General features: G+C 34.7%; 4 protein-coding genes across 9 annotated transcripts; 3 read left to right on the forward strand and 1 right to left on the reverse strand.

Annotated features, from left to right (window-relative positions):
- The first annotated feature begins 5,543 nt into the window (after positions 1-5,543).
- Positions 5,544-7,300, forward strand: LOC120091537 (immune-associated nucleotide-binding protein 1-like). The gene is made up of 2 exons (XM_039049611.1): positions 5,544-5,793; positions 6,511-7,300. Exons 1-2 carry the CDS (start codon positions 5,601-5,603, stop codon positions 7,203-7,205), a joined length of 888 nt encoding a protein of 295 aa, XP_038905539.1. The 5' UTR covers positions 5,544-5,600; the 3' UTR covers positions 7,206-7,300.
- Positions 7,301-13,557: 6,257 nt separating this feature from the next.
- Positions 13,558-47,896, reverse strand: LOC120090333 (selT-like protein). Of its 6 annotated transcripts, none has more exons than XR_005485518.1 (6): positions 47,579-47,896; positions 47,408-47,481; positions 45,645-45,960; positions 45,443-45,559; positions 19,465-19,971; positions 13,558-13,935 (listed from the first exon to the last, which is right to left on the reverse strand). XR_005485518.1 is itself a non-coding variant. In XM_039047918.1 (5 exons), exons 1-4 carry the CDS (start codon positions 47,753-47,755, stop codon positions 45,443-45,445), a joined length of 684 nt encoding a protein of 227 aa, XP_038903846.1. In that variant the 5' UTR covers positions 47,756-47,896; the 3' UTR covers positions 38,370-38,744. The 6 variants fall into 6 exon arrangements, 3 of the variants coding, with proteins under 3 accessions (XP_038903846.1, XP_038903845.1, XP_038903844.1); XR_005485519.1 differs by having other exon boundaries at positions 13,558-13,942; XR_005485517.1 differs by having other exon boundaries at positions 13,558-14,356.
- LOC120090335 lies at positions 21,472-35,805 on the forward strand. Its single transcript, XM_039047919.1, is given in 25 exon segments — positions 21,472-21,498; positions 21,500-21,535; positions 21,743-21,873; positions 22,238-22,322; positions 22,414-22,467; positions 22,900-22,991; positions 23,109-23,212; positions 23,496-23,577; positions 24,248-24,707; positions 29,331-29,669; positions 29,767-29,970; positions 30,054-30,152; positions 30,237-30,309; positions 30,783-30,910; positions 30,993-31,290; positions 31,717-31,955; positions 32,037-32,158; positions 32,299-32,416; positions 32,494-32,549; positions 32,631-32,724; positions 32,807-32,999; positions 33,082-33,144; positions 33,233-33,336; positions 33,411-33,473; positions 35,215-35,805. Coding segments are annotated over 25 exon segments (3,372 nt in total). The 3' UTR covers positions 35,323-35,805.
- A 2,879-nt stretch (positions 47,897-50,775) lies between the features above and the next one.
- LOC120091377 lies at positions 50,776-52,537 on the forward strand. Its single transcript, XM_039049379.1, has 2 exons — positions 50,776-51,834; positions 52,249-52,537. The coding sequence occupies exons 1-2, from the start codon at positions 50,970-50,972 to the stop codon at positions 52,470-52,472; spliced, it is 1,089 nt and encodes a 362-aa protein (XP_038905307.1). The 5' UTR covers positions 50,776-50,969; the 3' UTR covers positions 52,473-52,537.
- The last annotated feature ends 19,552 nt before the right edge of the window (positions 52,538-72,089 follow it).

A 72,089-nucleotide genomic window follows, 5' to 3' on the forward strand; every position in this document is an offset into this window, starting at 1 on the left:
TGATTTTCAGACTGATAAGGATTCTAGGAAATCCACATCAGGATCAGTGTTCACTCTTAATGAAGGAGCACCAAGCAAGGGTGCATTGCTGACTCTACTATGGAGGTCAAGTATGTGGCGACTTGTGAAGTTGCTAAGGAAGTTGTTTGGCTCAGGAAATTCTTGATAGATCTAAAAGTCATTCCAGATATATCGAAGCCCATCACACTTTATTGTGATAATAGTGGTGCTATGGCTAATTCCCTAGAGCCTAGGAGTTACAAGCACGTTAAACACTTCGAGCAGAAGTATCATCTCATCCGAGATATTATGCATCAAGAAGACATGATCATCACACAGACAGCTTCGGAGCACAATGTTGCTAATCCATTTACAAAGGCCCTCTCGGCTAAGGTGTTTGAGGGTCACCTGCAGAGTATGGTCTATGAGACAAGCCACGTTTAGACTAAGGAAAGTGGGAGATTTGTACTGGGCGGTTTGTGTCCTAGTTTATTGATTTGTGTACTTTGTATTATAGGTTGACTTTTACATTGTACACCCCACCAGCTTTAGGTCAAGTGGGAGATTGTTGGGGTTGATGCCATAAATCTCGTAGAGTTCCATAGTTTGTAATTGTAATGTACAAACATTTTATTTATTTAATAAAATATTTGATGTTTTATTTTAAAATTAGTTGCATTAACCACAAACCAATAAACTAACATCTAGGGTTATCTTGTAGCTTAAACATGTATGTAGATTACATATGGGTGGATCATGTTTAACTGATAACCTAAATGGTCTGTAGTAGATGGATAAGGTTGGATACCTTATCATGGTGACACTACAAGTATGATCAGAATGATCATAGGTAACATGACTTGAATCCTAAGTGAGTTATGAATTTCTGTCTATGAGGATGGTCCTTTGATTTGTATAGGTGAGAGTGGCTAGATCGCCAACTCAACAAACCTTCCATTTGGAGATTCGTCTGATTGGGGAGCTAGGAATACAACTACACAAGAAGGAACTCACTCCTTCCCCATGTTTCGGTGTTTAAAGTAGATAAATTCTCTCCCTTAAGGGCCTGATTTTGGGGCTTGAACAATATGACGCCAACCTTCTTCTGGCCTGAGAGGGTTTATCATAGTTGGAACTATGATTTATTATTCATTAGAGGGATTAGTGGTATTAAGGAGTTAAATGTAACTATGAGGCAAAACAGTAATTTTGACCTTTAGCTATACTTAGAGGAATTTTGAAGGTTCATCGTACTATTGATTGTTATTACTCCAATGGACAGAGAAATATATCTGTAGGTACATAAAGTGCAACCATCGGTCTTTTAGTGAAGTACCCACAGTTAATAGGATGGTAATAATTTAATTAAATAGTTTAAATCAATATATTCGCATACCGTTGAAGCTTCAGGTACAGGTCCAATGAGGTCCCTGGTAGCTCAATGGAAGTTAATGAGAATCGGTTTTTGGATTAATTTGAATTGTTTAAATCAATTGAGGGAATTAATTATATATGATAATAATTAAATTTTAGTTATATGTAATATAATTATTATAATGTATTTGATACATTATATTAAGTATTTATGAGAGGAAATAAATATTTGAATTTGATTCAAATGTTAATTATATGAATTGGATTCATATAATTGAATTTAATGTAAATATGATTTATATTAAAAGTCATTTGTGAGAAAGAATTGAAATTATAGACTATATTGTATTTGATGCAATATAAAAACTATAGGTTATAAGTTATATATGATATAACATATAGTTATGTATATATATGTATAATAAATTTGTTATTATATATATATAATATTTTTATTTATTAAAATTAAATTATATTATTTAGTTTAATTTTAATATTAAATTAAATTAAATGGAGGGAAATAACTTGCCTCCCCTTAATTCTCTCTACATCTCGTACGTGGAAGTTTTCTTCTTGGGGTTTCCTGACATTCTTCTTCTTTTTCCTAGAAAGATACAGAGAAGATAGTTTTACACAAAATAGTTCTATGGAAAAAAAAAATCTTTCCTTCTTCCTCTCAATAAAAATTCTCTTCTCTCTCAATAAAAATTCTCTTCTCTCTCAACCCAAAATCACCATAGCCCACACCTCTTAGATTCTCACTAATACTGAGGTTTCCAAGTGGTAGTGTTCATTTGGCCCATTTGGATTTCATTCGTGGTTTACATAGAGGAGAAGGATTCGTGAAGATTTTTTGAATCTTCAAAGGTAAGGGTTTTCTAAACCCCATTTGGTTTTATTTCTTTTGTATGTTGTATTGTCTTGATTCAAATGCATAATTTGTTTGTTTTTCTGTAAAATTAGAATTTTGTAAAAATTGGGATTTGGGCAGATCTGCTTTCACTCGAGGATCCCCTCACTAAGGTTTCTTCAAATGGTGCACCGACCCTCTTGGATGTCCATGAAGTGGGACCTCCACCATAACTTAGCATCCTCTGCTAGATGCATCGTCGTTAAAGTGATCTTTGACTCTTCAGTCGTTGTGTTCGTAGCTTTAAAATACTACTCCATATCAAAGATAAAATTTTCTAGCGCTTTCGCATCACAAGTCCCACATAAAGGCTTAGGCTTGAATTGGTCTACACCTCCAGCTGGGGCTTAATTTCACACTGCTCTCGTAGTGAGGTTAACTCTTGCACTAATGTCCGCAATCTCTGCCTGGACGACATCGAGGGTGGCTCAGAAGTCTTTGATAACTCAGTCACCATCTAAATTATCGCTTTCTGGGAGCTGTCTTTTCTTTGACACGCTTTTCTATAGGGACAACAGGACCCAATGAGCCATCCCCACACTCGAAAGTGCCAGTTCCCATAGCTTTTGCCTCTAGGGTCTCAATCCTTGTCAACAATTCCCTGACGGGCATCCAGTCTAAGTGGCCAGCCACTACGTCGATTTCATCGACCTTGTCAGAGACTTCTTGTAATCAAGTTTCCAGGAACTGAACCTGATCAGGAACTTCTGTTAGATAGAGCATTTGCTCTTCTATCTCAACCAACCGGTCAACATGGGACTTGCCCAACTATTTTGTAGTAGACATGATCACAACTTCTCAACTCCACGATCCGACTTGGCTCTGATACCAACCTGTCTCTTATACACATCTAGATGTGTATAAGAGACAGCGACTAACCGGTCAACATGGGACTTGCCCAACTATTTTGTAGTAGACATGATCACAACTTCTCAACTCCACGATCCGACTTGGCTCTGATACCAACTGTCACAATCGCATCCTCGTAAGGTTCTCGAGGCGAATGTGCGACACTTGTTCTCGCCCTCGAATAAGTCAGTCACTCCAAATCTGAATAGCTGATGGCACAATGGACATTTCTCACAACCTCCGCCCCCGTTCTTGAGAAAAAGTTTTAAAAAACGAATTTAGAGGAAAAGATTTTCGCAAACATTTGAAGACATGATTAAGCAATGAAAATTAGTCGTACAGCTAGAAAGCAATAAGCAACAACGCGACTTTATAACATACAACTCACGGCTATGAGGATATAATGATTAGCCTTCCCCCATATAGTGCATTCTGAACAAAAACACATCCGTCACCCTTGCATATGAAAATGGGCGAGCGGTCATACACTAAACAAAGTACATAGAAATTAAATTACCTAGCAAAAGGAAATGTAAAATGAAAACATCTGGATAAGCATAACCATGATACAAGGCATGTAAAAGCAATTGGAGGGTCAAATTCGAGACCAAAATTAGCTACTAATTTGCACACTTCAAAGGCTAGTTGAGGTCAAATCGTCAAACAATGCCCTATTCTTTGAGTATTCCTAAACATGTTGTTACACTATTACCACGTTGTGTCATGTCACACCTACAAGAATTAATTAAACTAATCATATCATATATATGTTGCACAATAATTTGTATTTTAAAATAATTATAATAAATCCTGGTTGAATAAAAAGGCAGCTACCTAGTGTTGCTCCCCAATCTGCGTGTTGTTAATGGAAAAAATCTATGTAATGAGTTGTATTAATCGTGTTCTCTATGATCTTATTTACTAACATTTTCAAATTATTCAACCTTAAAAAAATTGTTGTTTTTGTTTTCAGGTACGTGCATGAATATGTTTTCAATTCTACCTAATGTGTGAATTTGAAATAAGTTGAATTTATCTAACCTTCCCAATATCCCAACATGATAATTAACGTCCTACATGCAAAATAGAAATTTGTACATCGATATAGTGTTCACTTCAACAGATGTTGGATGCTGAATTTTATAATATAAATTTAGTAACTTTAAGCGTATTTAATGTAAAATTTTAATTATTTCAAATTTTATTATCGTAAATATGTGAAATTTCTACATCAACAGGGTTGTTATGAACTTATAATTGAACACTGACTTTAGTAATAATGTACTGAAAACCCCACTAATTTTATATTAGGTATAAAAATGAACGTTTGGTTCTATAAAATAATGTTAAACAATTAACGGATATACCCGATATATTTGCATTGAAAATTACATAGTAATTCATGCTTCATTATAAGTCCAATTAAATTTGAACACAAAAAGAAGATAATTATCTTAAATAATGTCACATGTATACATTATGAAATTACCATTTCATCGTTCAGAATCATTTCATCGAGTAAGTCTAGTTTGGTCAAATTGAGTCATAGAACAATTGAATCCAATATAAAAAAGCCCCAAAAAAATGAAGATCGAAGACATGAAGATTAAAAAATATCCTTCAAAAATACATATTAAAGATGATACAACCCAACAAAAATCAAATACGCTTCAAAAGAATCAAACGTTTCCCTCGTAATTCGAACTTCTTGTAATGCAATTTGATGAAGTTAAGAGTCGTTTAAGATAGTATTTTCCCTAAATATGTATTAGTAATTCTCAACTTGAATATTTTTTTAAAAAAGAAAAAAAAAGAGATCAAATATATGTATATATTATGGGGAGATATTTTTTTTCTTTTAATATATAATTAAGTAACGATTTTTTCTTTTAATATATAATTAAGTAACGATTAAGAAAGGTTTCGAGCCTCTAACTTGCGTGATCAGGTGGAATAGTCTACAAAATTATTTGAAAATCCTCATTATTTAACGTGTCTATCTTATAAGCATTTCCTCTCATTAGTTGTTATTCAGATTGAAACAATTTAGACTCTAAACACATACCATTATTAACCCAAAGACTATAATCTCAAACCCAATAGCTATATAACTAACCCAGCGCCGTGAAGAAACCCTATGTGATTTAAATTCTATCTATTCTTGGGATTCTTTTCTTTTCCCTTTTTTTTAGAGAAATTCGTTAATTATATATCTCATATACTCTATTTGGCTTTTGGATGTGTTTATGTCAGACAATCTCGGACGCTTAATTTTAGAATTTATACTTAGATAACTTGGAGTTTGGCTTGCATTTCAATTTAGTCATAAAAGTGACAGCGACAAGTAAGTTTTATGGTTGTATAAAAGGGAGTACATTATATTTTATTCACCGCAACATCATCCAATATAGGTTTTGAAATCTATCTTGAGTTGTGTGATTAATTATTATTTTAAATGTTAATTTAAATGGCAGGTCTTTATCCCCTAACTATGATGCTAATGGGTCGTACGGGGAATGGAAAAAGTGCAACTGGAAATACTATTCTTGGAAAGAAGACATTTATGTCAAAGAGAAGTTTTGAAGGCATTACAATTACTTCTGAGTTGAAAACATGCAAACGGATAGATGGGCAAGTAATAAATGTCATCGACACTCCCGGTAAGAAATAAATAATTTACTAATAAGTTTTGATTTAGTGCATTATAGTCTGTATTAATTTTTTTTCTCTCATTTTTAAACATTTTTGTTATATCGTTTGTTGTGTAATTGGCGTGCAGGGGAGAAAACCTTTGATGCGGATGCATTTAATTATGACTCTTTTTTAATATTGTGTTAAAATACTAATATAATTTTTAAATTTTCAATTGTCTAATTTTAAGATAGGTTATCTCGATAAATCTACAATAAAAATTTTAAAATTTAGTCTATATTATAAGAATATGTCTACCTAATATATTTTCTTACATGAAAATTATTATTAATATTTAATATTTTTTATAAACTTTAGTTTTGAATGATTGAATTAAAAGTTTGTTGAAAATACAAGGATTGAATTTAAGAATTATTGAAATAAACCCAAAATACATGAACAAAGATAGTATGTATTAATTCAAATCAATTTATTGATGATTTAAATATATTTTCAAAGTTTGATTTATTTGGTACTTTTAAATTGCTTTTGTTTATCCATAAATTTTAAGTTTTATTATTTTAGTTCATGTACTCTCATAAATTTTTATAATTTATCTAAATCAAGAACAAAAATTGAAAAGAATCATAAAAAAGACCTTAAAAACCCAAAAATAATGAAATAACAAAATCTTATTAACTATAAAGCTCTCAATCTAATGCATGCATTTAAAAAAAATTGTACAGGTCTATTCGATTTATCCCATGGAATAGAACACTCCACGAGGGAAATAATGAAATGTTTGGAATTAGTAAAGGAAGGCATTCATGCTATTCTGATGGTTTTCTCAACGAAAAATCGATTCACTCAAGAAGAAGAAGCCACCTTCAAAACTCTACAAAATTTATTCGGATCTAAGATTGTGGATTACACTATTGTAGTCTTCACGGGAGGCGACGAATTCGCTGACGACGACGACGACGACGACAAAGGCGGCACCTTTGACGATTACTTGCTTGGTTGTCCTGTGGCTTTAAAGGATATTCTAGCCGCTTGCAAAGGACGGTATGTACTTTTTGACAACAAAACGAGGAGTGGAACAAAGAAGACTGAACAAGTGAATAAGCTTTTAGATTTGGTGAAAGAAGTAATAGACCAAAATGGAGGGCAATCCTTTACACATAGCTTGTTTCTTACTAGCAAGTTTGAGGAAAAGGTAGAAGTAATAAAAAGCACACTTGAGAAGCAAATAGAAGAAGAAAGAGAAGCAAGGCGTAAAGCGGAACAAAGATTTGAAGAGACGCGAAAACAATATGGGAATGATATTAAAAAACTCTCTCAGATGCAGCAGCAGTTGCTAGAGTTATATAGAAAACAACAAGAATTGCTAGCAAGGCCACCTCCAAGTCAACCAATTGCGCTGGTCTGTACGATTGTTTGACTTGAAATCATACTGTTATAATAAAATTATGAAACTACGTGAATAAGTATATATTATTGTGTGTGTACTATTGCATAATATATGTGGTAATAATGGCTGAATAAATTAGAAAAAAAAAACTTTGCTAATTAAACACTGATTAGTTCTACTGATTTTTCATATATGTGGTATATTCTCCGTGACTATTGAATAAATAATAGAAATAAAAATTAAAAAATTAAAAAAAAACTATAAGGACGGTATATGGGAATTTTGTTAAACCATAGGATTATATTCTAATTATAAATCATATAAGGACTAAATTCTAACTTTCTCCAAATTATGGGAACCAAAATTTGCAATGTAATTTTCTTTTTTCTTTCGAATTTAAGAGAATGTGTGGAGTTGAAGGGTATTCAAATTTCTAACTTCTTAAACGAAGGTATATGACCTTAACTAGTTGAGTTATATACTTTCTTTAAATAAATACGGTTGTATAAAGTTGATTTAAAGAAAAAGATGAGGCTACAATGTTGATTTAAAACTAATATCAAAGCTCTGCACTAAATTTTTCAATTTCCAACTTGTAAACCCACTCTTCCTCTTTCACACAACTCTCACTCCTTTCACTCACAACCTTCCCCATTTTTCTCTCTCATTCTTCACCATCTTCTCCTTTCTCTCTCAACCTTCACCATTTTCTCATTTCTCTCTCAACCACATCAGTCTTCCACTCCTTTCTCTCTCAACCACGCCTTCGCCACTCGAAGTTCGTCAGATATGATTGTCGACCATCGTCTAGTCCGTCCGATTCTTCCAGATCTGATCATTGGCCACCGCAGCCTGTCCGCTCATCTAGATCCGATAGTTTCAGGCCATCAAGCTTGTCCAGGTCCATCATGCTCGTCACATGCGTCCACGTATCATTCAGATCCGAGAGCTCCCGTCACGTATTGTCCAGATCCAAGAGCTTCATTCATACCCATCACGCTTGTCCACATTGTCGTCCAGATCTAAGTTCATTCCCAGACCTTAGTTCGTTCCATCAACATCTGAGTTCTGGTGTGATGTGTAGGTTCTTTCCGTAGCTAACAACATCATTTTCCCTCTATTTGGTGAGTTTCAACACTTACCCATTTTTCAACCTTTTTGGCCTTAACAAAATTTCAATGCCTGGTATTAGCAACAACCAATGTGCTAGCAAAAATTTTGGCTAATTTTATTATGAAGGATTTGGCCTTCCTACTGAAAAACCAGACGATGATGTCATTGATAAAAAAAAAATGACCAAGACGTGAGTGGAATTGGCACGGAAGAGGGTGCAGTTATGATAAATTAAGAAATGTCCAAAGCTGGATATGTTGAAATGTAATTTAAAATAATATAAATAATTTGAAAATTTTTAAATCAGAATATATAATATTTACGTTTTTTGTAAATATTATTTTTTAAACGTATCAAAAATGTTATAAACATATTATATTAATATACATATGAATTCTATATTATATTAAATCTAATTTAAATTTACACTGTTATAATACTATAAATACATTTTTAACATGTTAAAAATGTTATAATATGTTATAATATTATATAAAAAATTTTTAGTTAAATCAATTTAATTTATGTCATTTCTCTCTCCACAGTCTTTCTCCCTTCCAAACTTTGTTAAGTAATAAACAAAAAATGTCCTAGTAATTCAGTTAGGTATGTCTTCAAACTTTTTCTATAAATGAATTGCTATAGCTATTACGTAGTTATGGTAGTCATAAAATTATTTTGGGTTTGTAATTAATGTGATAGAAGACTTTAATGAATGTATTGAAAATAATATTGATGATAAGTCGTATCTAATTTTAATATTGGAACATGTGACTTATAAATAGTTTTGTTGTTTATAAGTTCATGACTTCATATTTTTAGTTTTCTCTTTGGCTTTGACATCAAGTTTCTATTTTTTTGCTTGGGTTGTTAAATTATTCGTGGCTTCTATTGATAATATTAGTTGTTTGGTACTTGGTAGTCATTGGTTTGTTGAGAAAGAGAGTTGTTGTTATGTTAATGTCTTGTTAGTGAGTTTTGTTATGGTTAGAAGTCATGTTGTTTTTGAATTTATAATTAGTGTATTGGAAGACTTTAATAAACATATGGAAGATAATGTTGGTGATAAGTTGTCTTTAATTTTGATATTGGAACATGTGGCTTATAAATAGTTTTATTGTTGATAAGTTCATGGCTTCACATTTCTAATTTTGTCTCTGATTTTTATATCAAATTTTTATTTCCATTTTTGGGTCGTTAAATTGTTAAATGATTCATAGCTTAAATTGTTAAATCGTTCATGGCTACTATAGCCCAACTTTGTATTAGCGTCTTTTCTCTTAGATTTGACAAGCTTAATTGTTTGGTTTCATAAAAATTGTTTATGGTTTTCATTAAGTCGTTTGTGTTTATAAGTTTATAATTTTTCCTAAAGAAATGAAGAAGAAATTTTAAATATCTCAGTTAGTGAAAACATCATGTTAAATAATCTATTAAACTTTTGCAGTGATGTTTATTTTTTAACCATAGTTCTCAATATGCTAAGAAAATGCATGGTTTTTCAAGAAAAACCTCCAGATTGATAGAATTTTGTTAGTATGATGAGATTCAGTTGCATGATTATTTTAGTTTTATTCCTTTTTTTTTTAGATGTATCTATATGACTCTCCAAAGTAGACAACCAACTCCCTTGATCTTCAGACTTTAGAGCTTTATATATTTATTCGTCAATACAACTTGTTGATAGGTTAGATAAATAATTTGTCACTTTCTTTGTTGTGAATTAGTTAATTTTTGTGTTTGTTTATAGTTAAGTGGTAAATATAATAACAATTAAGATTTTATTTTGTGCATGTACCGATAAAAGAAAATTATTATTGATTTGCATGTGCGTAAGCAAAAAAAACCGTATATTTATTTTTATTTTTTCAATTACAAAACCATGATAGACGTTTAATAATGGATAGTTATTAATAAAAAAAAATAGGTAAAAACCCGACATTGAAAATGATATTCAATGTCAGTTGAAAATCGACAATGAAAATAGTATTCAATGTCGGTTGAGAACTGACATTGAAGATAATTGACATTGAAATCTTGGTCATCTATAATGTTGGTTTTAAACCGACATAAAATACCTTTTATAACACGATCTTTGGTGTCGGTTTTCAACCGACATTGTATCCCTTTAATGTCAGTTTTAAACCGACATTAAAGATGTAATACCCTAACCCCTAATTTGGAAGGCATGAGGAAATATAATTAAATTATGAGGAATTTAGATGCGAAAAATCCAAGATAAATGAATTAAGTATGAAATAACACAATGGTTTAAGTATTGTCTACGTGTTGCGAAGGACATGTGGTGATGGAAACGTTGGACCAAACAACTGTCCTACGCGTGATGCCAAGAGAGATTGGAGAGAGCAGTTTGAGCGAGAAAATGGGAGAGAGCGAGATTGGAGAGAGCAGTTTGAGCAAGAGAATGGGAGAGAGCGAGAGTTTGAGCGAGAAAGTAGGAGAGAGCGAGAACCACGAGAGCAAATCCAGCGAGAAAGTTGGAAAGAGCGAGAGCCACGAGAGCGAAACCAGCAAGATTGGGACAGATGGATGCATTTGAAGAGAATTGGATGCGTTCACTAGTAATTTGGATAAATAAATCAGAAATTAAGCAGATGAAGTGGCAAAAGGAGATTATATGCAGGAAGATTTTTATCAACTTAAGTAGGTCGTGTACGGTTGAGATTACATGCAAATTAAGATAATTTTGGTTGGCAAACCCAGAATTAGACAACTCAAAGCTCAGTTAGCCAGAGTTAGCGTGGGCAGTCTAAGGAAGAGTCATTTGTATGGTGAGTTGTCGTGAGGAAAGAGGCTGGGAACGGCTATAAATAGGAGGCCTCGACATGAAGGTTAAACTCATTTCAAACAATTTCAGTAGTAAAAATCCTAAGTAGAGAGTGAGCATTTAGTGGGAAAGCTGTCGTTGGTGGTGGAGACAAGGAATTCGAAGGAGGTGCTGCGCAGATTCATATTCTGTTTGAGTAGGGAAGATATTTACAAGTAAATTGCATTAGGAGGATTTGCTGACGGTGAGTGTTATATAGCTTTGATAATTAAAGCATATGATGAGTGTTTATATAGCTTTGATAATGGATGCATATTGTAAGTATTTATAGCTTTGATATATGAATATATGCGTATGTAAATACAAAATACATGCTTTTGATGATATAATGATCTACATGATATTATTTATGTAATGACTATGGAAACTGGAATTATACCCGGGATATAGTTAGCATGCTTAACAAAAGGTGCTTGGCGGGAAAATATAGTCGGCCTCGGTCGGCGGGAAATAATAGTCGGCTTCGGTCGGCGGGAAATAATAGTTGGTGACGACCGGTGGGAAATATAGCCAAGTACCTAAGCATGACTAGCGGGATAAAGAAATAGTCGGTGTGCACACTAGCGGGAAATGGGTCATAGGAGGTTTCCATAGGTGATTGTGATGATTGATGATGATGTTATATGCCTGTCACGTGTAGCATGGGAATAAAGGTTACTGATTCCATGACTATATCTATGACCATGCATAAGTTATACTGTGAGTATTATCATGAGATTGATTTTCCAAAAACGATGATTTGCAAAGTGATTTCTGTCTTAAAAGAACCACTCACTGGGCTTAGTAGCTCACATTCTTCAAAATGTTTTTTTATATCCCCACCCCTTCCCCCCCGAGCGTTCGAGGAAGAGTCCATCACCCATCACCACCATCTCAAGATTTGGTAAACTAAATCTACTTATGTGTATAGAGGGATAGGGGGAATACTGTAAACTTATTAAAATTTGTAATAAATATGGGGGGAAATATTGAACATGAGTATTGTCTTAGGATGCTATTAGTTACCCTCACGCTCCCTTCCCGGTCTTGGGGTTTAAGGCTTGGGAGGGGGTGTGACAATAGACCTTTTATAACACGATCTTTGATGTCGGTTTTCAACCGATATTGTATCCCTATAATGTCAATTTTAAATCGACATTAAAGCCCGATTTTGTAGTATTGGTGATGTTAGAGTATTAAATAGTGATGTTCAAGTTTTTTAATATTTGATATTAATGTTATATCATTTTGTATTATGTTAATTAGTTATAGGTAAAAGCCCATTAAGCTCATTTCAATTCTTATATTTAAGTTTCCTTATGTCATTGTAATTGTTTGAGTTATGGTTTGTGATGTTAGAGTATTATATAGCAGTGTTCTAGTATTTTAGTATTTAATATTAATATTATATCATTTTGTATTATGTTAATTAGTTGTAGGTAAAAGTTCATTGAACTCATTTCAATTATTATATTTAAGTTTTCTTATCTCATTGTAATAGTTTGAAAAATCCTAACGACATTTATCCAAAATATCTCTATCTTTTCTCCGATTGCCTTTATCTCTCTCTAAAATTTTAAGAAATAGGTAAATGTGAGATTATTATTAATAGAAAGAAAAAATAACATTACAAGAAAAACCGTATTATTGCTTTTGAAATGTCAAATTCTAATACAGTTAACACATTTGAAAATGTCAAAAAAATCACTGCCAATAATAATATATCTAAAATGTGACAAAAAGAGAAGCGTCCAAATGGTAATTTATTGACATAGTTAAATTGTCATGTGTATAAATTCTTGTCAATTATTATGTATTGTTTTTATTGGAACTACTTGGTTTAAATACGTCAAATGTGTTTTTATAATGACCCTAAAAGAATGTCAATTTAATTAGCTTTTTACGCATTTAGCTAGTCATGTTTTATGTGATTTTTTTTAATTATAATAGATGTTTCCCTAGATTATCTTGAGTTTTCAGCATTGTGTTCCAATAATTTTATATAGTGAGGAGGATAGAGTTTCATCAAGCAAATGAACAATATACATTCTCATGATATATCAACTACATTTTCACTGATAACTTTAACAAAGTTCATATCTTCAAGAATACCACATTATCAACTTTTGATGAACAATTTCAAAATTATAAGAATGATTAATATCCACAAACTGTTCCAAAACTACAAAATTTATTAATCTCATATGAACAATTGCATACTTATTAATCCCACGTAAACGATTAAAAAATGATAAGAATTTAATCCATTTTGAACCATTTCAACATGACAAACTTTTATCTCCAAAATGACAAACTTTTTTGTCAATTTAACCATTCATATTTTTTTAAAAAAAAGTTACACAAAAAAAAATGGATCTTTCATGTTGTCATCATAAAAAATTCACACTAATAATTACAATTTTTTAAAACTAATAATATTACTGATCATCAATGTCATCCTTGTTAGTCTTAATAATGTAGGTAAGCCAACAAGAAAAATCATCAATCCAACATAGCAAAATACAAATCGACAAAATATGTTTGACCAAAGAATGGACCACCTTATTACAACATCTAGAACATAACTCAATTCTATCACATTTAATTTATTTAAGAGATAATACACTTCAACCTAAGTAACTCAAAAGGGGGGAGAGAGAAGGAAAGGGATTTGAGAGATTTAACCATGCTCTCAGCATCAAATTCAAGCCCAATATCTCCATAGCCAATCTCCTCACGCCAGCCGCAGACCCACTAACAGAGCAAAAACTTCTCCCGCTTCAGCTTCAAAATACCCACGACGGAAGACAACCTGAGCAGCTACCACCTCACCGACAAACAGTTGCACATTAGTCATTCATCATATGTAGGATCCAAAAATTCAATTCACTCTATTTATGAAGGTTAAGAAATAGGTATGAAATAAACTTTACATTCTGTTACAATTACTTTGTAAAATCCTATATAAAGAATCCTAGTTAGAATCTTCAATACATAGAAAATAAGAAGAGATTTATAGCTACTCATCTATTATTGTACTTCCAATCTCTGTAAGAAATAAAGTTGTTCCAGCCCGTGGATGTAGGCCTTGCCGAACCACGTTAAACCCTATTGTGATTCTTCTTTCTCTCTTTACACTTCTTTCACTTATCAAACTTCATCTTCTTCATCAGATTTCTCAAGAAATTTGCACAGAGTTTTCTCTCTCTTTTCTTTCTTTCTCTCTCAAGCTCTCTCTAACCTGAAGGGACAAAATAGAAGTGTTAGTCACACTGAAAGCAATTTGATAGAGGTGAGTGGGTCAGATTGATCACAGTCATCAAAGTGTAAGGCTGGATTAAAATTTCACGTGGATTGTGATTTTAGCCATTTGATTCTGAAACCAGTAGTTTCTAGCTCATGATGTGGTTTCATTTCTTCATTTTTTGGGCCTCAGTGGATTGTTGACAAACCCAACAAATTGGTATCAGAGCTTGCAAGAACAAGGGAAAGATCAGTCAAGAATTCAAGAAAGTTAATCTCTGACAGTGTACTTAGACAAGTTATTGATCAAGATATAGCATTCAAGATGTGGACAAAGTTGCAATCTTCTCAAGTTGTGACTACTAAGGAGCCTACTGAAGGAGACCTTTGGCACAAAAGACTCTCACACATTAGTGCCAAAGGCTTCCAAGCTCTAGCCAAACAAGGGATCCTACCAAAAGGGGTTCATCAAAACCTATCTTTTTGTGAACATTGTGTGATAGGAAAGGCAACTAGGCAGAGCTTTGTTAAGGCTCAACACACAACTAAAGCCATCTTTGACTATGTGCATTCAGACCTATGGATATTTTCTAACTTAAAACTAAAGATATTTTCTTAAACGGTGTCAGGTATTTCCTAACTTTTGTTGATCACTTAGGAAATTTTGGATATATTTTCTTAAAACTAAAGATATGGTGTTTGAGAAATTAAAAGAATGGAAGGTTATGGTTGAAAAATAGACTAATTGTCAAATTAGATGCCTTAGAATAGATAATGGACTTGAATTTTATGCAGAAGAATTCAATGTTTTTTTTGTAGACAATAGTGAATAGTTAGACACAGAACTGTGAGATACACACCTCAACAAAATGGAGTGGCAAAGAGGCTGAACTGAACTATCCTTAAAAGGGCTAGGAGTCTCTTATCAGATGTTGTCCTACCAGAGAAATTTTAGGCTGAAGCAGCCTTCTAATGGGGATGATGCCCTAAAGTCTCGTGTCCTGTAGTTTGTAAATAGTTTGTACAAACGCTTGAGATGTATAATATATTATATTTACTTCACTTCTTGACTTTACACATTTAGATGTTTTATTTTCTTTACCACAAACCAATAAACTAAAATCCATGGTTGTCTTTATGTAACTTACGCATGTATGTGGTGACATACAAGTGGATCATGTCTTAAGTGATAACCAAAATGGTCTGTAGTATATGGATATAAGAAGGAAACCCTATCATGGTAACGCTACGGATACGACTCGCTTTGTGGAATAGTTACAAGTATTGTAACTTGTCACATATGGTCTGATCTTGATCATTCGTGTAAGGGATATGCGAGCGGGGGCATCCTATACAAAGAGTTTGTATAAGACCTGACCACGAAGAGTTAACGTCTCGTTATATAACTCCATTCATGACAGATACTTCACTTCACTAGGATGAATATAAGTAACATGACCTCAATCTTGAGTGAGTTGGGAACTCCTGCCATTGAGGGTAATCCTTTAATTTGCATGGGTGCGAGTGGTCAGGCTGCCGACTCAAACCTACCACTTTGAGGATTCGTCTGATTTGGGAGTTGGGAACTCAACTATACAAGATAGAATTCACCCCTTCCCCGAAACAGGGGTAAGTAGATAGATAACTCCCTTAAGCTGATCCCAAGGCTTGAATGATGTGGCGCCATACACCTTCTCTTGGCTCGATAGGTGTTCACACATAGTAGAACTATGTTGTATTGTTCACTAGAGGGATCAGTGATACTTAAGGAGTGAGATGTAACTACAGGGGAAAAACGGTAAATTGGCCCAGCTATACTTACGAGCATCTGTGAAGGGTTATCGTACTCATGATTGGTTATATCCAATGAACACAGAAATATATCTGTGGTAAGAAGAGTTCGGTTGTCGATCTTTAGTGGAATGTCTGGCAGTTAACGGATGGTGGATCTCGTGGCTAAAGAGTTTAGTAAGCTATTCACGTGCCGTTGGAGCTTCGAGCCATAGGTCCATAAGGTCCTCTTGGTAGCTTGGATACAAGTTGAGAATCAGTTTTTGGGTCAGTTTGAAATGTTCAAATTTACAAGAGGGAGTTCGATTATATATGATATAATTGAACTGGTTAATTATATATGATATGATTGACTAAATGTATGAGATACATTAATTTGGAGGAAATTGGATATAAATATGATTTATATCAAATAGAGGAGAAAACACTATGGTTGATATATTATATCAAACTATAGGTTATGAATATAATATGATTATATGTATCATTTTATTCATTGGATAGTTATGAGATAATTGTCAGGCGTTTTCTCCGAATTCATGCATTAGTGGGAAATTCAATTTAGTTTTCGTAACTGAAGAATAAAATGAAAATGGTTTTCGTTTTGCAAAAGAAATATGCATAATTGCTCACGGTGTGACTGCATTTGATCGCATAGTACTTGAGAGCCTATATGATAGTGCATTGTGTTTACTAAACGATCACACACCCACATGCACATTTACTAAACAACCGTTTACCATTTCCTAAACGATCACTTAACGCCCGAGCCTAACTAAACGATCGTATAGACGATCACCCAATTTTTCCTACACGTTTGTGTACCTTGCCTAAACGATCAAGCACCCGACTATATGATGGACTTTCCTTTCTCCCACTTGCTTGATCTTTTGTACACGATTGCCTTTTCTCCCTACCTCTACCAAATTCGAACAAATCCCACCTTTTGGATTCTCATTCCGAGAATACTGAGGGCTCCGAATGGTGGTGTTGTTCTTGTTTCCTAGTGTTCGTGCAAAGCTGTTCGTGGTACATGATTGGAGGTGCTGAACGATTGCCTGACGTTCTAGAGAGAGTGCAAGGAGTCCGTTCGTGTGAGAGCGAGTTTTTGTTCTGAAGAAAGTCATCAATTGTAAGTCCTCGTTATCTTGTATTTTATTCTTTAAGCATGCCAGTAATTTAGTGTTATATAATGCATATCTGTATATGTGAATGTATATGTGGAAATTTCGTCACAATGAATTGGAAAGATCCTCTTTCGCTCATAGGTACTCTTGTATAAGAGTTCATTTATTATACAGTTTACACACTTAACAGATGCCCTCATGCTTTTCTAAACTTGCTCACTCAAGAAGAAAAATGGACCAATCACTCACCTAATCCCAGTAACCTAAGGGTCATTGGGTGTATTGCTTTAGTGCACTAGAGTAAGGGAAAGTTAAATGCCCGAGCAGTAAAATATATGTTTATGGGGTTCACTGAAGGAGCGAAAGGTTTTAGACTATGGCATTCAACTAAGAAGAAGTGTTAAAAAGTAGAGAGGTTATTTTCAGGGAAACAGAAATGTTTATGCAAAAATCAAATACCCCTGAACAAACACCTCAAGAGCAGACTGAAACAATTGAGGTGGAACACTCACGTCTACTATAGATCCCTCAAGCTCAAATTCTAATAATACCAATGGCCAGTTGCCTCGTTATGAAGAAGAAGAAGAAAAAGAGGCAACCTCTAACACTGAGCAAAAGGGACCAGATCTAAGGGGTTATACCCTAGCTAGAGATAGGCAAAGAAGAACTATTGTTCCACCTTTAAGATATGATGACTACATCAACTTAGCTCTAAATGCCTCAGAACAGGATAATGACTCATAATCCTCTACTTTTGAAGAGGCAGTAAGTTGTGCAAAAGCAAGGAAGTGGATAGAAGCAATGAATGATGAGATTGAGTCCCTAATGAGAAATGACACATGAGACCTAGTTCCTTTACCTAAAGGGAGCAAATTTATTGCATACAAGTAGGTGTACAAGTTTAAAGAGGGTATCCCTAATGTTCAATAACTTAGGTATAAAGCTAGACTGGTTGCAAAGGAGTTTTCCCCTGTAGTCAAACAAACTTCAATCAAATTACTTCTATTTATAGTGGCATAACAGAACCTGGAGCTTGATCAACTTGATGTCAAAACAGCTTTCCTTCATGGTTTTCTAGATGAAACCATTTATATGTGGCAATCTAAAGGCTATATAGTCAGTGGGAAAGAAGATTATTATTGTCTGCTAAAGAGGTCTATCTATGGACTTAAGCAGTCTCCTAAGTGTTGGAACAGAAGATTCAATGAATTCATACAAAAGAATAGTATTAAAAGTTCCTATGACAGTTGTGCTTATATAAACACTAAAACCTACACAAATCCTGTCTATCTGCTCCTATATGTAGATGATATGCTGCTATCAGGAACTAGCATGAAAGATTTAAAACAAGTCAAAGATCTATTGAAATCCGAGTTTGAAATGAAATATATGGGAAGTGCAAACAGAATACTTGGCATAGATATCAAAAGAAACAAAACAGCACACAAACTATGCATAGATCAAGCACAATATTGTGAGAAATTAATCAAAAAGTATCATATGAAAGAGGCAAAAATAGTTAGCATACCAATAGCACATCATTTCAAACTGTCATCAGAGAATTCACCCAAAGAAACAGATGTTGAGCATCTAAAGCTAATGTCTACAATTCCTTACTCCCAAGTTGTGGGAAGTCTTATGTATCTAATGATTTTTACAAGGCCAGATATTGCATATGCTACTAGTTTGGTCAGTAGGTACATGACCAACCCTGGAAAAAGGCATTGGGAAGCTACTAAATAGATTATGAGGTATCTAAAGAGTACTGTGAGTGCCATACTACTATATCAATAGTTTTTTGATATTGAACCAGAGTTAATTGGCTTTGTTGATTCAGACTATGCAGGGGACCTAGATAAAAGAAGGTCTTTATCCAAGTATATCTTCCTATATGGAAGTTATATTCTAAGTTGGAAGGCTACATTGCAATCAGTGGTAGCCCTCTCTTCAACTGAGGTATAATTTATTGCTCTATCAGAAACTGTTAAAGAGGGCCTATGGCTTAAAGGGTTACTACTAGATTTCGGTATAAAATAGAACACAGTGAAGATCTATTGTGATAATCAAAGCACCATGCATCCATCTAAACATGGTCAATATCACATTAGAACAAAGCATATATATGTTAAATATCACTTCATACGTGAACAGATTGAAGAAAAGAAGATTGAGTTTTAAAGATACATACCTCGGACAATACCTCTGACATGCTGACCAAAGGCGTGACCCAGCTCAAACTTCAAAAATTTCTTAACATCATCGAGTTTGAACTGAAAGACAAAGGATGAAACAAAAGAGTTAGCAAAGAGGAGCTGAATCTAATTAAAGTTCATTTCAAGGTGGAGATTTGTTAAGAAATGTGTATGAAATAAACTTTACATTCTGTTACAACTACTTTGTAAAATCCTATATAAAGGATCCTAGCTAGAATCTTCAATACATAGAAAACAAGAAAAGATTTATAGTTACTCATCTGTTGTTGTACTTCAAATCTCTACAGGAAATAAAGTTGTTCCAGCTCCTCCGTGGATGTAGGCCACTGTTGCCGAACCACGTTAAACCCTGTTGTTATTCTTCTTCCTCTCTTTACATTTCTTGCACTTATCAAACTTCATCTTCTTCATCAGATTTCTCAAGAAATTTGCACAGGATTTTCTCTTTATTTTCTTTCTTTCTCTCTTGAGCTCTCTTTAATCTGAAGGAACAAAATGAAAGTGCTAGTCACAGTGAAAGCAATTTGATAGAGATGAGTGGATCAGATTGATCACAACCATCAACGTGTAAAGTTGGATTAAAATTTCACGTGGATTGTGCTTTTAGCCATCTGATTCTGAAACTAGTGGTTTCTAGCTCATGGTGTGATTTCATTTCTTGATTTTTTTGGGCCTCAGTGGATTGTTGGCAAGCCCAACAGTGAATTATTACAACATCCAAAGATAAATTGAGGGAGCATTTTGAAATGAAAGGTGCGAGAATTGCAAAAAGAATTTTAGGGATATATAGATATTAGGAGTGATTCACAAGGTAAAAGTAGAAAGACTTTTTTTTTTTTTTTTTTGTTAAATAAAATTAAAAAGACTAAATTTCATATGTCTAAAATGGATGAATCAAAAGCAAAAATGTCCTTATTCTTGTGAAGGACCTTTAAAAAGCGATATTAATAGTATTTACACGAAATGGATACATATATATATATGTGTCATATAAATGAGTGTGTTCGGCATATATATCTTTTTTAATATTTTAGAACAATATATAATTTTTTTAGTACACATTTTTAGTTGAAAATATATACTTAAACTCTATGTTATGATAAGTTAGTGGATGTTTCAAAACGATTTAAAAATGTTTAAAATCAATATGGGTGTCATGTTAAAAAAAAATGCTACAAAAATGCTTTTATTAATTAATATCAATTTAATTTTATACTTTTAAGAATAATATTTATACCATCGATTTTGAACAATTAAAATTACTATTTTAAAAACGTCTGCGTTAATTCGAACGGATGAAAATTTAGGTTTTTTTAGACAATAAAAAAAAAAAATCAACGATGCTTAAAAAAAGGGGAAAAAACAATAAAACATTCGAGCATAGAATGAAGGAAAAAAGGGGGAAAATTAGTATTAATAGTTGGCGTTCCGCGCGCAAAAGTTAAATATATCTCTACAAGGAGAAGAGATGTGCAAAGAATCGTTGAAAGAGAGAGCATAAGTGGAAAGGCCATTGACTTGAAATTCGGGAGTGAAAACCGATGAATTCACTTCTTCAGCTGTCACCGTAATGATCAATGATCATCGATCAGATATTCTTGAGGAAGGAATCGCCGGAGTCAGGTTGATCAATCATGTTCGCCAAGCGATTGTTGCAGAAGGCCATTCATCATTCTCAGGTTTTGTCTTCTACCTGATTCAACTTCGATAAGAGTTGCCGTATTCGAATTCATCAATAATGCAGATGACCTAGGGTTTTAATTTCTTTTCTCAAAATTGATGAAATCCGTAACGTATTGAGGCGATGAATTCTTATTCTTAATCTTAGCGCATGTTTCAAATGTCTCGTCTATCTCACAAGATATGTTACATTTGATCATTGAATCTGCAATCTGTAGAGGCGACGACATACCGTTGTTTAGGATTTAGGGAACTAACCTTAGATTATATTTTAAACGTCTTATTTAAGTCTCGAGCGAGGAATGGAAGATATATTCGTTTCAACTTTGCACAGATTATAAGTATTACGGGTCAATTAAGAAACGGGTAGAGATATCGTGTTTATCGATTGCTTTTTTCGCATTTTTCGTTACTGCTTGAAACTCGCGATTTCTTCAGCGTCTCATTTTTTACGTTGTGGCATTTTTCGTGGGCAATGATTTTAGCTATTTTACGCTGGATCACTGAGCCATCGTCAATGTTTAACTGATCAGAAACCGCATGACCGTTTGTTTTCATATTTTCTCCATTCAGCATGCTGTACAGCGCGGTAGTTTGACTGCGGAGGACTTGAATCTCAGAGTCACGGTTCACTATGGCATCCCATCAACAGCATCAATTCTTGCTTTCGACTCCATTCAGCGGCTACTGGCTATCGGAACACTGTGAGTTGGTCGTCTGTTAGTTGTAAACTTTGATGAATCTGAAGGTTAAAAAGTGTTGAAATGAGTAGTATGTCACCTGCATCTGAACTATGGATAGCGTTTTCTCCCGCTATTTAGGTTTTTTTTTTCCTTCCCTTTTTTGCCTGTTTGATTTGGTAATCACACGCACTGGTGTTAAAGAATTGGCCACTAAGTTGTTTTTGGCCTATCTTATACATTATGCTCGTGATGTTATCCTATGGAATTTATGGCACCTTGAAGTTGGGTGAGCGATGGTTTGATTTTTGAAATGTGTATTAGTAGAAATCTAGAACAGGAGAAATGAAGACATTGTTTCAGCTGAAAGATGAACTTTTCATGCCAGGGATGGAAGAATAAAAGTTATTGGTGGAGGTGGTATTGAAGGGCTTCTTATGTCCCCAAACCAATTGCCTTACAAGTACTTAGAGGTAGAATTGCTGCAGTTTTTAAACTTAAATTATTAACTCACTTCTTTCCCATTTTAGCAGCAGGGAAACTGATCAGGCTTCCTTTTTACAGTTTCTACAGAATGAAGGTTATTTAGTTAGTATCTCCAATGACAACGAAATTCAGGTATTGAATCTTCACTAACCAAGTACTTTTATATCCTTGATAACCCCGATGTGGTACTAGCCTTCATATCCATATCGTGAATCGAGTTTATAACAATTTTAAGCCTCTATTTTGTTTACCTAAAGTATACATTTGAACGTCAATAACATTGGTAAGACAGTGTGTTACTGTTGGTTTTCAGTTTTATTTGTATTCGTGGTTGTCTATAGCAGTGTTATGAGATGCTATTAGTGAACTACTCTTTGCAGTCTTATTACGAAGTAGTTGGTTGGAATTTGCAAGCATCCACAAATGTTATTCCTCGGTAGCAAAATATTTTAGGTCACTTATTTTTTGTGGCAAGACACTGCTGTACATGTTTAGATGAATGCGCGTTCTTCTGTGCAAGAAAATGTTTCATCAGTAGCTTTTTTTTTTTTTTTTTCATGGCAGATCTGGAATCTTGACAGCAGGTCTATAGCATGCTGTTTACAGTGGAAATCAAATATAACTGCATTTTCCATCGTTGGTGGCTCCCACTTCATGTATACCAACCCCTCATTCAGCTTTCTATTGGCCAATAACTGGAAATTGATTTGTTCAGCCCTTATTTAAATACAAAAAAATAAAAGAGAAATAAGCAATTATTCAATAACATGCAGTTATGTCGGGGATGAGAATGGTTTGTTGTCAGTTATCAAGTTTGATGCTGAAGATGAAAAACTTCTGCTCATGCCATACCTTATTTCTGCAACTTCTATCAATGGTAATGTCTATTGTTTCATTCAGTTGGAGACATTATTGTCTAGTTCGTAAAATTGCATGATGTATAATTCTGCTCCTGGTCCATTTTATGTACAAATGTCTGCCTGATGTATTTTATCCCAGTAGGTAATTCCATATCACAATGGTGATTTTTTTTATAAAATGAATAAAAGTGAATGGGAATAGTTGAATGAGCAAAGTGTATAACTCAGATGTTCGGTGCATTTTACTTTCCTTCTCGCTTATCACCATACACTGTTTTTTCAACCTTTTTTTTTCCGTAGATGTTGCAGGATTTCCATTTCCTGACAATCAGCCGCCCTCACCTGTCATTGGAGTTCTTCAACATTCCTCTATTGGGAATAGGCAAGATACTTGCACAGAATGAATGAACTTTATTAACTTCTTTGCTTTTGGATTTGAATGTTGGTACTAAAGATCAATATTCTTTCTATTGCCAACAATGATCAGTCAGTTGTTAAACTATGTTCTTAGATTGAGTTGTATGTTGCATGAGAAGCACTAAAATGATTATAGACAACTGTTACATGAATCTAATGATTGATCATTTCTGAAAAATTTAGGACACGACTGTTTCTTATTAAACTTTGATATTTGCATTGAATACTAATTACATAATTTTATTGACACAACATTTTATCACAGTAATTTGTTCGTGGTTATAAAAAATTGTCTTTAAAACAAAGCCTATAAAAACTGTAGTTATACCCTTAAAAACAATTCAAATAATCCTCATTTGGATACGGTTTGTTTTCTTTATTTTTCTTTTATGATATATATATATATATATATATAAATCTTTACATGAAATTCTTCTAATTTCAGTTTGTGATATTCTCTCAGNACATTTTAGGGTTATTTCAACCGTCTCCTATTTTTTTTCCTTTTTTTTAATATTTTTTTCTATTTAATACTTCACTATTGTTTTCTTTATTTTTCTTTTATGATATATATATATATATATATAAATCTTTACATGAAATTCTTCTAATTTCAGTTTGTGATATTCTCTCAGCGTGTTGATAGCATATGCAAATGGCTTGTTTTTACTTTGGGACATCTCAAGAGGTCAAGTTCTTTTTGTTGGAGGCGGCAAGGACCTGCAGTTGAGTGATAAACTTGATGAATCGTCAAGCAGAGTGGATGATAACGTTCCAATTGATGCTTTAGATAATAGGTTAGCAGAGAAAGAGATTAGTGCTCTCTGTTGGACATCCTCCAACGGATCAATTCTTGCTGTGGGATATATAGATGGAGATATCTTATTCTGGAAAACATCAATTACTGCTTCTAGCAGAGGTCAACAAGGTTCGGCATCATCTAAAAACGTTGTTAGGTTACAATTGTCATCTTCAGAGAAAAGACTTCCAGTTATTGTCTTGCATTGGTCTGGAAACAGTAGAGCACCTAACAATTGTGATGGGCAGTTATTCATCTATGGTGGTGATGAGATTGGATCTGAGGAAGTTTTAACGGTGTGTTGTTTCATTCTAACTCTTTTACATTTCTTTGTCATTTCTATGGCTCCTTTGTATACGTGGATGTGGCTAATGAATAAAAGGATAACGTTAGATAATATTTGTTATAATTCTATAATTAGGATTTTCCATTCTTGTAAATATTTTGTGATATTTTCCTTTTCTATGCTTTGTACACTTGTATATATTCATATCTTTGATGAATGAATAAAGCATTCTGATTCTTTCTCAAACCTAAGAGTTTTACATGGTATCAGAGCTCTCTAAATAAACTTAGGATTTTTGTGAACCTTAGGGTTTGAGAATTTAGAACCCATTTGTGATACGTTTAGGGTTTTGTGGAGAGGTGAGTTTACTCACAGTCGTCGTCTTCGGTTTGTTTGCCGTCGTTAGTCACCGCCGCCACAGTCATCAGCCGCCGTCCGCCGCCAGGGAAAAAAAAAATACTGAATGATCTGACCTAGCTGTTTTTTTGACACCACCCATTCCAAAGAGAAGCCCAGCCGCCAATCTACAAAACCCCCAAAGTCCGGTTGCCATTTGACCACACGCGCCGCCTATTCCAGCCTGCTGTCCGTCCACGCGCCGACGCATGTAGGCGCGTGCGTCGCCGTTTTTTCGTCCGTCTTCAGTGAGGTTTCCTCAATGTTGTTGGCTCTTCTTGGTGGTGTGTTTGTTTGGGATATATAGATATACTCATTGCTTGTGTAGACATCTCTTCGGTAAATTAGGGTTTGATTCTTTGTTGTCCGGTGTCTACTTTTTGAGATAATGGCTGATAAGAAACCGGTAATATCTGAAATTGTTCCTATGGTGTCAAAAGTAACTGAACACAAGTTGAATGGATCCAACTACTATTCATGAAGATCAAATCCAGGAGGTGGTGTTTGCTATTATTGTCATAAACCTGGCCATATGAAACGTGAATGCAGAAGATTGCTGAATAAGGGTCAGAGGATGCCATCACCCTCTGCACATGTCACCTCTACTCCTGATAATCTTGACAAGTCAATTACGATTTCTGCAGGGGAGTTTGCTAAATTTTTCAGCAGTATCAAGAGTCATTTGAGGCATCAATCTTCTACTCCCATTACGACCATAGTAGAGACAGGTAACAGTTCTAAATGCCTTCTTTCCTCCACGTCAAAATGGATCATTGACTCTAGCGCTACAGACCATATGTCAAGTAACCCAGTTTATTCTCTACCCTTTGTACATCTACCTCTTCACCTAATGTCACTATAGCTGATGGAACCTCCACTCCTGTTTTAGGATCAAGAACCGTCCATTCTCACTAAATCAATTTCTTTGTCATCAGTTTTAAAATTTACCAAATTTCCGTTTAATTTGATTTCGGTCAGTAAACTCACTCGTGATCTTCATTGTTGTGTCTCATTTTTCCTGGTTATTGCTTATTTTCAGGATCTTACGACAAACAGACTATTGGTAAAGGGCAGAAGTTGGAGTTCTTACATCTTTGAACCACAAACACCTACGGCATCACATGCTCTAGCGTGTCGTCTCCCTTTTGAAGAGCATTGTCGTTTGGTCATCCGTCTATCTTTGTGTTGAAGGTCTTCGTCCACAACTTCAACATTTGTCTTCTTTCGATTGTAAGTTTATGTCAATTTGCTAAATTTCATGTTTGAGTTCGTATCCTCGAGTCAATAAACGAGCTAGTGCTCCTTTTGAATTAGTCCATTATGATGTTTGGGGTCCCTATCCTGTGAGTCCAAAGGAGGGTTTAGGTATTTTGTTACATTTGTCGATGACTATTCTCGTGTTACGTGGTATATATTTAATGAAAAGTCGTTCTAAGTTACTTTCTCATTTTCGTAACTTCCATCCGAAATTCAAATTCAGTTTAGTGGTATTTCTTAAATCCTACGAGCTGATAATGTTTAAGGGAATATTTCTCTCATACACTCAGTCTTATTTAGATGCCCATGGCATTCTTCATCAATCTTCTTGTGTTATACTTCCATCTCAAAATGGGGTTTATGAACGAAAGAAATCGTCATCCTCCTTGAGACAGCCAGAGCTTTGATGTTTCAGAATGCATGTTCCAAAACCTTTTGGGCTATGCTGTTTCCACAGCTTTTCTTAATAAATCGCATGCCCTCTTCCATTCTTAAGGGTGAGATACCTTTTCGTACTTTATGCCCCGAGCAACATTTGTTTTCCCATTCAACCAGAATATTTGGTTGTACCTGCTTTGTTTGGGATGTTCGGCCTCAGCATACCAAGCTGGATCTAGTCCTTAAATGTATTTTCCTTGGTTATTCCCGTGTCCAAAAGGGTATCGGTTGTTATTGTCCTAGTCTTAATAAATTATTAGTCTCTCCTGATATCACATTTTTTGAACATACCCATTTTTTTCATCACCGTCTTTCTCTTCGAATAAGAGTCAGGGGGAGCATAAGAATAGAGGATGATTCCTTGTCTACAAAGTTATTTCTTCTTCCGATCCTCTTCCTGATTCATCTCTTCTGTGGGCTACCTCTTACTCTTCCTGATTCATCTATTCCTCCATCGTTAAGGTCTATACTCGACGCAAACCTCCTCCAGTTCCATGCCCTATCCAGAGTCTTCTTCGTCCTTGGATCCAGAAACGGGTGATGATCTTCCTATTGCTCTTCGTAAAGGTAAACGTACTTATGCTCATCCTATTTCCTCTTTTGTTTCATATAACCATTTGTCACCTTCCACATGTCGTTTCATTGTATCCTTAGAGTCTGTATTCTCCCGAAAAACTGTTCACGAGACTTTGTCTCATCCTGGTTGGTGTGCCGCAATGGTGGAGAGATGACTACCTTAGATGATAATTGTACTTGGGATTTAGTTTCTCGTCCCTGCAGGAAAGAAGGCTATCAGTTGCAAATGGGTGTTTGCAGTTAAAGTCATCCTGTATGGTTCTGTTGCTTCGAGTTAAAAGCGCGCCTCGTAGCAAAAGGCTACGCACAAACTTATGGCCGTTGACTATGCTGATACTTTTTTCTCCAGTAGAAAAAATGGCATCTGATGAGGTTGTTTATTCATTAGCTTCAATCAATCATTGGCTTTACATCAGCTTGATATTAAAAATGCATTTCTTCATGGTGATCTTCAAGAAGAGGTGTTATATGGAGCAACCACCAGGGTTGTTGCTCAGGGGGAGAATGGAACGGTGTGTCGCCTTCGTAAATCCTTGTATGGATTAAAGCAGAGCCCACGAGCTTGGTTTGGTAAATTTGGTCAGGTGATTGAAAGCTTTGGAATGCGGAAGAGTAGGTCAGATCATTCAGTCTTTTTTAAGAGATCTGAGGGTAGTGTCATCTTGTTAGTTGTATATGTGGATGATATTGTGATTACTGGTGATGATGCTTCAGGTATCCAGTCTCTAAAGATCTTTTTTCATAGTCAATTCCATACAAAAGATTTGGGCATGTTGAAATACTTCTTAGGAATTGAGGTAATAAGAATATAGAATATTTCAACCTAAGATATAGGAGGTTAGTAGGAAAACTTAATTACCTTACAATGACTCGACCCGACATAGCCTATTCAGTAAGTATTGTGAGTCAGTACATGTCATGCCCTACAGTTGATCATTGGGCTGCATTGGAACAGATTCTTTGTTATTTGAAGGCTGCTCTCGGGTGTGGTTTATTATATAAGGATTATGGTCATACTAATATTGAATGTTTCTCAGACGCTGATTGGGTAGGATCTAAAGAAGATAGAAGACCAACCTCAGGGTATTGTGTTTTTGTTGGTGGTAATTTGATTTCTTAGAAGAGTAAGAAGCAAAATGTGGTGTCACATTCAAGTGCAGAATCAGAATATAGAGTAATGACACAATCTGTATGTGAATTGATTTGGATATATGAACTTCTTGTTGAGTTGGGATTTGAAATCACCACACCGACAAAGTTGTGGTGTGATAATCAAGCAGCACTTCATATTGCGTCTAATCCAGTATTTCATGAAAGGACTAAACATATTGAAGTTGATTGTCATTTTGTACGTGAGAAAATTCAACAAGGGTTGGTATCTACAGGATATGTGAAGATTGGAGAACAATTAAGAGATATCTTCACGAAAGTATTGGATGGAAGACGTATAGATTATCTATGTAACAACTTGGGCATGATTAACATATATGCTCCAACTTGAGGGGGAGTGTTATAATTCTATAATTAGGATTTTCCATTCTTGTAAATATTGTGATATTTTCCTTTTCTATACTTTGTACACTTGTATATATTCATATCTTTGGTGAATGAATAAAGCATTCTGATTCTTTCTCAAACCTAAGAGTTTTACAATATTCACATCTCTAGCAGTAATTAAATTGCAAATGTCTTTTTTACTCGTACTGCCATTGGAAGGGTGAAATTTTAGTAGAAAATGACACCATCCATTTCTTTGATTGCATTGTTTTCTAAATGAGATTTGTGCAGGCAGGTATTTGAAACCTTCATTTTCTCGCTAGTTGCCCCCCCGTTTTTTTAATTTTATGACTTTCTATAGAAGATCCAACGTTGACTTTTCTTAGTAATGATCTGTAAGATGAAAATGCTTCTTTTGGAATCATCAGTATAAATAGGTATGTTAGTTTTATGTTTTGGCTTTCAACAGGTTTTAACCATTGAGTGGTCACCTGGAATGGAGATTTTGAGATGTGCTGGTCATACAGAGCTCAAACTTCATGGCTCTTTTGCAGATATGATATTGTTGCCAAGTCTCGGTGCTGCTGGGGATGGTCCCAATGAAGATCTTTTTGTGCTTACAAACCCAGGGAAACTGCACTTTTACGACGAAAGTACACTGTCTGCAATAATTGGTAAGACAGACGGCAAACCACCTGTCTCTCCTTTGGAGTTTCCTGCAATGATACCTACAGCAGAACCATCCATGACCACATCAAAGCTTATTAAGTTGTCAAATGGGGGATCCTCGACAAAGATTTTATCCGGGGTATTGTATCTGTTGCCTTATATTTAAACCTCTCTCTTATGCTCAGCATCTATGCCCTCAGTTATACACCCTTGACTTCAACAACTTGTTCTCTTAGCTAGCGTCAAGGAAGCTTAGTTCAACAGCAATACAAGGTAGTAGTGCAAAGTGGCCGTTGACTGGAGGAGTGCCCTATCAGTTGCCCGCAATGAAAGATGATAAGGTGGAGAGGGTATACCTAGCAGGTTATCAAGATGGTTCTATACGCATTTGGGATGCAACCCATCCTGTATTTTCTCTTATATGCCATTTAGATGCCGAGGTTAGAGTTCTCCATAAGCTTTATTCTTTTTCTGATAAAAGAGAGATATACAAACCTTATTATTAGTACTCAAAATTTGGCAGTTGGAAGGCCTAAAGGTTGCTGGTTTAAGTGCTCCTGTATTAAAATTGGACTTCTGCAGTGCCACTACTTCTTTAGCTGTTGGCAATGAATGTGGTCTGGTTAGAAATCTTTTGTTGTTTACATAAGATTGGGCTTCCAATATGCTTTTTACTTACCGTTCCTTGCTAAACTAACTTGAATAGGTGCGGGTTTATGACCTTAAAGGCGGTGCTGGTGAGAAGAACTTTCACTTTGTAACCGAATCTAGACGTGAAGGTATATCAATTTGTAAATTCTTCCCCTCCTTCCTTTTCTCCAAAATGGGGAAAGAAATGAAGCTCCTCTAGACTAGCAGAAGTATTCTTTCCCATGCTAAGGAATCTCAAATGAAAAATTGAAACAAGGACCGCTCTGTTTATAGGATGGTTCCTGCATGTTTAATTAAAATTTCATTTTGTGTAATCTATTATTAAAGATTTTGAGAAACCAATGCTTTATCAAGGTTAAAGTTTGAATTGGTAGGAGAGTCATTGACTATGTCTATGTGAATGGTTGAGCCTCTGCATTAAACTTCAACCTTTTCGGCATATATAAAAACAGTTAAAGGCAAGCTCGTAAATGGTTGAATCTCAGGTTGCTATACTTCTGACATGTATTTCAATGCCAAATGATAGGCCATGTATCTAAATTATCTTTATTATTTTTACTAGAAATCAGTTATTAACAAACATGATCAACTTGTTCCACAGTTCACAGTCTGCCTCAAGGCAAAGGACCTCATTGTAGAGCTGTCTTTTCACTCCTGAATTCTCCAATTCAGGCATTGCAGTTTGCTAAATGTGGAGTTAAACTTGGTGTGGGGTATCGAAGTGGTCGTGTAAGGATTGTCCATAACTGATCTTTTTAACTGTACTCCCTAGTTTCTTATGATAGGGTCTCTGAGCTTGTGTTCTTTTCAGATTGCAGTGCTCGACGTTTCTTCATCATCAGTTTTATTCTTTATGGATGCCATATCTAACTCAAGCTCTCCCATTATTACAATGATTTGGAAAGAACATTCTGCTGCAACTAATAGCCCTTTAAAGAGCCCCAGACACTCGGGAGCTAAATCTGCAATCAATTATGCTGAAGAACTACTGTTTATCTTAACCAAGGATGCAAAGATCAATGTTTTTTGTGGTAGTGTGGGAAACATGATCAGCCCTCGGCCGTGGCACTTGAAAAAGGAATCTGTCCCGATTTCAATGTATGTTATAGGCAAGTACTATATCCATCCCGAGGAGATTATAAGGAAATAAAAACTTAGTTAGAATACTATTTTGGTCCCCATACTTTCAAGTTCGTTCAATTTTAATCTCTATATTTTCAATAAATCTTAAATTTAGTCCTTCAAAATTAATCTTTACCCAAATTGATTAAATAATAATAATAATTTTCATGCAAGAAAATAAAATATGTGAATATGTTTTCAAAATTTATAATAAAAATGCTATAGATAACAAAAAAAAAAGTTAAAAATTAACAATAAACTAGCACCGGGGATTAAACTTAAAATTTATTGAAAGTATAGAGACTAAAATTGAACCAACTTTAAATTACAAGGACCAAAAATGGTATTTTTAAACTTAAAACTTTGGGTGTGTCTACCTTTCTCATTACAATGTTTTTCTTTGTTGTATCCAGAGGGTGGTATCTCTGTATCTGGATCTCCTGATGAAAAGTATACCCAGGAGTCTTTCCAAAATCCTACTACCAAAAGTGAATCCAATCCAGGCAGTAGTCCTGCTGGATCAAATTTTCATGAAATCCAACATCATTCTTCTGCAGAAGAAACACGCTCCACTGAGAAGTTCCTTGATTCATATGTTCTACTCTGCTGTCAAGATTCACTGCGCTTATACTCGGTCAACTCTATAATTCAGGTTCTTCCGTCTTTTTTATCTTTTCCTTTATTTCACCATGGTTTTGCTTCACTTGCTGGCTGAAGGCTCTTATTGTGGCAGGGAAATGATAAACCTACTCGTAAAGTGAAACAGTCAAAATGTTGTTGGACTACTACTTTTAAAATGAAAGAAAGAGGTTATGGATTAGTATTGTTGTTTCAGTCTGGTGTTATTGAAATAAGGTGAGGAGCTCTGTCAGCTTGATTACTATATTTATGCAAAAGCATTCCTACCAGAATGGACATATATATTTTGCTCCATAGACATTTAGTTAGTATTGCTCGTTGTTTGATGGCTGTTGCTGATTTCAAATTTTGACTAGATCTTTGCCAGATTTAGAGTTGCTGAAAGAAAGCTCTCTTCAATCAATCCTAATGTGGAATTTTACGGTAAACATGGACAAGATTTCAAGTTCTTCTGAACAAGGGCAGATCGTGCTGGTATGCTTGCAAGTATAAGATTTCAAGTTCTTCATGCTCTTAAAGGCTTATTTAAAACATCCTTCTTTTGTTAATAGGCCAATGGGGGCGAGGTAGCTTTCCTCTCTCTGTTATCTGATGAAAATGAGTTCAGGTAACGTGATGTTCTGTTAACTGGCATGAAACAATATAAGTTGTCTTCACGAAAGAGGATTAAATAGTCTTCTGTTACAAGGATTCCTGACTCCTTGCCTAGTCTCCATGATAAAGTTCTTGCTGCTGCCGCAGACGCTGCTTTTAGTGTTTCATCCTATCAGAAGAAAAATCAGGTTTGACGAGAATATTTTCGCCCTTCTCTCTTAGAGCGTTCAGTATTTCATTCAGCCTCAAGTTATAACGGTGTTACCGCAGCTTCCATCAACGGGGATATTAGGTAACATTGTCAAAGGCTTTAAAGGCGGGAAAATGGCACCTACCGTAGATCTTTGTACTACCCGTGAATCTTATTGTGCCCATTTGCAGAAAATATTTCTGAAGCCTCCGTTCTCTGATTCATCATCCTCAGCTCTTAAGAATACCGAGGAAGTTGAGGAACTCACAATAGGTTCTGCTCTAAACAAGTCCCATGATCTACTCTTGTTTCTTGCTGATTCTTTTGCTCACTGTTAACTTTCTTTTCGAAATAGATGATATTGTAATAGACGACGAACCGCCACCAGCAGCATCTACTTCATCCGAGGAGGTTAAAGGTATAACCAAACGAAACCCAATTCTCTCAAAAAAAAGTATTTTTAATCTTGCCTTTACAGGCCAGTAAATTATTTGCTGTTTGTGCAGAAGAGAAGAGTGAAAGGCAAAGATTGTTTGGAGATGGGAATGATGATTGGAAGCCTAGAATTAGAACAACTGAAGAGATCTTAACTACATACAAATTTTCTGGGGTAATTTCAAATGAAAACCATTTCAATAAAGTATTGATTGATACTTCCTCTTTTAATGTAACATTGAAATGTAGGATGCTTCTTTGGCTGCTGCACATGCAAGAAACAAACTCTTGGAGAGGCAAGAAAAACTCGAGGTATGTATCGAGTCGCTTCACGTCTAACCTTCATGTCCGTTTCTCATAAGGTTGATTTGATAGATTAAGAATCTGCATATATCTTTTATCTTAAATATATATTTAGAATATGTTTAGATAATCATCTCTCAAGTCTTTCTTCAAAAAAAAATCTTGGGATATTCTCATATATATATATATATATATTATTTATTACTAAACAAACTATATTTTAAAAAGAACATTTACAATAATTTAAGGTCTGTTTGGTAGGCAATTCAGATTCTGTTTTATGTTTTTAGATTCATTGAGTTTAGTGAATGTGTATTTGATTGGCCGTCTGGATTCTATTTTCAAAAATTGTTTTCAGTGATCCAAATAGTGTAAATTCTGAAAATAAGTTTTTTATGTTTTCAGCATAACCATATTTTGAATTCAAAATTCTCAAATACAAAATCATATTAATGATAAAAACAATAACAAATATAGTAATTCGTGTTATTAATTCAATTATTTTTGTTAAATTAAAATATGTAATATATAATATATTATATATTATATGATATTACAAAATTATACAAAAACTTTTAACATTAAAAAATTCTTAAATTAGTTAGTAAATAGTTTGTATTCAACTTAGTACTTAGCTACATATATTTTCAAACACATTGTGAAAAATTGTTTAAATTGGAATTAGTTTCTGAATCTATTACCAAACACATATTTGTTTTCTTTGAATCCCTTGTTTTTAAAATTTTGTTTTCCAATTATCTACCAAATAGACCCTTGAATTCTTTCAAAAGTTACTTTTAAAAATAGAAAAACATATTTCTAGAAAAGTTTTCTTCTATTTTTTATTTTTTTTGTAATACATAGCTGTACTTTATCAATTTGTACTGAAAGGTTGTTCCTTCATAATCCCCCGATTAAGGCTTAAGAACCTCTATACCTAATAAAGGTTATTCGTGGGTTTGGTCGGATTGGGTTGAAGAACTTTTTATACCCAACCCAATTGTTTAGATTGTAAATTTCTTCAACTCAAATAACCCTTAATAAAAAGTAAACTCAACCGAACCCAACAATGATTGGGTTGGATTGGTTCAGGTTACTCGAGTCATTTATTTAAATTTTTGTTCTAAAAGGAAATAAAATGTTGATACGTAAAAATTTGATTTAATTATTTTCATATATTGAACTAAGTTTAACTCAATTTTAATTCATATAATGTAAAATTTCTCTCCAAAGTTCTAAACTATTTGTAAGAGTTATTAGAGAATAAATTATAAAAAAACCAATGAAATTAAATAAAACTAAATTAAATATATGTATATCAAATTGTATTATAAGTAAAAAAATATACATTTGAAATTTATAATAAGTTGGGATTGGTTCAGGTTCTTTTAAATGGACCCATGAACCAATCAAATCTATAAAATTTTCATTTGTTTGAACCTAACCCAACACAAGTCACACGAGTTAGGTTGAGTTGATCGATTTTTTCAGATCATCGGTCTTTTTGAACACCCCTAATACTAAGGTCTTTAGGCTGTTGAGTATATTTTCCTTGTTTCTTATTAAAACATTTTTTTTTTCAAAAAGTCATCCTAAACACACTTGTTGGGATAACGTGAAAGGGAAATCCGTCCCCATTTTAGTAAACGTATTTGCATGCAGTGAGTGAGTTATTATCCATACCTGCTACTTTGATGACACACACAAAGTCACAGATCACGTGTTGCACTTTGCGTTGATGTCTTTGTAGAAACTGAGTAAGCGAACAGAAGAATTGCGAAATGGAGCAGAAGACTTTGCTTCATTGGCAAATGAACTTGTGAAGACAATGGAAAAGAGGAAATGGTGGCATATATGATTAAAACCAAAACCTCTCTGGAATCTGGAAATGGTGTTTCATGCTTCATAGGTACTTAATTCCTCACAACTTTTCTTCCCCCTGCATCTTTTACCAATTACTCAGCAAAGGGGGCCCCTCGAACGTGGGAAGTTTTATATTGTCAACTGCAAATCAACACACAGTCACTGGGTTGAGTTCTGAGGGTTTGCAAGTTTTCAGCCTCCGGAATATGGAGTTTGAGGCTCTAAATGGTGACTGTAATCGCTAAATCTTTTTTACTATCGTGTGAGTAACTTATCCTTCGCAGAGCTTCCGTGAAAGGGATGAATGTTCTGGATGATAAGAGCTTCCCTCGATCATCAGAAAGTCATACGGTATAATCCCCAACCATTTTTATTTATTACTGTTTTATTCATAAACCGTACGCCCGAGGATGAGAATATTGTCCCAGTGAACTAATAATATTTCCTTATATTCTATAGAGATTTAAATTTGATTTTATTAGTAATTTTATAGAATTTGAAAATCAACACGTTCACGAAAATAATTTTTAATACGGAGCACTATTTATGGGATTGAATCATACGAGTTTTTATCTACATCCAATTCAATTATTTTCTTCCCATACGTCCCAGATTTTGAGGATTGTCGGTGCTTAAAACATCGATCATTATGTTTAATTAGACATCAAATTTGTAGTACGAATCCCGATTGTTCTCTCCCGTCACTTACCATTTTGGGTTCAAAATGTGGAAGCGCCTCTCTTTTCCGAATTGTGCAAAGTTGTAACTATTTGATTTTTTTTTTTTTTTGTTGATTTTTAAAATTAGACTTATTCTATCTAGATTTCTTACAATAATTACAATAATTGTACTTATTAAATTTTTAGTCAAGTGAATAACTTTTTAAAACTACTTTAAATTTGTTTTAAAGATAACTTTTTAAAACTATTTTTTCTGATTCTCAAAATTTGACTTAATTTTTTAGAAGAAATTTAAAGGTTGAAGTAATGTCTAAATTTAATTTTTTAAAAACAAAAAGAAAAAATAAAATAGACTTTCATTTTTAGTTTTAGAGTTACCATAAAAAAATTATAAATGATAGAAATGTTATTTAACAATTTTTAAAATATAAATTTCCAGAGATTTAAACATCTGAACGAGACCTACTCCTATAGGCTATCGTAAGTTAATTGGATTTCTTTTTCAAATCATCACTTGAAATTAATATCGTGACATTAATATCGTGATATTAAAAATGTTGACTCAACCTTAAATAAAGAATAAATCTGCTTGTAATTAATGCTAAACCTTGAAATTTATGACAACACTGACTTCTTAAATCAAAGAATTGAAAATGTATTCTAAACGTATTCTTAGTCTTCTAACGTCCCTCATCTTTTCAATTTTCAAATTCCCTCTAATGAATTAATTAATGTTTTTAAGAATGGTGACACAAAATTAAAAGAGTTCGACAGTAAGTATAAGGATTGTCCCTACCGAAGGGAGAATTTCGGTAGAATAGAAGAAAGAACCAGTAGAAAGAATAAATGAGTCCTATAATTGAAAGTTTTTCAATGTTTAGTCCAACCTCCCGTTATTGCCCCAACAGAATAGTAACTTCATGGACTAAGACTAATATTAAAACTATTTCTAATCAACTTAGAAAATAAAAATGCATCTTTTTGATTCAATCTTAACCAAAGAAAATAAAAATGCATCTTTTTGATTCAATCTTAACCAAAGAAAAATTAACTTCAAGTTTTCATACAGTCTATCAGGTTTAGAAGTCATTTTCCCAATCCAGTTCCAATTACTAAGCTGTCTTGTCTTCACGTAGAAGGAAACATAAAAGAAAAGCTCAGTGAGTTGTAAACAAACTACAAGGTCTCTTTCAACTCTTAGGAGTAAAGCATATCAACATCGCGAGGATACTATCATGCTTGAACGTATCCGCTTCCTGCTAACCCCCCTACACACACCGTGGACTGTCAGCCATATTTCCCTATGTGCACATAGCTCTACCTTGTGTAGGCTCAAGTCCTTTGATCAGAGCTAGGCCTTACGACCCCTTAACCATCCTTACGCAGTGTATTCTTTATCACCATACAAATTACACATATACATGTATGAAAATTCACAATGACTTCAACATATACATGTTGTCAACTTGATCCTTAATGCCCAAGAATTCAAGTTAATACATGGTATCCTCAAGGTATGCGTTTACCAACCATTTCCTAGGGTTTCTTGGTGCAACTTTTTTCTAAATGGGTTTCTCATGTTTTCACCTTGCTCTTCATGTGCCCAAAATGTAGTCCACATAGCTCTCTATGCATCTAACATGCTCCTACTAGAGTGTGTCTTACGAGTTATCCAACACTTAATCAAATTCTCACTCCTGAACATACCATGTGCCAACCCAACCCTAATCGTCCAGGTTGGTTTAAGCGTGCGTTCAAGGTAATCCCTTCTTGCCCTATCATGCGTTCAACATAATGCCCTACTCAACTATGTTACAAGTTGTACTTCTTATTTCCAATATTTAGTACATACTTCTTAATGTACCATGCATTCAATTTTTTTCTCTCCAACTTTTGCATGCCTAATTTCATCACTGAGAGGTTCTCCTAAGTCTCCAAACTCCTTTCAAAGCATAATCTAAACACTTAGTCATATTTCCACTTCTCCAGTGGCTGTGCATCAAACCCTCATTTCCAACACTTAGCCAAAATTTTCACTTCCAAGACTCCAACGCATGGTTCCTCTTTCCCCTAAGTGTTTAAGCATACCCATCCCTTCTTAAATGCTTCAACTATGCTTCCAACATTCCTTTCCAATACTTAGTTAAATTTTGCTCCAAAATTCCGACTTCAATTTACCATGCTTCCAACTCTTAGGAATTTTTCTAAGTATGAATGCTTCCTCTAAAGCATAGTTCAGACACTTAGCTAAAATAGTGTCTAAAATTTTAGCTTATGGGCTTCAACTATGAGTTCATCTTTCAACTCATAGGATACTCATAGGATCTTGTGGAAGCCTAGGAATTACAAATTCATCTCCTTAAAAAAAAAAATTGTCCTAGAAATTGAATTAAATTGTTGAAAGGACATTTTTATTCGATCCAAACTTAGTATTTGCATAACATACTTTCAACTATGTACATTCATGACTATCTGAAACATTTAGAATCAGTAGTCCTTCCAATTTTCCTTAGCATCGTCTTGAGCGTTCAACGGACAGTCTTTGCAACAATACTCCAATTGTTCACATTTTAAACATAGTCCTCTCTCCTCACTATCCTCCTTATGATATCTGTTACACCTGCACTGAATATATATTTTCATCGCTCCTGAACTTCCTACCCCCAAGTCAGTCGTTGTTACCTGCAGTTTCAGGAATCGAGCGTACTCGAGGTATTTCTTCCCAATGTGTCCTTGCCTGCACACATAACAACAATTTGTTCCCCGTAAACATTCTCTAGGGAGGTTCTTACCGTAGCTAATGCACAAGGGGTTTTTCCATTCCTCAGTCCTCATTCTTTATTCTGCAGAGGAATATCTAAAAATATAAACAACAAGTAATTGTAATGTTAGGTGAAACAATTCACAACATCATATTATTCACAATGTATTTAAGTTTTACAAACCACTACAACAAAACTAAAAAGAAAGTCAGAATATAAGTTCGTTTAACAAAATGTGTTTAGGTTTTTAGGGCTTTTATCTTTGCCTTTGTCTTCCACTTCATTGAGGACAGTTCTACTTATAATAACCAACCTCTCTGCAATTGTAGCATATATTCATGCCACCAAAACATTGTCGTCAATGATATCTACTACATTTTGAGTATCAGGGTTTTTCGTTGACATTCACAATAGATTCCCCAGGTTGCTTGGTGTATGTATCATCTTCAAGGTCGCCTATCCTCACTTTTCGTTTTCTAAAACTTGATCCGGATAACTTTTTATTCGAAACCCCTGGTACGAACTTCTGACTTTCTTCTTTTTTACCTTTATCTACTGAAACTTCAGGAACTCTTACTTTCATCGTTGTTTTTCCTATCGCCTTCTCTCGTACTTCTTCCACCAAACTTCCTTCTACCCGCATTGTCGCCTCTACTAGCCTTAAGAATTCCATCCTCTCTGTGTCGACTATTATCGACATTCGAATTTCGGCTCATAGTCCTCTCTCGAACCGTTTACATGTCTCTTCGTCATTCAATAATATTGGTGCCATACCTACACTTCCATTTGTCACCACCCCGGAGAATGTCTTGGGGAACGAATCGTTGTTATGTGTGCAAGCAAGAACACATTGGGAAGTAATGCCCCGAGTTCGCTTAGTTTCTGAAACAGCAGGTAACGACGACTGACTCAAGGGTCGGAAGTTAAGGAGCGATGGAAGTACACCTTCCTTGTCGCAGGTATAACAAATACCACAAGGAGGACAATGAGGGGAGAGAAAAACTATGTTTAAAATGTGAACAACCGGGACACCGTTGCAAAGACTGCCTGTTGAATGCTCAAGATGATCCTAAGGAAAATTGGAAGGACTACAGGTTCTAAAAGTTCCAGTTAGTTATGAATATACATAATTGAAAGTATGTTGTGTAAATACCAAGTTTGGATTGAATAAAAATGTCCTTTCAATGACTTAATCTAATTTCAAAGACTTTTTTTTATAGAGGATGGATTTGCAACACCCATGCTTCCATAAGATCCCATGAGTTGAAGGATGAACTCATTCTTGAAGCGTAAAATTTTGGCCAAGTGTCTGAACTATGCTTTAGAGGAAGCATTGGTACTTAGAAAAATTCCTAAGAGTTGGAGGCATAGTAGGTTGAAGTCTGGCTAAGTGTTCAAACTATTTTGGGTCTCAAAAAGCTTGAGGGCATGAGCTGGCCGAAAAGGAGCAAAATTTAGCAAGTATTAGAAAGGAAGGTTGGAAGCATAGTTGAAACATTTAGAAGGGACGAGTATGCTTAAACACTTGGGAAAAAAAAGAAACCATGCGTTGAAACCTTGGAAATGAAAAATTTGTCTAAGTGTTGGAAGTGAGGGTTGGACGCATAACCATTGGAGAAGTGAAAAATGTGACTAAGGAGGCATTTGGCACACAGAGTTGAGTTAAGTTTGGTTGGTAATTATTATAGGAGAATAGTAATTGGAAAAATTGATGCGAATTACGAGGTGAGAAATGTGAGTTAACACGAAAAACGATATAATAAATCTCTTTAATAATTGGTGAACCAAACGGTGGGTGGGTTTTTTTTACCCACCCAACCCAACCCAACTTGGGGGGCCAAACGCCCCCTAAGTGTTTAGACTATGCTTTGAAGGAGTTGGAAGACTAAATTAGGCAAGCAAGAGTTGGGGAGGAAAAGTTGAACGTATGGTATATTAAGAAGTATGAATTTTGACTAAGTATTGAAAATAAGAAGTACAACTCGTAGCATAGTTGAGTAAAACCCTAAAAGCACCATATTGAATGCATGCTAGGGCAAGAAAGAACTAACTTAGGCGCATGCAATGAGCCAACCTAGATAATTAGGGTTGGGTTGGACGCATGGTATGTTCAGGGGTGAGAATTTGACTACGTATTGGACAACTCGTAGGACACACGCCCTAGTAAGGGCATGTTGGACGCATAGAGGGTAGAAAATGGAGAAGTTCGATGCATGCCTTAAGGAATGGGCACAATTGGACGCATGATGGATGAAGAATTAGGTTATGCATGCATTAGTTAGACCAAATTTTTAATTCGGAGGTAGACACCTTAGAAAGATAAATGTCAGCATAACATGAATTTGACTAAGTGTCAAAACTAGAGGTGAACACCTTAGGAAGTTAAGTGCCAGCATAGCATGAATTTGACTAAGTGTGCAAGCTTGAGGTGGCGAATCCTGAGGTGAAGTTCACTTAGACATTTGAAGGTAGAGTTGGCAGCATGGATGAAGAAGAATGATGGCTCATGCATGATGAGGCCACTTGGTGTCAAGGTGTCACACTTGGAGGAAGAGTTAGGATGACAATGATGGCTTGAGAATGCCTATAAATAACCCTAAAGAGCCTCATTTCACCTCACAACTCAAAGTTCTCTCAAAATAAGACTAAAAAGGGGGAGTGTTAGAGAGAATTAGGGTTATGAGGGTAGGCATGCGTTGGAGTGGACGAACCATGCATCCATGAAGCAATCCAGACGTTGGGGAAAAGGTCCAAGCGTCTAATTGAGTCTGAGATGAGTTGAGAAGGTAGCTCATGCATCCAAGAGGGTGGACCATGCATTCAACTTATGTGTGTTTACGATTTAGTTTGGTTTGAGGCTCAAACCAAATTGAACCGCAGATTTTAAAAAGTATATTTTTTGAAACCGAACTGAATCGCATGTTCGGTTTGGTTCGATTTCACCTTTTTTTTTTAATTTTTTATGATTTTTCATATTTTTTAAATTATAAGCAGTTCAATTCGATTCAATTTTCACAGTTTTTTTGTTTTTTTTTTGTTTTTTTATGCTTTTTATTTTCTAATTTATATATATTATTTTTAAATATATTTATTAAAAAAGCGGTTTGATTCAGTTTCAAATCGATTTTCAAATTTGAAACAGAACCGAATCACAATAATTTGATTTTGGGTTTGATTTCGGTTCGGCAGCATTAGGTTCAATTTTAACAGTTTCAATGATCACCCCTAGCCCAACTGACTTAGGAAGGCAACCATGCATCCAACTAGTACTAAGGAAAACTACCTTGGGTCCATTGTTGTCCTAGGTTGTTCCAAGGCCTAGTTTCACATCTGTTGGAGTTAGTAAGCTATGTTTAGGGCCAATAAGGTATTTTAAGGTTATTCTTGCCCTAAACATGAGCTTCTAAGCTAGAATTGGGCTAATGCAAAGCTCAAGATTCAAGAAGGAACAAGGAAACCAGAAGGTTTGGAAAAAGGAGAATCTCTGCTAGTAAACTATGAGTGGTGTTTCTTTAGATGTTATTGTGAATTTTCATACATTTATATGTGAATTTGTACAGTGATAAAGCATATACCGCACGAAATGGTCAAAGGGTCTTACGACCTAGTTCCTGAGTCTATGGGGGAATCTTACAGGATGGTCAGGGGATCGTAAGGCCTAGCTCCGAAGTCTATGGAAAGAACCTCACGTGGGATGGTTAGAGGATCGACGAGTTTAGTTTCTGAGCCTACATAAGATAGAAATATGTGCACGTACGGAAAAGGATAGCAGGAAACAGATACATTCAAGCCCGAAGTTTGGAATAGTAACCTCATTGTGTTGATATGCTATTATTGAGTGGTTTGCTCTTAAGGGTTGAAAGAGACCCTATAGTTTGTTTATGTTTTTCTTCCCAGATAGTGAAAGAATGGAGTTCTAGAGTGCTACTAAGATCAAGGTCTACCACACTACAACCACACTTCCGGACTTAAGTTTGCCATTTTAAGTTCTATAGTCTAGGAATTAGAGTTATCTAAGTTAGATCTTAAGTTGTACAAACATTATATTGATTTGTAATAAGATAAATTATGTGACAAGTTGGAAGGTGGGGGAAGGGGGGATTAAGTATTGACTGGAATGTGAATGAGACCATCTAATCAAAACTTCCCTTTCTGATTAAGAAGGTTACGTTCCTATAACAAAGTTAAAAACAAATGTAGATTAAGATGGTAACACAAAAGGAAAGGAGTTCTTATTTCCCGGAGTTTAGATTATGCATTACAAACTCGGATGGATGGTGTTGTAAAAAATTTAAAATTTCTGAAAAAGGCCCAACAAACTAGTCAAACCATAGGGACTATATATAGTAGGTCCTATCAAACTATAGAGACTAAATTTTACTTTTTTTCAAACATAAAGACCAAATTTGTAATTAAACCTCCATAAATATATGTCATTGTGAAACAAGCCATTCGAAATAAAACGTAGAATTAGTTATATTCGGCTCAAATGTATAACCACACATTAAGAGGTTGTTTAGTTTAAAGTTTTATAGATACCTAAGAATAAAGGATGTCTGGAAATAGAATACCCAATAATAGAATGTATAGAGATAAAAAATGATTATGTTTGATTATGTATGGAAATATTATCAGAATTTTATGAACAAAAATTATTTTTGTATTTAATTTATTAAATTAAGCATGAAAATCTTATTATAATTGTAATAGGTTAATAAATTAAAGAATAAACAACATTTAATATATTGACAAAAAATTAATTAATTATGAATCAGTAATACTTTTAATTATAAATATTTGAAGATTGAATAATTTAGGATTAAAACTAATCGAATAATACATTTAATGAACGTCATACTAATTATAATCTAATACTTAACCATTTTTATAATTAATTAAGTTCAAAATAAGTAATTTTAATTTTAATTAAATAATATAAGAAAAGATATTTTAATAAACTATATATTATATAAAAAATGAAAAAAAAAATAGAGAAAAACATAATATATTAATAAAGAATACTAAAAAGTGTTTTGTAAATATGATATGCTAACCATGAATGGAGTAATAAAAGTTAATCACAATAAATAATTAATCATGATTATAGGCTCATAATGAACGATTAAATTAAAATTATTCTCAATAAATAATTACTTGTTTATTAAAAAATAATAAAATAACAAATTCTTATTATTGAAGAAAATGAAGTCTTATTCAGACTAAATTTAATTCATCATAGTTTACTAATTAAATATATTTAAGATATTGTTGACTAATAAATTAATAATGTATGTAAAAAAATAATTCCATTCATTTAATAAGTTTCTTATTATGAAAATAAGTTAATAAATTTTAATAGATTATTATTGTTTTATTAAAGCAAATATTTATATTATTTTTGTTAAATTAATATAAATTAATTAAATAATTAACCATATTCAAAATGAAGCTATATACAAAATAAAAAAACAACACAAGGAGAGTGGAAAAGAAAAAACTCATAGTTTTCGAAAGAAATAGAAAACCCTTGTCGATGAAAAATGAATAGCTTATTCCTAGACAGAGAGTTGAAAACTCTTAAACAAATATAGGATTTGGATATCTATACCAAGTCTCATCAACCAAACGAATCCTAAAGGAAAACCCTACATATACTTTAATGGGAAAATGTTTTGGATAAAAATATCTACCCAAAGAATTTTTCAAACTTATTATAAATGTACAGTTTTAGCAACAATTTTGATCGTCTACTGTATTTAAAAGTAGCAATTTGGATCATTTACTGTACTTATGTTTAAATCTTATTTTAGTCCCAAAACTTTGAAATATGTTTTATTTTGATCCCTCAACTTTTAAAAATGTCTATTTCAATCCCTAAACTTTTACAAAATGCTTATTTTGACTCCTATTATTAAGATTTTGTTAACTCTTAAACAAAATAATGAGGTGATTTGTATATTTAAATGACTAAACTGCCAAATAAGTTAATGAAGCTAAAAAATGTAGGGTTCAATTTTGAAGTAGGTGGTAAAGCGATATTCTATATAACTCAAAAGATACTCTATAGTCATTTTGTGTTCAAGATTTTGATCATTTAGTATTTTGTCATGTTGGTTATTGGTATTTTACTTCACCTTCATTTTGCTCAACACATATCATATACAATTTCATTAAAGAGTTAACAGAATTTTAATAATAAGGACCAAAATAAACACTTTTAAAAAGTTCAGAGCCAAACGATCGTGTTTTAAAGTTTAGGGATCAAAATAGAACAAGATTCACCAAAATAGAATTTAAACCCTATATTTACTTCTTACAAGTTAAAACATAGGCCTAGACTACCATGGTACAGACAGTTTCTTTATATATATATATATATATATTATAAATGAATGCAAAATGATATCAAAGATTTACTGGGGTGTGATATCAACAGAAGAATTAGAAATTTCTTTCTTTTAGTGGGATGAATTTGAAAATTTAAAAGTTATGATTTCGTAAGAAAAAAGGTAGTAGGTAGTAGGGAGTAATGTTTAGTATATAACTAGGTATATTAAAATTGAAAATCTCTCACAGACAAGCTCCTCCCATGGCTATTATGAACTTGGATTAGATTATCATACTAGACTCCCAGTTGCTAATTTGATGGCAATGATCACAAGAAGTCACATACCTATGACCAAACTCCTCCAGAGTTGTCAACAAATCTCGACCCAGAAACTTTCCTTCCAATAAGATCTCTCAACTCAATCTCGCCCGGAAATCTCTGCTCCTTCAACTTAGAAAAGACCTTCAGAAAATGGATAGTCAGTAAACAGTAAGTTCACCAGGAAAAAAAAAAAAAGAAACAGAATGAGCTTACAAAAGAATTTTACCATTTCACCGTTGCAATATACTTCGAAAGCTCCGGAACTTTGTAAGAATGATTGAATAAAATTTCCGAATAGCCAAGTGCTTGCAATGCTTCCAAACCTATTAGCACGCAAAGAATAGTACCAAGGTGGTGGTGCCATCCCCAACCTAGGAAAAATATGCTCCCCCGCCATTATTGTTCCAATAATTCCAAATTGAACTACGGGTACTACTTTACTAAGAAGGCGCTTTGGGAATGGTGGAGGGTAATTTGCCAAAATAACTTCAACTCCAGGAAATGACGACTCCAGCATATTTTTCATGGCAATTGCAGTGCCTCTGCCACAAGAAGTGTAAAATCATTTCACATCAAGCATTTCCACAGATAGAGATAACATGATGGTACAACTACATTTTAAAGAGCAAACCCCAAAAATGTATGGATAAAATGCATGCTACAGCTTCTGAACATTATACTAGACTTTACATAATAACCAACAACTATACTTAGTGGCAGTCAGATGTTTATATGATACAATTAAGGGAAGATATCATATATGCTCCATGAAGAACATTGGCTTAATCTACTGGTCCACTTGGATTCACAAGTGAAATCTTTTTTGATACTATCGAGCGTAACAACAAAAAAGAATATGAGGTAAATTCTATTCTAATTAGACTTGTGCACAATTCTTATACTTTATGAGTGGCAACAACATTTTATCATCCAGTATCCAGATCATTCTTTATCCCAAAGCTAAACAATGGGGAGTTTGCAACATCAAACCTGTTTCTAAACCTTAATGAAATTAAGCGTACAAAACATAATCTACTGAAGTTCTCCTTATCAATGGCAATACTAATCCATGTTATAAATAAGTTCATTTTGTTATGTTCCAACAGCGGACGTCAAATGAAACTTCCATTTCTATATCTTGCCCCAAATCAGATAATCTAACATAGAAAAGTTGGCTCCATATGGAATTATTACTGAACGTTTCTGAATTGAGGTCTGCAAACCATTTTTTATTGTAATGACTCTCAACAACCATGAAAGAGTAGAGAAATGAAATATTAATTCAATCCAAGATGTTACGATAATAAAGAAATCTATGCTAATCAAAGTTTTAAAAAATAAAAAATAAAAAGCCAACAGTCAAGATTCCAAAGTACAGCTAATTTTTCATCATAATGACTCTCTGCAACCAGAAGATAGCAGAGAAATCGAAAAGTTCGTTGAATCATAAGTTAAAAGGAACAACAAGAAGCAAAATTCCAAAGTACAACCGGTTGTTCATCATAATGACTCTCGAAGACTGGAGATTGGAGAGTAATGTTCTTTAAAAAAACAATCACAAGAGAGCAGAGAAATCGAAACGTTTGTTCAATCGCCAAAAGTAGTTCAAAATAACGAAAGAGTCCTGTGGGGAAAACAAGAACAAGAAATGAAATCGAAGGGAGAACAGCAGCAAAGATTCCGACTACAACCAAATTTTCATCATACTGACTCTCAACAATCATTAGAGAGAGAGAAATTGAAATGTTCATTCAATCAAGGAAGTTAAAGTCAATCAAAGAAACTTGTGCTAATGAAAAAAAAACAAAGAAGTCAAGTTTTCCTTCACTATAAGTTTACCGTAATTGCATGCATGATCGGAGTCGATGAAAAATGGAAGGGGAAAAAATACCCAGGAAAGGAAAATCACATAAACGTTCGATTGACTCACTTCCCGCCTAAAATGAGACAGATAAACAACAAAAATTAAGAATCAAACCGACGAACTACCTGTAAGAACAAGAAACACAGAAATTGATATTAATAACGCTACCCTGGCCAATTCCTCCAATTACGCTCCGTTTCTGCATTCCAAAACGAGACGACAAATTAAGTTTCTGAATATCACAAAAACAATATAAACAATTAAAGAGAAATCCAATTAAACACGAAATCATTCACCTCCGTAGGAAATTCAAGCGGTTCCTGGATGACTGATTGAGATTTAGGCTGGTAGTGAACTCGAGGTGGAGGATGATTGACAGCAGGCTTCGGAGGCGGAGGAGTGAAAAGATTCACAATATCAGTAAAAAGCAAGAAGATCGGCAGCCCTAACAGAACTATCTGAGTTCGATCCATCGGAATCAACGACGCAACGCTATCGAGAATCAGCGATTCAAAGTCCGAGAGAGAAGAAGGTGAAATATTTTGGGAGAAAGGGGAAAACTTTCAAAGGAAAATATGACGCCAATTGAAGGGTAAGATTGTCCTAAAAAAACTCAGCCGGGCTTTGTCCCAACCTCTACGGTATATATACCCAGTCCAACTGCACGTGCACGAGTCATGCTGGGGCTGGATGGGCCTAGGCCTAATAGTGTTTGGGCTTGAAGGAAACAGAAGGCCCAATTTCCGGAAGGCCCAAAAACGTAAATGAGAAAAGGCCCAATCAAGGAACGCGGGGAGTCAACAAAGTCGGCAGGTCAAACAAAATTCTGCATGAGTCTTCAGACAGGAATGCAATGAAGTCAACAACAACGGCATGTGGTACGAAAAGTAAATCAAAATAGGACTAAATATTATTTAATTTGAGAAAAACTGAAAAAGATGCAACCCAATGGAATAAACCAAACCGTGTGAAAGCAACGACTCGTGCTCAATTCCCATTGTTCTAGACAGATTTCCGATCCATGTTATAATATTAATAATATTTATAATAAATTATTTGTCGGTAAATTTAGATCTTCTATGGTAAGCTGAATTATTTAGACCCCTCGTGTAACATTTGGTTTTTTGTTTTTATTTTTCAAAATTAAATTCATAGACACCATTTTTATCATCAAACTCAAGCTAAATTTTAAAAATTAAAAAAAAAATGTAGTTTTTAAAAATGTAGTTTTTATTTTTGGAATATGACTAAATTAACCATGATATTTAAGAAATATGCAAATCAATGTAAGAAATTGATAGAAAATAGGTTTAATTTTCAAAAACCAAAAGCAAAAAACCATCTAGTTAATTAATGGGGCATTAATGACTATTTGAGCTTTTGTTTTTTTTTTTTTTTTTTTGAAAAATTTACTTGTATTTTCATAAATTATATTCATAATTCTAATATAAATATTTTATACCTCATTTAATAACCATTTTATTTTTTATTTTTTATTTTTGAAAAATAAGCATATTTCTCCTTTTTCTTTTTCTTTTTTTTTTTTACAACTATTTGCATTGCATCTTAAGTAAAATGGTTGAATCCTTAGTCAAACTCAAAGAACAAAAACAAGTTTTTAAAAACTCATTTTGTGGTTTTCATAAGTTGGCTTGATTCTTTAAATTATTAGTAAAAAAATAGATAACAAATGAAGAAATTTGGTGGAAATATTGTCTATATGTTAAATTTTCGAAAACAAAAATAAAAAATCAAATAGTTACAAAATTGGGTCTTAATTATTAGCCAATCTGAAAAATAAAAACTATTTTTTTTAAAAAAAAAAATGGCTGAGTTATGAAAACACTTTTAAAATACAGCCAATAAAATATAGAAATCAACATATGAAAATAATGTTTACAAATTTAATTTTCATAAATTAAATATCATAAATCAAATGATTGTCAATTGGAAATTTAGGTTTTGTTTTATAATCATTGATTATTACTTTTTAGTATTTGAAACTTGCATTCGTCATCACAACTTCTCTATTGTAGTTTTGATCATCCTTACCCAAATTTTATGAACAAGATCATATTTTTAAACAAACACTTCTTTTCCCAAAAAAATTAGTTTAAATTTTGAAAACACTATTAAAAAGTTAATAATAAAACATAGGAATCAATAGGCTTATAAGTAATATTTTTGAGCTTTTTTTCTCAAATAAAAAATAAAATATTACTAAAAAGGAAAGAAGTTTAAACATTTAGCTTTTAAAACTAGTTCGTTAACCAAGTGAGTTTCACTCTCCAAGCATACTCTACGAAAGTTCTAAAACCCCTTGTTGCTATAAGATTGGTTAAAATGTACCAAGTGATTTATAATACTTCAACTCACAATTTAGTCTTTAATTTTTTAAAATTTCCATATAGTTGGACACGAAAGTAATACAAATTGACCACTTAAAATTAATAGGAGTTGTACTAAATTGGAAACTACCTCATATATTTAGTATATATAAGACGAAATAACAATACAAATAGCCAACAACAGCGTAGCTCGATTGACATAATATTCATATTATCAACTTTGTAGTATGAGGTTCGATTAGCACAGTATTTTAACATATTGGCATGGTAAACTTTTTTTTTTTTGGTTAAAATACGGTTTTTGTCTTTGAAATTTGAGGTAAATATCTATTTAGTCGATGATATGATATGAAAGAAGTGACACTATTTTTAATGATGTAAATTTTTTATTATTTTAATATTAAATTTGTTTTATTTGTCATTTTTTCGTTTCCTTTTTCATCTTACTTTTAGGGATGATAAAATTCTCTTGGATCAAGTTTCTATAGATTCTCGACCTGATCGAGGCGAAGAATCCTAATTTGACCGAGTACGAAAATCAAATTGAGGATTTAAATTAGGTTCCTGGTCCGGGATGAAGAGGAGATCTAATTTTGATTTTATAATATAATAATTTAATTTCTATTGAAATTATAATAAAAAGCACAAAAATATTTTTTAATTATTAATTTAAACAAATATATGTAATAATATTATTAACTTCCTACCTAAAATTTACAATCTCAACATAAATACTAAATTTAGTTAATTTTAAATAATAAAAAATTTAAAAAATGGAGAATCCCTGCATGGAGATTCCCAATCCTGACAACGACTCCGAAAACGGGAATGTGGTGAGAACAGGTATTAAAAATTCTCACGGGGACGGAGATAGGGAATAATCCTATCTCATCCGACTCCATTGTCATTCCTAGTTTCTCTTTCCTTCTCATTCGAGGATGAAAAACCCAATATTACCATCAAAAGTAGATATTTTTCAAACCTAAAGAGCAAATAGATACCTCCCTCGAATTTTAAAGTGTATTTTATCATTCTTTTTCCGAACTTTTGGATTTTTACTGTAAAAAGAGGCTATGAGAGATCGAGACAAAAGCCATGAAAGGTAAGTTTGTCTTAAGCTCTTAATTAACTTTATTGCAATAGTGTATGCATTAGCCGATAGGGTTTGTCAGTCATTGGCACTACCTTTACCATTCCCTTTTACCCTTTTATTTTTCTGGTGTGAATTCAACCACCTAAAAAACCACCTATTATAATCCTCTATTCCCTATTCTTCTCTCTTCTCATTCATAATCATATTCTCCCTTTTTCCTTCGAATTTCTCCTTGCATTTTTAACAATGCCGAACTCCGGCGACCCCAATCCCGGCTGCTTTTCCGGCATGTTGCGGCGGCTTCTTTGCACTGGCAACCTTCCCACTCACCCATCTGAAGCTCTAAACGAATCACAGTTTGACATACCAAAAGCAGAGGCTAAACTTGTGGCTCGAGCGGCCGAGTCCGGGCCGGGCGTGGTGGCTCGGCTGATGGGCTTGAGTTCGCTTCCAGACGCCAATTGGGTCCCGAACCATCGAGCCAGACCAGGTGCGGTCTCGCGGAGTAAGTCCGTGAATTTCGCTGATTATTTGCTCGATTTCGACTCGAACCAAGCCCACCACCGCCGAATCCGAACCTCCGCTTCGTTTCGTGAGGTCCCACCATTGAACCCACACAACCATTTCTTTGTTCTTTACGCTAAGGATTATTTCGACAGCTACGGAATTGATTCCAATTTGAAGAAACCCGAAACGCAGCGTCTTGAGGAAGGGAAACAGAGTAATGAACAGAGTAGTAATGATTTGAAGAAGACGAAGAAGAAGAAGAAGGAAAATGCGAGGAATGATATCAAGATTTCGAAGCTTAAAGACGAGCCAAGAAGGGTAAATAGAAAGAAATTCACCGAGAGTAAAAAATGCAGCATGGGTAAAGATTCGGTCTCTGTTTTACCTTCGTGTAAATACAAATACAAACAGAGTATCCCCAAAAATGACGGTGTTGTGACTCGGAAGAAGCCCACAAAGCCAAAGAAAGCCGCCATTGGAACGGAGCTCGACAAGAAGAAGAAGAATAACGTTCGTCATGTCGGGCAGAAACCCGACATCGAACCCGACCCGGAAAATTCCAGTCCAGTTTCGGTTCTTGATGTCGGCAGAATCGATTTCTCAGGTTAAACTTTAAAATCCCAAAATTATTTAAGTTCCATTTGCGGAATTGATTTTAAAAACCTATTTAAAATCACTCTAAAAACATATTTTTATTCACTCAGAGTTGTTTTAGTATTTTGATTTTATATCTTTAAATATAATTTTCATATAATTCAATTTAATTTAAATTATTAAAACCATGTTTTGAAGTAATTCTCAACCTAAAGTGATTTTAACATTTTCAAAACATGTTATTAATCGTTTAAATTAATTTAATATTTAATCTTACACATTTAAATGTAATTTTAGTTTTGAATAATTAAAAATTCTAAATTTAAAAATGATGAAATAAATTTAACCATTTTAAAATCATTCATTAAATCTTGATTTCAAAATGTGGGTTTTTTTTTTGGGTTTTAATTATGAATTTCTACAGATGAGATGCAAATTGGTGTGAATAACAGAGATTACGATTATGGTGAATTGGTGGAAAGGATATGCAGATTGGCAGAGAAAGATATAAGAGATGCAAAATGGACGGCTAAGATTAAGAATGTGGATGAATCTGAAGCGTTGGAAGAATTATGCATGGAGATTGAACGACATGTTGTCGATGTATTGTTGGTTCATACTCTAGATGAGTTAGTGTACTTGTTGTAGGCTGTTCTTAAGTTTCAAATTGCACTGCAAATTCCTTAATAAAGACAAAAACATCTCAATCTGTACATTAGCTCAGTAGAGGCCTCCTTCTTAGGGTTGAAAGTCAGGTTTGTTTGTTTTTTGTTTTATTTCTTTTTTTTTTTTTTTTTTTTCAACTTTGGGTAATATATCTAAATTAGAAAAAAAAAAATGTAGAAAAAGTATTTCCAACAGGTGTATAGTTGACTTAAGTCAAGGATTCATAGAGAGTATGAATTTTATGTTAATTTATTGAGTTAAAGAAAATTTTGGACCACCTAATGGTTCAAGTCCGATAGTCATTTCTACCTAATTAAACTTTATTACGAAACATTTGAATAGGAGTGTTCGTGGGTTGGACTGGATTGAGCTGAACGGCTTTTTAAGTCCAACCCAATTATTCAAGTCGTAAATTTCTTAAATTCAAATAACCCTTATTAAAAAATTAATCCAACCTAACCTAACCCTAGAAAATTTGGGTTAGGTTCGTTCGGATTATTCAAGTTATATATTTAAAATCTTGTTCTAAAAAGAAGTAAAATGTTAATAAGTAAAATTTTGATTTAATTATTTTCATATATTGGTGAAAATTTTCTTTCCAAAGTGCTAAAAATATATTTTTAAGAATTGTTGGAGAATAATTAAAAAAATAATGAAATAAAATAAAAATAAAAATAAAATAAATATGTATACTTGTATCATAAGTAAGAAAAATAATAAAATATAAAATTAATAATAAATTCGTGTTGTCGAGTTATTTTAGGTGAATCCATGAACCAATTCAATCCATCAAATTTTCATTTATTTGAACTCAACCCAACCTAAATGAGTTGATAGTCCAACCCAAAACACACGAATTGGTTTGTTGATCGATTTTTTCAGGTCATCGAGTTTTCTGAACACTCCTATTTTAAATTTGATTGAGTCATTTGTTAGAAAATTAATGTCTATTTACTTATCTTTAAGAATTTGTATGAGAGCTTATAGGCCAATGTCAAATTTTATTGTACAAAAAAGGTAAAAAGTAATTTTGTCATAAAACAATTATGAAAGAGATGCAATTCTGATAGACGTGTATATGCGTAATTCAGTAATTATCATAATTAATAGAAAAAATTATAATAAATAAGAAATTTGGAGCATGCATATTTTTTTAACCAATATCTGATCGATAATTTGTAGGATAATTGCAATGGTTAATTCTAGTTGGTAGGATAATTGAAATGGTTAACTCTTTTAGGATAATAATTAAATATATGACATTTAAAAAAAAAATAGAAATATAGTAAAGTTTATTAGTGAGTTAGATTTCTACCGACAATATGATCTATTATTGATAGACTTCTACCAATGACATGGTATATCACTGCTCACAATGTTATATCTAAAATTTACTATATCTCTAATTTTTTCTTTTCATATTATTTGTATTGTCCTATCTCTACTAATACTTTAATTTGATTGTTATATTTGTAACACCTATTATTTGAAATTTGTATGGTAATTGCCTTACTCACCACATAATACATGAGCACGGCTCACCATTAATAATTGTGATAGTGTTGGAATTTTTAGAATCAATTCACAGAATTTTTTTGTTTCGAGTGTAGTTTTGTTTGTTTCAAAATATTATAAAACAAATTTAATTTTATTGTGATGGTGTTTGGCATCCTGCTTTACGTCGACGATTCCCGAAGCCTGTCGGTTGCCAGGCCCACTGGTTTGGCCCATGGGCCTTGTTGACATCCCGGTCCATTGTAAAATTGTTTTAAAGGGAAATTGGGCTCCATATCATCCTTTAGAGCTTGATTTAAGATTTCGACAAAATGAATTTGGATTTTGAATTATACCAAAACTCTAATATTCACGTGTTCCTACTTTTTATTTGTCCCAAATTGCCCCTCAACATATTTAAGTCTAGTGTAATTAAAAATTTTCATTAACATATTTGGATTTTTTTAGGGGGTTGGACTATATCTTAGTCGTTGGAAGGTTGAATCAATTTTCTTTTAAATAAAATATATTTTAAATACCAAAAAAATCTAAGTGGTTATAATTTTTTTAAAAAAAATATGCATTTTCTTGCTATTTTCAAAAATGAAAGTTTCAAAAATGCTATTTCTCTTGTTAGCCCTTGTATAAATGAAATGACTTTTTAGGCATATTACATGTTATCTTGGGTGCTATTAATTTATTATTTGAGGAAGATGTTAATTTAACTTCAGTTAAGTTAGTCACATATGAGGTTCTAAGGTTGGTCTCTTCTTAGGTTCTAAGGTTCTAAGATATTAATTTAACTTTGGTAAGTAAAAATGAGGTGAATCACAATAATTCCACAAACTAGGAAAAATGTCACTAACAATAGTAGAGACAGACAAACAGAAGCAAAAGTAGAATATGCACATAGAGACTTGTTTACTCAATTTGGTGTAATCACCCCTACGTCTGGAAGGCTTTCACCTAGATGAAAAGAGATCCACTGGAATGTAACCTAGTTTTACAATATACACTTTAACTAAGATTACATAGAATTAGACTAGACATGATTGAATACTAGTGAGCAAGTTGGGCTCTCCTAACACTAATATTGCTTCCAACGACTCCACCTCTTTTTTCACCTACTAGTTGAAAGAACACTCAACCAACACTTTATCACAACACTGCAAGAATCTACTTGGACATACCAAGCTTCAAAATAACCATACATCTTCTGAATATCGTATTAATTAGGTAGCCATACAGAACACACGAGACTGTCTTTCTGTCAATCGACCCTTGAGACAAAAAATACGTCTTGCCCTAAAACCACATATGAGACTAAATTAAATACAATCTTCATAAGGCAAAAAAACACCAATGACAACAACACAAATAAGAAAAAGATCAGTAAAAAAAATCTACAACAAATAAGAAAAGAATATCAATGCTTATCTACTATAATAAAAGAAAATTTTATCAGTCAACTAATACCATGATAGTAAGCTTAATTATACCATAAATATGGAAGAAGAAATGCACAAATGGCAGAAAGTTTTTCTCTATTCAGTCTATCCAAAGAGGCAGGAAGCGATGAATAAATAGTGACAATGCAAGAAAAACCCCATACGTGCCAGTATAAGATTAGTCCATTGTATGTTGAGTCATGAGTCTTTGATAAAATATTTCCCCTCATTTTATTAAAGTGTACAAAGGCAAATATATACATTAAGATACAGATGAGTTAGAAACTAACTCTAGTTAGAATACAATGATTAAATTAACTCTAATACTCCCCCCCAAGATGGAGTGAGGAAGTTAACAACATCCATCTTGGACAGTAGAGGAAGAAAAACAGAAGGAGAAAGAGACTTTGTAAAGATGTCTGCTAGCTGGGAAAAAGACAGAATTGGCATGAGCTTCACAGTTCCTTTGGCAACATGATCACGAACAAAATGACAATCTAGTTCAATGTGCTTCGTACGCTCATGAGACATCGGATTAGTGGCAACGTGAATAGCAACATCATTATCACAAAATATCAGAGTTGGTTGATTTGAAGCGATCTGTAAATCAGAAAGTAAGTGATGTAACCAAAGCAACTCACTAGTTGTGGCAGCCAATGCACGATATTCCACCTTAGTTGAAAATCAAGAGACAGTGCTTTGCTTCTTGGCTTTCCAAGAGACAAGAAACAAGAGTCTAACCAGGAAAAACGCAAAAGCTTGTACTGGATTTCGTGAATCAAGGCACGAGGCCCAATCAACATCAGAAAAAACTTTCAACTGAAATAAAGATGAAGCTTGTAAGAATATGTCTTGACCAGGAGATGACTTGAGATATCTTAAAAGGGTGTGAACAGCATGTAGATGAGATTGTCTTGGTTTAGCCACAAATTGGCTAAGCTTATGGACAACAAACGTAATGTCTGGTCAAGATATGGTCAAGTAGAAGAGCTTCTCAACCCTTACGGTACAAACTTGGATCTTTCAGCAGTGTGCTTTAATCAATACTCAATTTTACATGAGGATCCATAGGAACAGAAGAAGGCTTAGCTGCTAAGAAGTCTGAATCTTCTAATAGATGTAGTGTATAGTTTCTTTGGGATAAAAATATACCTTTTGCTAATCGAGCAATTTCTAACCCAAGGAAGTAACACCAGGAACCCAAGTCTTGTAACTTGAACTTGCCATTCAACAACTATTTTAAACAAGTGATCTCATCAGTATAAGCATCTGTGATGATAAGTCTACATAGACTAGGAGTGCAATGAAAGAAGTACCACTGCCACGAACAAAGAGAGAATAATCACTCTTGGATTGTTTAAAACCAAGCTGTAAAATAACATGAGGAAACTTATCAAACCATTGGCGAGAGGCTTGTTTCAACCCGTAGATGGATTTGTGAAGTTTGCATACAAGTTTCTCCCCTTTAGATGTAATAAGATCATGCTTGTAGCCCAAAGGAAGGTCTATATATACCTCTTCAAGAAGATCACCATGTAAGAATGCATTGTTCACGTCGAGTTGGACTAAGGGCTAGTTGAGTGAGGCATCTATTGTTAGTAAAACATTGACAATCACAAGCTTTGCTACAGGGGAAAAGGTTTCAATATAATCAAACCCCTCTTGTTGAGGATACCCTTTTGCATCCAAGCAATCCTTGTGTCTTTCAATAGTTCCATCTTCTTTAAACTTAACTTGTAAACCCATTTGCAACCAATGGAGTGTTTGTTGGTTGGAAGAGGGACAACGGACCAGGTGTTGTTTGTTTCCCTGGCTATGAGTTCTTCAGTCATTGCTTTGTGCCAATGTTCATGAGGAACAACCTAACGGTAGAAATCAGGTTAAAAAATAGAGGAGACTGATAAGGCAAAATGCTTGTAATTAGAAGATAGCTTGTCATACACAAGGTATTTATGTATGGGGAACTTAGTTGTTGAAGGGGTAAGTGGTTGAGACTGTATAAGGCTGTAGTGATAGTCTTTTAGGTATAAAGGAGGGTTAATCATTCGAGTAGAACGTCTAAAGGAAGGTGGCTGGTTGTTGGTAACCTGTGAGCGTATATATGGTGAAATTTGGTTTTGGTCAGGAGGTGAGGTTGGGGCTAGAGCATTAGGGGGTTGCATAAGAGAATGGCTGTGGTTCGAGGGAGAATTATCATTATGAAAAAGGAATGAATGAGACTCATCCATATCAGAATCAAAGGGATGGTCGGGGCATGTATCAACTGTATGGTCATGTTCATAACTGTTGGAGCATGGGCTATAGAAATACCAGAATAATCAAAAGAGGTAGGTATGACAAGGTTGAGAAACAAGTCAATGACATGGTCTTGATGTGTGATTTTGTGAAAAGAATATATAGTTTCATGGAGTACCACATCGCTCGAGACAAAGAATTTATGGTTTTCAATATCATACAACTTGTATCCTTTCATGCCAGGAGGATATCCCATAAAAACTGATGGAATAGCTCGCGGATAAAATTTAGACTTATGGGAAGGCAGAGAAGCAGCAAAGCAAAGACAACCAAACACTTGAAGCATTGAATAATCAACATGTGATTGGTTGAGACGAAAATAAGGGGTATTCCACTCCAGTACAGGGAAGGTGTTCTGTTAATCAAGAATGCAACTGTTAACAAACATTCTCCCAAAAATTGAATGGGAACTTGTGATTGAAACATCAAAGCTCTTGCCATATTTAATAGGTGTTGATGTTTTCTTTCAACTACTAATTTTTGTTCAGGACGATTTAACATGAAAATTGACGACAACTCCTTTGGATGAAAAGAAATCTTGAAAAGATAACTTAGGAGCATTATCTGACCGAAAACATTTGATATTGGTTTCATACCGAGTTTCAACTAAAGCAAAAAATTGTGGAATAATTTTCAAGACATTAGATTTGTTCTTCATTAAGAAAACCCATGTATACCTTGAAAAGTCATCAACTATGGTTAAAAAATAACGATAGTCAGCCTGGGTAGGAGAAGGATAGGGACCCCAGGTGTCACAATGAATCAATTCAAACATTTTATTTGTTAAATGCTGATTACAATGGAAACTCAAACTTTTTTTTTCTTTGCTAAATGACAAATCAAACAAGGTTCATATGCAAAAAATTCTAAGAGAATCAAAAGATATCAAGTTCTTTAAAGCAATCAAGTGTTTATTAGTAGGATGTCCAAGTCTATCATGCCAAGTAGAAACTGAACAATGAGATGCATTACAAACAACAACATCTGTAGGAACTTGCATATCTTGTTGTTCAATGTGAAATAGGTAAAGATCTTGCCACAAGCTAGCCCTGCCAATCATCCTCAAAGACAACTTGTCCTGAATCATACAAGAAGATTCAACAAATTTGACAATAGGCAATTGTTTAGTGGGAGCACTGATAGAAATCAAGTTGAAGATGAAATCAGGTATGAACAAAATATCTTGAAGGATAAAGTTGGAGATAACTTCACAGTTGCCATATATTGAACAACAATCTTAGACTGATTTGATAAAGAAACTGAAGCATTTGCAATAGGCATAAGAGATATAAAAGCATCTTTTTGATAGCATATGTAAGCTGTCGCTCCAGAGTCTGAAAACCAAGCACCAAACATAATAAGAGAAGCAGGTGTTGGGATTGGTGTCATAATTTTCCCAGATCTCGTAGTTTGTAAACATTGTACATATTGTTATGAATAAAATAAGAGTTATTTTATTTTGCATTTACTCATATCCAATAAACAAAGCCCCATGGTTATCGTATGTAAACTTAAGCATGCATATGATGTTGGATTGATATGGCAACTCTAGAGGGGGGTGAATAGGGTTTCATTAAACTTTTTTTTTTCTAAATTAACCCAATTAAACTAATTAATACACTTTTTATAAATGATAAGAAAAATTCAATATGCAACAAATAAGATGTCAAAAAGTGTGATGATTTAATTTTATCAAATTTTAGCAAATAAATAAGAACAAACTAAAACAAACAATAAATTGCTTAAATTAATTGCAAAAATAAAAAGGAAAGAGTTAGAGAAGAAGACACCGTAATTTTTATAGTGGTTCGATCAAACTCGACCTACTCCACTCCCCAAGCGCCTCTTGGGAACTTGAATAAAATCTTTCCGACTCTTTCCACGGGCTAGAGCCCAATCATTACACCATTGCTCCTTTTACGGGTTCAAGAGCAACTCCGATCCTTTCCACGGTTTAGGATCAAACTGTTACAAATGTTGGAATTTTTGAAGAACACAATACAACTCTCGCTATAGTGGATTTACAAGTTTAAGCACTCAACAAATTTATCCCCACAATACAATAACACTCTTTCAAGAATAAGATGAAAAAAAATTGAGAGCTTAGAGAGAGCAACAATGGAAACTTTTTAGTTTTAGAGGATTATGAAATGTAAAAATTTGTTAGTACAAAATTTGGAGAGGAAGATGGTTTATACAGAGATGGAAAAATTTTTAGAAACAACAATTAATTTGGATCATTGGATTTTGGAAAAGAAAAATCAATAGTGGAGATTTTAAACTAAACTAGTCGTTACATACAAACAAAATATAATATTAAATTTATTTTCTTTTGAAATTCATTTTCTTTTTAAAATTAATCCAAAAAATAAAAAACATACCATGTGTCAAAAACTAGCCGTTAGACACAAACATAAAATAATATTAAATTTATTTTCCTTTTAATTCATTTTCTTTTTAAATTGATTCTTTTTAAAGTCAATCCAAAAAACATACCATGTGTCAAAAACTAGCCGTTAGACACAAACATAAAATAATATTAAATTTATTTTCCTTTTAAATTTCTTTTAAATTTCATTTTTTAAATCAATCCAAAAATCAAAAGTCCATCATATGTTAATCTCTTAATGATCCACCATTCAACCAATATGCTGCCACATGTCTACATGCAAATGGTCTGGTTATGCCACGTCATCCACCACGGTATTTTCTCTATAGACTTGTTTCGATCATATCGTCTTCGTTTTAGCTCCGATATGAGTGATTTAAGAGGTGTTGGAATCGTTGTTCTGAGCTCTATGCTATGGACATATTAAAACACTAAGATTTTCAGTAATTAAAAATTGAGTTTGTTATCATCAAAATATTGATTAATTAATTAATTAAAATTAATTAATTTGAGATTAAGGGCCAAAAAGCCAACATATGAGATATACAAGTAGATCATGCCTTAAGTGATAACCTAAAAAGGTATGTAGTATAAGAATTAAAGAGGGATATCTGATCTTGGTGACACTACAGATACGACCCGCTTTGTAGAGGTTTACAAGTTTTGTGAACTACTATAGATGGTTGATCCTGACTATTTATGTGGAGACATGCGAGCGGGTGTATCCTATACAAAGAGTTTGTATAAGACCGGACAACGAGATGATTTGTCTCTTTATATAACTGATAACTTGTAGAAATACAAGTTATTTATACTGCTTTATTTAGATATTGCAGTTAAAAGAAAGGAAAGTTGCGTCAATTGTATGGAAATTGGCTAAGAAATGCAAGAGTTATAAATTGTCGTCAATACACCCACTAACACCATCGCAATGGTAGAAAAGAATATTTCAAATCTGTTTTGCAGGAAATCAAGTCACCATATGCGTTCATGACTCAAGAGAAAAAGAACAACTCATCTACGTCACACTTGCCCATCATTCAGGAATGAATAGACGATCAGCACAATGACGGCGCATGCGACAATCGATCAAGAGCTTTGTGATCAACGCAACTTCAACCGCATGCGGTAATAAAAAAACAACACCGCATGCAGGCAAACGATTGAAGATACAAAAGAGCAACACAATTGCGGAGGTTTCAAACATGTGTACAGCTGATCGTTGTGCATTTCTGACGGGATTGATTGCGTAACATAAGGAATATTCATTCCACCATTTCTGGAGCTGCCGTAACAATAAAGTGGGGTCCACAAGTCAGAGAGTCAAAGCTGAGCCTATAAATAGCCTCTAAAATTCTATTGGAAAATATACTTGATACGGGCATATTTTGATATTTGTATATTGAAAGAGAGACTGGTCTGAGTACTGATCGGAGAAGATCTAGGAAGATTTAAGAGACAAGGCGGAGAGGTGAGTCTCAGGATAAATCCTTTCAATCCCCGCCGTGAAGCTCTGTACCAAGGTCACTGCTACCGGACGAGCAAGCCTGAGAGGGAAGCTCTTCCTTCCATTCAGTGCATTTTTTTGGCAAGCATATATCATGGACATAACACATTAACTACGCAATCCCTGTGTTCGACCTCGGACCACTCCGAGAAACTTGCGGTGTACTTGGTTTCAACGCAAGGAAACTTGTGACAATGCATAGCATATTACAAGCATTTCATTAATAACACATACATCTAAAAGTAGTATCGCATATCATCGCATTACATTACACATTATGTGTGTAACAAGTTTATGGTGCCGTTGCTAGGGATTGGTAATGGTTATTGTTGAGTATGTTTGTGATATTTTGCAAGATAGATCTCTTTGTACTGGCTGTTCATCGCGAAGAGCAGTCTGACAGTTTATGAGTACTGGGACCGAACCATAATTCGAAGCTGACCCAGAGATCAAGCGTACATTTCGCGCACGGGCACGCCAGAACCGAGCGAGGCGAAAGAAAGCAGCTAATATGGCAGATAACAATGACAATGTGGCTCCCGCAGGAAATCCTGTCTCTTATACACATCTAGATGTGTATAAGAGACAGCGCCAGTACAAGATCCAGTTTTCCTTGTTGCTGACCGCAACATTCCGATGAGAAACTATGTGGCGCCCAATCTATATGATTTTTTGCCCGAAATTTCAAGGCCGATGGTCGAGGAGAATGCAAGATTCGAGATATAGTCAGTCATGCTCCAAATGATCCAGAACGCAAGGTAATTTGGGGGTCTGCAAAGTGAGGACCCACATGCCCACTTGACCAGTTTCGTCGAGATGTGCGGCAACTTCTCAATACTTGGCGTTACCTCTAAAGGTATCAGATTATATCTCTTCCCTTACACCTTGAGGGATGAGGCTAAGAGGTGGGCTCATTCACTGGAGCCAAATGAGATTACTTCATGGGATCAGCTGGTTGAGCGTTTTATGAAGAAGTTCTTCCCTTTGGCTGTCAACGCAAGGCGACGGAAGGATGTGTTGAACTTTGAACAAATGGATAATGAGACCCTTAGCACCGCCTTGGTGCAATTCAGAAGACTGGTGAAAAATTATCCTCATATCGGGATACCCAATTGCGTCCTGATGGAGACCTTTTATAATGGCTTGAACAGATCAATGTAGGCTGTTACTAATGCCTCCATGGTAGGAGGTTTTATGGATAAGACATATACTGAGGCCAAAGTTATCCTTGATCGCATTTCACTACAATCATCAGAATAACAATTCAGGGAATTGAGGAAACCCTTCACCTTTTCACTACAATCAGAATCAAGTTCAACAGAGAAAATCGCACAATCAACAACCCTCATCTTCCAACATCTCTAGAAATTCATTGGAGGCCCTGCTCAAGCAATACATGGATAAAAATGATGTGGGATATAGGCGCAGGAATCTTCAATAAGAAATTTGGTGATTCAAGTGGGGCAACTGGCATTCGAACTCCGAAATAGACCACCTGGAACGTTGCCCAGCAATTCTGAAGCCCTTGGATCTCATGGAAAGGAGTAATGTCCCTGAAGACATTGGGCAGGCAAGCTGGACCACCTGCTGAGGTGTAGATTGCGTCCATCAAAAGAAACTATCTTCCGGTCCATATCTTAATTCTATGTTTATTTGCTTTCATAATTCCTGTCTTTAATGATTTATGAACTTTGTCATTTACTGCTTTATTTAATTTGTCTTTTAATGCTTTATGAATTTATGATTTATTTAATTCTCTTGCATTTATTTCTATACACTATTTAATTCCTTTAACTTTTCTGTCATAAATGCGTTATTCTTAAATGTGGTGAATGATTGTTGAATAAGAAGAGAATAATTACCGCAAGGTCTTTATGGGTTGCGTCGATGAAAAAAATATAACAAAAATATAAAAATAAAAACAAATAAAAATAATAATAAAACAATCAACATCCGGTATGCATTGCGATAATGGGTGCATCTTGTACCGCAAGATACACTTTGCGTTCATCTAACTCGAATGCATTGTGTTGAGGAGTTTGTTGCGCGCGTATGTGTTCTTTGCCCGTCCTTAGCGAAAATGCACAATGTTGAGGTAGTGTTGCGCTGGTAGAAATACCGTGCACCCGTCCTTCAGAAATGCGTTGAGTTAAGGGGTATGTTGTGGGGATACATGCGTTGTTGCCTGTCCTCTGCAAAGATGCATTTGCGTTGATGAATTCATTGCGTTAATTCTTTACCTTGCGCCCATTCAATTAAAACTCCAAAGAAAATTCTTTTTGCAAACTGAGAAGTCTAATTGCTTCAGCTCTCAAGGACATGATGAATTTACAGCTAAAAGGACGTACGACTCTGCAACTTCATAAATGTGAGGAGTGCAAACGGCAAGCTTTTTGAGTAGCTCGATTCTGATTCACGAGAACAAGTCATTGGGTTACTCACGATTGAAAACGCTCCGAGTCGACAGGGAAAGCCAATAGAAGTGGCGGAGGAGAAGTCAAGGAGAAGTGCTCTAGTCATCGTGGATCCTAAGGAAACTACGCAAGTAGAATCCTATGAAAGACCCATCAGAGTCACTTTGGAGGAAGCGGCAGCGGAGAAGCAGTTTGAAGAGGTTGAAGAGAAGAAGAAGAAGAAGAAAAAGAAGAGCAAGGAAAAGAAGGCTGAAGAAGATAAGCCATCCTATCTAAATGAAGCAGAGATGAAGATCAAAGAGAAGGAGGATGAAGAAGAAGAAGCAAGAAAAGAGTGAGAGAAAAGAATGCAGGCGGGAGGAAAGGCTCCTGAAGAAGGAAAAAGAAAGGAAAAAGAGGGCTGCAAGCCCAGAGCTAGACGGGGAATCCACTTCTGTAAGGGAGGACAAGGGGTAATCAGCACAACTTAGAGAAACAGCGCAACCTAAAACAACGCAAACGGTTGCGACTGATGAAGGAGAAGAAGGATATGTTACCCCTTTAATGCGGCGTCGCAAGGAAAATATGCTGCAAGGGTCAACTGTTGACCCTCCAATTTTGATTGACGCATTAGAAGAGTAGGAGAGGAGAAGAAAAGAGGAGGAAGAAAAACAGGAGAAAATGGCGCGGGCGCAACTCATCATGGCAGAAGGTAGTAGAAGGAGAAGATTGCAGGATGAGGAGGTGTGCCGCAATAATGAAATAGCAAGAGTCGAAGAAATAAGGAGGCTCGAAGAGGAATATCACTTTTTGCTGTCCTTCAAATAGTTTGAAAGAGAGTTTGAAACATAAGAGAGAGAGGAGGCAGAAGAAGAGGAAAAGAAGAAGGAAGAGAAGGAGAAGAAGTGCCAAGCAAATATGCAGCGCTTAAGAAAGAAGAAAGGAAAAGAACTTGCTGAACAGGAAAAAGAGGAACAACGCAAAGAGTGAGAAAGAAAACAAAGGCAGAAATCCTACCTTGCGTTGACCTAGGAAAAGGGAAAAGTAGTCGCAGAGAGCAGAAATCCCGCGTTGGCAAAGGTGCGTCCATCAAGAAAGAAAGAGAATGATGACTTACTGATGGAGATGGGCTTTTTCCCTGCGCCAATGCCACTACCAGATCTAATCACGAGTGTGATCGAAGAACATGAATGGGACACATTTTGCCAGTGCCCAGCCATTGTCATTCCAAAGGTAGTGAGGGACTTCTACCATGGACGACTACATGGCACCAAGGATGTGGTGACCATAAAAGGGAAAATGGTGTCATTCGGCTCAAGAGACATCAATGAACTATACCAGATGAAGGTTAATCTGGATGCACCGTGCAAACAAATCATTGATGATCCCACTAAAGAGCAGATGGAAGATACGCTGCAAATATTAATGCAACCGGGCACTAAGTGGATGGTTTCTTTAAAAGGCATCAGGACCATGGCGTCCAAGACACTGCTTCCTGAGGCACGACTTTGGGTTTATTTGGTCAAACGATGACTGATCCCAACTTCCCATGACAAAAAAATTTCGAGGGATCGAGTTATGGCCGCATATTGCATTGCGTGCGACATTCCAATTGATGTGGGCCAGTTGATCGCAAGGCAAATTCGAGGTTTTGTGGGGCACATAAGAGAGCAGTACTTCTTTCCATGGACAGTTTCAAGTTTATGCCTATCACTGGGTGTGGGCATTGATGAAGAGCCAATGGTAGAAGTTCATGACCTAATAAACGTTAAGATTTTGAGGTTGCTCCTCAAAGATTCCCCACACTGCCCTGAGCTCCCTTTGAAGAGGCCCAACATTGATTTGAATGCACCGCAAGAGCCAAGCTGAAGAAACAGCGCAGAGACGACAAGGGAGAGGAGAAAGTCCAAGAAGAAACAATGCAAGAATCAGAACCCTTGGACCCTTTACCCTTGATAATTCGCCCTCCAAGCCCTCCCGCACAACCTTCTTCTTCCCTTCCCGAGAACTTTACTAATCTTCTCCTTCCCCCAGATTCTCCAACCGCACATCCAGTAGCCCCATCATCACCTTCAGCATCATCACCGCAACTTCCCCTTCCACCGCCGCATGTTAATGACCCACATGATTTGGGTGAAGGCACTTCTGCCCAACCCCAAAACGTCACTGGTGAGGCATCGCAGGCACAACCCACCGTTACTTCCTTAGCTACTGAGTTAGCAGATATGCGGTCCTTTCTTACCCAACAACAACAACTCTTCTCCCAACAACAAGAACTCTTCTCTCAACAACAAGCCTTCTTCGGCCAGAGAATTGATGCAGTAATTGAGCGAGTTGACGATTTATAATGCAGTGCTGCCATGACAAGGCAGGTGTTGATCAATATTCATCGCATCACTTATACGATTCACTTGCACCAAAGATAGATAGCGGAGTGCAGCCATGAGTACTTTAATTTTCTGACAACATATCTTCATGGACCGATGGTTCCTCCGCATCTCAGGAAGCATCTAATCTTTGAAGAAACTCCTCAAGTACCACGTCCGAATCCTCCTCCAGAACCTCCTGCTCTTCAATAATTTTTACAATTTATTTATTTTTTATTGCGGCCATTCTTTTATCTTTATTTCATTCATTGTTTAATTAAATTCTTTGATTCTTTGTAAGGCAAAAGTTTTGTATTGAGTTATTTGTAATTATTTGTATACTTAGTTAATTTTCAATACAACTAAGTAACCATTATCTCGATATGCCTGTGCCTCTTCTTTATCATCCCTTGTCAAATTTGCGATATTCTTAATCTTTCTTTTTGTGTTATTCATTGCGTTGCCATGATGTATAATATGCATACACGTAGGAACATTTCTTATACTTTGTAATTTCTAACTAACACTTAGTTAATTCGTAGCTTAGCAACGCTTTACCTTTTACCCTTCAAAATTCTGCTCAAACCTTCTTTTTGAAATTTTGTCTAAGTGTTTGTCTATTCTGTCCAAAAAATGCAATGAGAACCTTGCGCATCTCTAAATTTGGGGGTGGGGTTGGGTTTGAGCAGATGACATCAAGAGTATGCGGTCAGTAAGAAAAATGCGTTCATTTTTCATCTCAAATAATAATAATAATAAATAAATATATTTTCATATAAACTCCAATGTCAGCGCAGGGGAAACCTAAAAAACAACCCCAACCTGATAAGAGTTAAGTTGTGAAAGAAACCTGCTCATAGTTGGATGTTCGTATGACACCCGTGGGAGTAAGCCAAAACGAAGGTGGGTTTCCAAGAACAACGCAATATGAAAAGAGAAAAATGCATAGAAAAAAAATAATAAAAGAATGCAAGAGACAACTCCTCTGTAAAATCATGAGTTAAAATTAAGATTGGTACACAATCGTAGTTGGATGTTCGCATGACACCCGTGGGAACAGACCAAAACGAAGGGTGTAACCATGATCAATAGTCTCTAATAAATGACGCAAATTTTGACTACCGCATTTGGACGCATCAAGTTGTTTTGACAAGAAGAGGTAAATATTCTTTTTAAAACTAGAAAAGTATTTTTGAGTAGAAATTTGTAGTATAGAAGAATAAGGTAGTGCTTTGTTATGAATCAGCAAGGATAGAAGGAAATTGCATTGTTAAGTAATGTGCCTAAGTGGAGCATTCAGAGCAACCAATCGACGCAAAATTTAGGATAGGAATTGAGCATTAGTGCCTTAGTAGAAGATATGCTTGGGGACAAGCATATATCTAAATTTGGGGATGTGATAACTTGTAGAAATACAAGTTATTTTTACTGCTTTATTTAGATATTGCAGTTAAAAGAGAAGAAAGTTGCGTCAATTGTATGGAAATTGGCTAAGAAATGCAAGAATAATAAATTGTCGTCAATACACCTACTGACACCATCGCAATGGTAGAAAAGAATATTTCAAGTCTGTTTTGCAGGAAATCAAGTCACCGTATGCGTTCATGACTCAAGAGAAAAAGAACAACGCATCTACATCACATTGTGCCCACCATTCAGGAATGAATAGACGATCAATGCAATGACGGCGCATGCGACAATCGATCAAGATCTTTATGATCAACGCAACTTCAACCGCATGCAGTAATAAAAAACAACACCGCATGCGGGTAAATGATTGAAGATGCAAAAGAGCAATGCAATTGCGGAGGTTTCAAACACATGTATAGCTGACCGTTGTACATTTCTGATGGGATTGATTGCGTAACAGAAGAAATATTCATTCCACCATTTCCAGAGCTTCCGTAACAATATCGTGGGGTCCACAAGTCAGAGAGTCAAAGTTGAGCCTATAAATTGCCTCTGAAATTCTATTGGAAAATATACTTGTTACGGGCATATTTTGATATTTGTATATTGAGAGAGAGACTGGTCTGAGTGATGATCGGAGAAGATCCGGGAAGATTTAAGAGACAAGGCAGAGAGGTGAGTCTCAGGGTAAATCCTTTCAATCCCTGCCGTGAAGCTCTGTACCAAGGTCACTCCTACCGAACGAGCAAGCTTGAGGGAAGTTCTTCCTTCCATTCAGTCCATTTTGCCGGCAAGCAAATCCATCGTCCAGATTTGTGTCAAGACGTTAACACTCTTCTGTATTTGTTTCTATCTCTTATCATCAATTGTATTCATCTTCTTAATCCCTATCATTCACACCATGTATCAGACGCTAAATATTAGTATTGAATGTCACGATCATTTTCATCTCCATCTTTCTGTCTATTTTCGTTCCTCCATTAACTGCTTTCTCCATGATGTTTTCTTAATCCCTTGGTAATTTATATGAATCTAACAAGTAAATTAAGCTGTGCTAAAGAAATAAAGATGTTTAGCTAAAGCATGCTAGACGACATCTTCACTAATGAGAGCAGAAGTGAAGATGCCATTCTGCCTGTCGAGAGAAGGTTAGAAGAATGCGTTAACTAAAGCGAGAAGTACTTCCAGAGATGGAAGCAACCTTGCATTCATTACGTTCATCCCTGTTTCACCATAGAGATGTGGGATCGCGGCCGATCACCGAGAGGTGTACGCTAAGGGAAAGTGGAATCGTAGTTAAATCTTTAACGCAATTAATGAACTTGCAATGTTTATATTAATTATCCTTTCTATTTCTGTTTCATTCATAAAGACTTGCCACTGCATAACACGACCCTTTGTATAATCTTCACAGTCAGTCTCAATCTCAGTATCATGTATCAGTATCCTGTATCTTGTATCATAATAGCTTAGGTTTACTTTTATCGCATTTTATTTTATTATCGTAACTTTACTTTACCGCATAATTTTACTTTATCGCAATTTAAATACCTGTATAAACACAATTTTTTATTAATTGAAAAACCTCCGGTTGCATATATCACGAACATAATGCATTAACTACGCAATCACTGTGTTCGACCTCGGACCATTCCGAGAAACTTGCGGTGGAATTATACTTCGCAAGGAAACTTATGACAATGCATAGCATACTACAAGCATTTCATTAATAATGCATACATCTAAAAGTAGTATTGCATATCATCACATTACATTACACATTATGTGCGTAACAATAACACCGTTGATACTTTAGACTTACATCTCACCTAAATGACCATAGGTGACATGACTTTAATCCTGAGTGTTTTGGGAACTCCTGCCTTTGAGGGCGACCCTTTAATTAGTATGGGTGAGAGTGGCCAGATTGCCAACTCAACAAGCCTACCTTTTTTGGGATTTTTCTGATTTGGGAGCTAGGAACTCAGTTACACAAGATGAAATTCACTTCTTCCCTGAAGTAGGGGTAAATAGATAGATTGTTCCCTTAAGGTCTGATTCCAAGCCTTGAACATAGTGGCCACAACCTCTCTTTGGAAGAGAGGACTTAGTCATAGTAGGACTATGACTTATGTTCATTAGAGGAATCAGTGGTACTAAGGAGTTAAATGTAACTAGAGAGGCAAAACGGTAAATTGGCCCAACTATACTTACGAGCAATCTGTGAAGGGTTATCGCACTGTTGATTGGTTGATATGGACACAAAATATATATGTAGTAAGGAGAATGCAGCTGTCGGTCTTTAGTGGAATGCCCGACAGTTAACGGATGGTGGATTCCGTGACTAAAGAGTTTAGTCAGTTATTCACGTACCATTGGAGCTTCAAGCCACAGGTTCATAAGGTCCCCTTGGTAGCTCAATGGATTCAAATTGAGAATTAGTTCTTGGGGTTGATTTAAAATGTTCAAATTGACAAGAGAAAATTCAATTATATATGATATAATTGGTGTGGTTGATTAATGTAAATATGATTTACATTAACTACCATAAAATAGAAAAAAAACTATGGTTTATATGTTTCATGAGATAAAATATTAAAACTATAGGTTATAAATATAATATAGTAAGTTGGTTATCATATTTATTTATAATAATATTAATTATTTGATAGTTATCTCTTTTTCTGTAATAACCAATTGAGCGGGAGGTTATTGGTGGTTTTATGGTAATCGTGAGATAAAAGAAAAAATGTTTTCCTAATTTTAGAAGAGTTGTTACTTTCGGAAAGTGACTCACGGTAAAGCTATCAAGTGAAAAAGTTTCACTGAGTGATAACATTAGAGATACTAAACGATCATCGACTTACACTATAGATAGTTCACTTAGCTGGTCGTAATTAAATGATCGCATGGCATTTTCTTTATGATAGGCTACCATCTTCTACACGATTGAGCACATCTTCTATACGATAGACTGTGTTATCTCCCTTTTGCTCAATTGTCTACACAATTGTTGTTCCTTCAGTCTCTTCCTCTAACCAAGATCATACAGAGCCCAAACTTTTGGATTCTCACACTGAGAAAACCAAGGTAACCATTGTGGTGGTGTCCTCACTCAACTCGATTGATATCGAGGTTCTGGAGGCCGTTTGTTGGGTTCTTGATTGTTGTGTGTTTGTGTTGTTCGTGTGATGGTTATTGATAATCATGCTGTTGTTTCGGTCGTCGTGTTCAAGGGCTGAGATGCTGTTCTTGGACGCATTAGAGTGATCGAGGGAGTTTGAAGAATGAGTCTTAAAAGGTATGATACTCTATCCCTTGATTATCTTAAAGCATGCTGTAATTTCTAGTTGTTGCATGACCTGTTAGTTTCCGTTTTGTGACTATAATTGTGTATGTTCAATTTTGAATGGAATTTAGAACGATCCTTCCACTGCACATGGAAATCCTCATGTCTAATTTCCTTCAGCAGGGGAGTCGGAACAGATACCTACAACATGTGAGGTGGTGGCAGTTGATTCATTATTAGTTTTGGTCTTGGCTAAATGGGACTGTAACAATGATAATAACCCTTTGAACTGTTCAGTAGTCAAAGAAGAGAGTAAATCAGATGGGGCTGTCTTCTCGGATGAAGGATTTTTCTGATGGCCTGGTGGATAGCCATGAAGCTTATAGCAACAGTCAACAGTGTGTCCATGAATGTTGCAGTGTGAACAAACAAGCTTATTGTGAGGATATAAATTAATCTTTAAGCATATGAACAATGTGAATATGAATCATAAAAGCTCATGTCCCCGACAATGGCGCCATAAACTTGTGAGGATATAAATTGAATTGTTATACTATGTTATGTTTTGTATCGATTATACACACTACTGATGGATGAATGTAATACAAGCTCATGTTGCCATAAACTTGTAACGGTGAAAATTAAGTGTTATCTTTATCTATTGCGCTGATGAATGAATGAATGATGCTCTATATGCGCTCAAGTGATTTGCGATAAAGACATTTTATGCGATATTACGTCCTAAATGTATGCGTTGATAGCGATATGCTCGTAGTATGCGGTGAAGTAGTGCGTGTCACAAGTTTCCTTGCGCTGAAACCAAGTATAATTCCAACGCAAGTTTCTCAGAATGATCAGAGGTCGAACACGGGGATTGCTGTCGTTAAATGCGATACTTATGTGATACATGCGACCGGTTGTAATAATGAATAAAGAATTTTGGTTTGTACAGAAATATAAATTGCGCTAAAAGTAAAAATGTGTTGAAAGAGTAAATTCCTAAACTAC

This window comes from Benincasa hispida, chromosome 11 (assembly GCF_009727055.1).
Source record: "Benincasa hispida cultivar B227 chromosome 11, ASM972705v1, whole genome shotgun sequence".
NCBI classification, from domain to species: Eukaryota; Viridiplantae; Streptophyta; class Magnoliopsida; order Cucurbitales; family Cucurbitaceae; genus Benincasa; species Benincasa hispida.

What these genes read in the sequence shown, in the direction of transcription:
- LOC120091377 (XM_039049379.1), top strand. Translation starts at nt 50,970, where the DNA reads ATGCCGAACTCCGGCGACCCCAATCCCGGCTGCTTTTCCGGCATGTTG. An exon ending in CGGCAGAATCGATTTCTCAG is followed by an intron (nt 51,835 to 52,248) that starts GTTAAACTTTAA and finishes GAATTTCTACAG; the next exon opens with ATGAGATGCAAATTGGTGTG.
- LOC120091537 (XM_039049611.1), top strand. Translation starts at nt 5,601, where the DNA reads ATGGCAGGTCTTTATCCCCTAACTATGATGCTAATGGGTCGTACGGGG. An exon ending in AAATGTCATCGACACTCCCG is followed by an intron (nt 5,794 to 6,510) that starts GTAAGAAATAAA and finishes AAAATTGTACAG; the next exon opens with GTCTATTCGATTTATCCCAT.
- LOC120090333 (XM_039047918.1), bottom strand. Translation starts at nt 47,755, where the DNA reads ATGGATCGAACTCAGATAGTTCTGTTAGGGCTGCCGATCTTCTTGCTT. An exon ending in CGCTTGAATTTCCTACGGAG is followed by an intron (nt 47,482 to 47,578) that starts GTGAATGATTTC and finishes TTTGGAATGCAG; the next exon opens with AAACGGAGCGTAATTGGAGG. An exon ending in TATATTGCAACGGTGAAATG is followed by an intron (nt 45,560 to 45,644) that starts GTAAAATTCTTT and finishes CATTTTCTGAAG; the next exon opens with GTCTTTTCTAAGTTGAAGGA.